The sequence below is a fragment of the Lycorma delicatula genome, chromosome 1, assembly GCF_047948215.1.
Source record: "Lycorma delicatula isolate Av1 chromosome 1, ASM4794821v1, whole genome shotgun sequence".
Taxonomy (NCBI): Eukaryota; Metazoa; Arthropoda; class Insecta; order Hemiptera; family Fulgoridae; genus Lycorma; species Lycorma delicatula.
In genome coordinates this window covers 131,339,902-131,409,862 of record NC_134455.1, presented here as the reverse complement: position 1 = coordinate 131,409,862, position 69,961 = coordinate 131,339,902, and the positions used below count along the sequence as shown (strand labels likewise).

The 69,961-nt window shown below is 37.1% G+C and overlaps 1 protein-coding gene across 1 annotated transcript; it reads right to left on the bottom strand.

Moving 5' to 3' along the window:
- Positions 1–11,494: 11,494 nt before the first annotated feature.
- On the bottom strand, positions 11,495–38,480 carry LOC142317639 (uncharacterized). Its single transcript, XM_075354195.1, has 5 exons — positions 38,445–38,480; positions 35,241–35,381; positions 13,390–13,563; positions 11,932–12,385; positions 11,495–11,823 (listed from the first exon to the last, which is right to left on the bottom strand). The coding sequence occupies exons 1-5, from the start codon at positions 38,478–38,480 to the stop codon at positions 11,495–11,497; spliced, it is 1,134 nt and encodes a 377-aa protein (XP_075210310.1).
- Positions 38,481–69,961: the final 31,481 nt, after the last annotated feature.

The following is a 69,961-nucleotide window of genomic DNA, read 5'->3' as shown; positions in this document are numbered from 1 at the left end:
CCCACTGGCTGAAATCATCACTAAATGAAGGTAACGTGATCGCTGGGAGTGTTATTGGTGAATTTACTACATCAAAACTAGGTTCCATAGTCTTATTTTCCATAGGAATAGTTGTTACATTTTTCATTCCGTTCATTGAGTTGTTTTTCCATAGCAGCAATTTTTCTTCAACAGATAAACTTTGTAATATTGGCTTTATAGTATGAAGAACAGACATCGGGAGACATGTTCTGTGTATTAACAGTTTTTACTGGTAAATTTGCCAGTTTTACTGATAAATTAAAGCGTTATTGTTCGCAAAACAATTGTGACACATTTTTAAACGTAAGTGCTTTAAACGTAAATAATCCTGAAAAACGAGATTAATTATTCAGAACACTTAGAACCAATTATACTGCATGAATTACAATATAATAAAGTGAATATTAACAGATAAAAAGCATACATTTTAAAATTAATTTTTCATACAACTGTAAAATTTATTAACCCCGTAAGTACATGCTTATTTGATTTATATACAGTGTTTCTAAAATTGTGGGCTGGCTATACTGTTTCGGATTCTACTTGTAAAACTAAATAAAAAATATCCTTAGGAAAAATGGTAATTTCTCTTTCATTCTCCCACTCACCGCCATTTTATTATTTTTATATAAAAATTTATATCTCAAGTTCGGATAAACGAATCACATTAATATTTGGTAACCGTTTTGATAATAAAGTTTTCAAATTAGCAAAAAATCAGGACAAATACCTTCACAAATTACAAAATGGCGGCCATGTTTATTTTTTAATCCGTTATATCTTCATAAATATTATTTTATCATAATGTATGAAAATCAGTTAACAAATAGAATAATTATGACAGAAAATTGATGTTGTAATTGAGTCTGTTTTCATGTCCTCCACTTTACATTCAATTCGATGAAATATCAATTTTTTATTTATTGTTAATTCTAGTATTGTAAATTAGTATCAGATTAAGAAATAATTCACTTCTATGAAGGGAAAGGATTGTTTTGCTGGCCGTATTAGGGGACAAGCGTAATCTTATGAAAAAATAACCGCCTCTTTCCATAAAAAAATACGATTAAAAAAAAAACGCAAATGATCTGATCTACATTACATAGTGAAAATACGTATATACAAGAGTATTGCAATATAAAATAAAGTTACATGAAATAAGTAGTACATTTTATTCACAATTTACGAATCTAAACTTCATTATCTTAATTAATAATAATAAATAACCTTTTTTATACCTAATAATGAAAAATGTTCAATATTCCAGGTTTTGAATAAAGATCTGCCACAATACCAAACTTACAACTTCACTACCAGCGGTTATCATATAAAAAATTGCGCTAGTAATTGCTTGGCCTGTATGACCAAACATATACGTTCTTTCATTGACAACAAATGCACAACCAACGGTATCGTTTTGTTTCGATCTATCAGTGTATACAGCCGCGTCTGGTTTCATCTTGGAGAGAACACACTAAAACATTTGCTGGAAGACAATAGGTAGTCTTAATTGTTTATTGTATGTCGTAAGGTCAAAAGTAAAATTTATAAGGTTTATTCTCCACGGAGGATATGAGCAAGGATAGGTAGTAAAGAATGACGGTGTGTCAACATTTATATGCTGCAGCAGACGCCGGGTACGGACACCTACAGGTGCCGACGTGGATGGTCCTCATACTTTCCTAGATTAGGATTTCTAAAGACTGACTCAAGAACCGGGTGATTTGGCTGTCCTCTGAGACGAGCAAAATAAGATAATAAAAGCTGGTCTCGTCTTTCCCAAAGCGATGGTTCACCACAGTCTATAAGTAAGCTTGCGACAGGACTTGATCTAAACGCGCCTGTGGCAGCAAGCCGAAGGAAAGCATGATGTACACTATCCAGCATTTTAAGCACGGTTTGACGAGCTGAAGAGTAGGCGACACACCATAATCTAAACGGGAGCGAACAAAGGAATAGTAAAAACGTATTATACATGACCTATCGGCTCCCCAGTTGGTGTTAGTAAGGACTCGCATCATCTCTAGAAGTTTGGAACATTTTGTTTTTAATTCTTTTATATGTTTGACCCAAGGCTATCAAAAAATAAACCTAAAAATTTGACGTAGGTAGAAATAGTAATAGTCTCTCCGTTCAGAAAAAAAATTGCGAAATAGAAGGGTTTAGTAGCCGAGAAAAAACTACCCATTTTGTTTTTTCGGATGAAAATGTGAAACCAGTAATCCTGGACCAAGCTTCAAGGTGAAATATAGTGTTCTGCAGTAGTCTCTCTGCTGTGGGTGTTGAACGGCTTGCAATGTAAATAGCAAAATCGTCTGCAAATAGAGAACATGAGACAGGAGTCTGCACACATTTGGTAATACTGTTTATGTCTACAGAAAATAAGGTGGCACTTAATACACTACCTTGAGGCATTCCATTCTCCAAGATGACACTACCTGAGAGCGAATCGTCTACACGAACACGAGCCGTTAAATCGATAACCGATAAAAGCAAGCATATTTTCCTTGATTCCCATTCTTTGAGGGTGTTAAGAATACCACGTCGCCAGGCTGTGTCATATCGAAGAAGATAGCGACGAGGTGTTGGCGATTGAGAAAAGCGTTTTGTATGGCTGTTTCTAGTGACACTAAATGGTCAATGGAAGATCGTCCTTGTCGAAAACCACACTGTTCTGGAGATAGAAAGCCATGTTTCTCCAAGTACCATGTAAGTCTGCGGTTTATCATTCTCTCCATTATTTTACACAAAACGCTTGTTAATGAAATAGGGCGGTAGCTTGAGGGGTTCGTCTGGTCTTTACCAGGTTTTAGTACTGGTATAATAAATGCTTCTGACCAGCCGGGTGGGAAGACTTGTTCGGAGAATAAACCGTTGAAAATATTCAAAAGTTGTTGTAGTGCCGAATTAGGAAGGTGTGAAAGCTTGGAAAGGCGAATGTTGTCCGGTCCAGGGAAAGTGTCCCGTGAGTTTTTTAAGTGCATGTAACAATTCCTTAAATACGAATGGTGTTTTTAATTCACCAACCGAATCACCAATGTTTAATGATAATACTTCTATCTGTATCTTGTACCTTTGAAAATCGTTATTATATGATGAAGTGAGAGACACCGAGCGGAAAGATTTTGCTAGACTATTTGCCACTGCCGAAGGTGATGAAAGGAGTTCTACTTCATCAATAAGGCCAACAATAGATTGTTTCGGTGATCCGAAAATAGCACGAATTTTTTTCCACACAGTAAACGTCGTAGTGCGTGAGGTAGTGCGTGAGATAGTGCTCACGTATTTCATCCATGAATTCCTCGTAGCGTTCAATTCCGGCGGCACACCGCTCTAGCCCTGCGGTATAAATTCAAATGTTCAGCTGTAGGCCTACGATTAAATTTGCGTAGTGCCTTGCAAGGACGTCTAAGATTACGCGATGTTTGTGGGATTATCTGTTGGCATTCTCAAGTATCATGGACGTAAAAGAGGAATACTGGTCAATGATGTTCGCATCATCGTCATACTGCGATTGGAAAGCTTTATGGTAACCATTCCAATCCGCCTTTTCAACAGTCCATCTCCGTGGCCGTCTTTTAATCTCGCAGTCTAAATCAAAACCAATAATAATTCGTCTGTGATCACCGCCGTGAAAGTCATCACAAACAGACCAATTAAAATGAGGGAGTAAATTCGGTGAGCATGTTAGATACAGGTGAGAGATCGATGTTAGATACAGTACCAGATGATAAGGACATGAATGTGTGTGATCCATTATTCAGTAGACAAAGGTGCAAGTCTTGTCTCACTCTGTTTATCATATTTCCTCAAGTGGAGCAGAAGGTTGAGCCCCAAGAAATATGTTGGACATTGAGGTCTCCTACTATTAACGATGGAGATGCTATTTGCGTGAGGAGATTTGAGACATCTAGAGCACTGAACTCAGTGTTCGGTGAGAGATACAGATTGCAGATATGCAATTTAAGGGGATAGAAACCTTTACTGCAATAGCAGGAATGAGAGTGGTTAGTTGAATCCTTGTAACCTACACCCCATTCTTCATGAAAATAGCCACTCCACCACTCTCTCTACTGTCTACTAGACAGTCGTATCCTCTCACAGAAGTATCCTCTGAGTGTAATTGCGTCATGTTTCTTGGAAGTACATGATTAGTGGATCATGTGCGTGCGCCAGTACTTTGATATCTTCAATGATGGACCGAAGACCTCGAACATTCCACTATATAATGTTCATAAGTGTAAAAACAAAAAATAAATAAATTTAGGAAACTATATAAAAATTAGTTATACGTGATTCGGTTTTTATTTTTTGTATTTTTTATTTCAAAGAACTCCGATGTCCTGGGGTGGTGGTTCTTCAACCATATCCTCCAGTATATGAGGTGATGGTGGATGTTATTTGAATGGAATGCTGCAGCTGACATCCCAGAGATGGTGGTTATGTGGGTTCCCTTTACGGGGAGCTTATTAGGTGGTGGTTTACTGCAAGCTATGATAGTCCCTACTCGTACCGATAAGATTCTGGGAACAGTGACTTTCGTATGGATCACACTGTTGGATTTACTAACTGCGATGAAAGACTTATTATTCATCTTTGTCAGCTCGTAACTGCTACTTGATCAGAAAGCATCTGAACAAGGTTTTAAGTTCACTGCAGGATCCGCACTGCTGATTATTAGCATTTGTAAGAGTTTGTTTCGATGTAGTAGTGGCAAAAGATACATCTGATTTAACCAGGCTCCGTGAATTTATTATCTTCTTATATTCTCTGCGTTAAGCCGAGAAAGATAGCTTTTGCTCAATATATATTTTGAGAATTGACTTTTCTAAGTCTCTACGCTGTGACTGTGGAACGGGACGCCAATATATATAGCAAAATCATCGCAAATAAAGAACATGAAACAGGCATCTGCATACATTTATTAATAACGTTGATGGCTATAGAAAATAAGGTGGTACTTAATACACTTTCTTGAGGTACTCCATTCTCCAAGTTGACGCTACCCGAGAGAGAATCTTCCACACGAACACGGAAAGTTCGGCCATTCCAGAAACTCCTATTAAAAGCAAGCAATTGGGTGTTTAAAATACCACGTCGCCAGGCCGTTTCTACATAAATATTTGTATACAATCCACAATATTTGATAACATATTATTCAAATGTTTAATTGTTCTAAACCATTACTTTATAACTCCATCGTACATTTCTGCGATATTCCATCCTTGGCTCTTGTAGTGAAAGGTTGTGTTTTATTGTGCTCTGTGAATTGTCAGTTGTAACCAGTCCAGCCAGGTGTTCAACAGTTCTTCTACCTGCGTCGCCAGACAATGTGAGAAGGGTCTGCTAGGACATCAGCCGGGCGGCCAGCTACCTGGACTACAGGCCAGTCACATTAAGAAAAGGATAATCCTTTTCTTAATTTTACTTTTATACTATTCAATATTTCTAATAATGTAAAGTGAACTCTTGTAGTCATTGTGAATACATTAAGTAAATAGCCTATTATTATAGGACTATTGTGCTACTTTTAAAATAATTTTATTTTTTAATTGATTTTCTTGTCAGTGATTTTATTTTACAGCAAGTGTAGATTAAGAAGTGTAAATTAAGTTTAATTTAAATTTTTAAATTTTTCTTCCTTATTTTCCTCAATGGAAGGAAAAATAAGGCCTCCTCCACCCCGTTCTCCCACCACGGAACTGTCCGACGGTGGAGAGGAAAGCGGGTCTGGCGCTAGGAAGCGCCAGAAACGCCGGGACTCCGCGCCTCCTATGGAGGCGGAGCCCGTAGCGGGCTGCAGCAAGGCTGCAGCAGCCGCCAACTCGCAGGCTGATGATGGGGCCCCATCACAGCCTGCTACCGTCAGGCGGGAGAAAATCCCGCCGATAATGCTGGACTGCCCGAAAGAGTGGCCAGCATTGGCGAGGGACATAAAGTCGAGGATTGGGGGGCGCCTGGTGGCTAAAAGCACCGGGCTCTCGATAAGGCTGCAGCTGGGCAGCGAGGCGGATTACCGGGCGGTGCAGAGTTTTCTGCACTCGAAGGGAATCGCCTTTCACTCCTTTCAGCTCCCGAAGGACAGGGAGCTGAAGGTGGTTATACGGGGGATCCCCTATGGGGCTGCCCCGGAGGAAGTAAGGGAGGAACTGACCTCCCTTGGCTATGAGGTGGTTTCGGTTAAGAAGCTCCTCACAAGGGACGGTCGGGAAACCCCGACCTGCCTAGTGGCCCTTAAGAGGACCCCTTTGGCCCGGGCCATTTATGACCTTGGCAGTATTTTTTACTGCAAGGTCGCAGTGACTGCATTTGTGTCACGAGGGGGGCCACCCCAGTGCCACAGATGCCAGAAATTTGGACACTCGTCCAATTACTGCCAGAGGGCCCAGCAATGCGTTAAGTGTGGTGGAAACCACGACACTTCTGCCTGCGTCAAGCCGCGTGAGGAACCAGCCTCATGCGTCAACTGTAAGGGGCCACATCCGGCCAATTACAGGGGCTGCCCCTATTATAAGGAGCAGACAAACAAAGTCAAGGGACTTAAAAAGCCCGCGACTTTGGACGGCCGCAGCTGGGCCCGTGTTGCCGGTGGGGGAAAAACAGTCCCCAAACCGGAGGTGCCGGCACCCGTGGCCAAAGCGGTCGTGAAAAAAGGGGAGGTACCCTCCCCAACACCCGCCAAGCCAAAACCGGCGGCAACCACCAAGAAGGTGGTGAAACAAAAGGCGGCGACAAAGCCGGCCCCGGCGGAGAAGGCCAAGCCTTCCTCGACGGGAAAGGCAAAGCCTGCTCCGGCTGGGAAGGCCAAGCAGGCTGTTAAAAACACCGCGGCCCCTGTGGCCCCGCGCCCCACCAAAAGCGCGGCCGCGCCAAAAGGCACCCCCAGCGGCAATCCAAAACCGGCTACCCCGTTGGAGACCACTGGCATGGACTTCCTGTCGCAGATGACAGTGAAGGATATCCTGCCAGATATCATGATGGTTTTGCCACGCCTGCTCCAGGCAAAATCTCTCAAGGACTGTATTCAGTCCTTAATAGAGTGCCTCATGGCTGTACTGTCCAGGTATGGTTAGGCCCACTCTCAGACTCTTGCAGTGGAACGCCAACTCAGTAGTAGGCCGGACGGAGGAACTATGCCGTCTGGCCGAGGATCTACTGATAGACGTGATACTGTTGTCTGAGACGTGCTTGAACCCAAACAAGCAACTGACCCTTCGGAACTATTTTACATATAGGACGGATAGGCCAGTTCGACCCGGATCTCGCACCTCTGGTGGAACTGCGGTTTTAGTCCACAGACGCCACATGCATACGCGCGTTGTTCTTCATACAAACGTGATGGAGCAAACGTGTGTGCATGTGGAGCATCTGGGCACGGTGTATCGGCTGGTTTCGGCTTATAGCAAGCCGAACGACGCGGTAACCGGCGCAGATCTGGATGCCGTGCTGGAAAATTGGGATGGGCCCGTGATACTCATGGGCGACCTCAATGCCAAACACGTGTCATGGAACAGCATTCTGACAAATCCGAATGGCAGATTGCTGTACGAAAGGGCGAGAGCCCGCCGCTTGGTCGTCGTAGGCCCTGAGGTGCCCACGTTCGTGCATCGCTCAGGCAGATCTAGGCCTGACGTGCTGGATATCGCAGTCATGAAGGGGGGTACCCTCCCATTCATGATTGAAACGATAGAAGACCTCAGCTCGGACCATTCCCCTGTCCTGTTGGAACTAGGTCAGGCAGGGGGTGGCCGAGATCCCCCGCCTATACCCCGAAGGTCAGTCAACTGGAAAAGGTTCTACGAGACCCTCCAGCGGGAGTACAGGCCGGTAAATCCTGAGCTCCTGAACACCCCGGAGGAAATCGACGACACTGTCGGGCGCGTCACGTCGTCAATGTCCGAGGCCCTGGCAGGCAGCTCATCGGCCAACACTCGAGCAGTTGTTCGAAACGACCTCCCTCCTCATATCTCCGAAGCCATAACGGAGAAACGACGACTGAGGAGGAGATATCGAATCACCCTGTCCCCCGCTGATAAGCGGGCCTTTTATAATCAAACGGACAGGGTAAAACAACTGCTGACAAGCCATCGAGAGGATTCGTGGAACGAATACCTCGCCTCGGTCTCTGACGACATCTCCTCGGTGTTCAGGTTGAACAGGAGACTGCGAGAAGGGAAGAAGCCTCGCCATCCGGTTGTGGGGCAGCGAGGTTTTCTTGCATACTCGGAGGCGGAGAGGGCCGAGGTATTCGCCGATACCTTGGAGGAGCAGTTCACTCCAAACCCCCCTCCCACCCCGAACGACGAGCACACAACCGAGGTGGAATCCTTTCTTGTAGATTATTTCTCACAGGTGGAGGACGCCCCTCTAGAGATTGACCAAGTCACTGAAGCGGAAGTTTCCGCAGCCATTAAGGCCACAAGCCCCGACAAGGCCCCGGGTGTCGACGGGATCAGCGCCCGTGCATTCCGGAACATACCGGCCTCCGTGATTACAGCAATTTCGGTGATATTCATGTCCATTTTGTACGTTGGATATTTCCCGAATTGTTGGAAAACGGCCAAAGTCGTATGTTTACCCAAACCGGGGAAAAGTTTACTTTTCCCACGGAATTATAGGCCAATCTCCCTGTTACCGGTATTGTCTAAGTTGTTCGAGAGGATTTTTCTCGAAAAACTGAGGCGATACATGGAGGGAGAAGTGCGGCCCGAGCAATTTGGGTTCAGGGTGGGTCACTCAACCACCCTCCAACTGGTAAAAATAATAGACGACCTTGTCGGAGGCCTGAACAGGAAACGGGTGACTGCAGCCGTTTTTCTGGATGTGGCCAAGGCCTTTGACAAAGTTTGGCATAGTGGGCTGCTTTATAAGCTAGCGCGATCGGCGATCCCGTACCGCTATGTCAGACTGATGCGGTCATATCTGCTAGACCGACATTTTGTCGTGCGCGTAGGGGAAACGATTTCCTCTACCAGAGAAATAGCCGCTGGGGTTCCCCAAGGAGCAGTACTTTCCCCGTTCTTGTACACTTTGTACGTGAACGATATGCCGCTGTCGGAAGGGGTCAAAACGGCCCTTTACGCAGACGACACGGCATATTTCTACGAATCCGCAAATGTGGATTATGCGGTCCGGAGGCTCCAAAGGCAGCTGGACTTAGTGGAACCGTGGCTCGACATGTGGAGAATCAGGGTCAACGGTGAAAAATCGGTGGCCGTGATGTTCACATGCAAGACACGAAAACCGACCAGGGAGCTGGAAATCTCAGGGGAGAAAATCCCTTTTGAGAAAACAGTTAAGTACCTGGGGGTGGTGTTGGACAGGCGGCTTACCTTCGGCGAACATGTAAATTATGCGACCCGGAGGGCTAAGGCCGCCAGAGCCTCACTATACCCAGTGCTGAACAGTGCCAGCCCGTACCCACTGGCAACTAAGCTCCTCATTTTTCGGCTGTACGTACTGCCGATTCTAACATATGCTTACCCGGCATGGGGGGCAGTGTTGAGCTCCTCGCTTCAAAAGAAGATCGAGGCCGTCCAAAACATCGCGTTGCGGACGATCTTTGGAGCTCCGTGGTTCGTCAGGAACGCCACTCTCCGATCTGATGCGAGATTTCAATCCGTGTCCGAGGTGGGGGTGGCGCAGGCGCGCAGACTGTTCGGGAGAGCGGCTGTGTCCGAACACAGTCATCTTCGGGACATCTGCCGAGAGGACCCAACTCCGACAGTTGTAAGGAAGCGGCCTCACGCCGTACTGGACGAACCACCGTGATGGTGCGGTGCGGTAGCCGAAAATCGACAAACCAGGCTTAGGGGCCTCCATATCGCATGAGCCATAAACGGAATAGTGCGTCAGACGCGTTTCCGGGGTCGCGAGTGAAAAGTTTTCGCGAGTTATATAGTTTGAAGACGTCAAACACGGTAAGTCGCGCATAAAACAAAAACGCGGTCTAAATTTAAAAAAAAAACTTACAGTAAAACAAAATATCCCAGCAATTGCGACTCCTCCGGGAAAGGGGACGCATTGCTCCCTCCTTATAGCTAGTGCCCCGTTGTGGCGTATTCCTGCTAGCCTATTAAAGAGTTAGCACCGAAAGGACTTCAGTGGACGGTCTGAAGGGGAATTACGTCGGGAGGACAGGCTTTATAAGCCTAGCCTTCCGCGGTCGGCCCATGAAATGGGTTCGATAACGCTGGTTTAACAACGGATTGGAATGCAATTAAATCCGTCTTAAATTCACTAAAATAATAATAGACAAAACTTGAAAAATTAGATCCGAGATTAAAAAAATAACCCTTTTAAAAACAAGCCCGATTAGAATGATCCAGCAGCAAGGGACTCTGTCCAGGTTCTGCGATAAAGTAGGGAGTAATAGACTCCTGTCAACTTTGCATTCCTACATTTCTGCTATATTAATAAACATCTGTATATACAATTTGCTTTTACACATTATTTTTTCTTACTAAAATATTTTGTTTTTAACTATTTTTATTAGTTTTAATAATAATAAAGGATTATAGAGTAAATTAAAATTAAGTTCATATAAAATAATACACATAATAGTCATGTGTTGTATGTTATATAGTATGTTATATAGTTGTATGTGTTAGTCATGTGTTGTGTTTTATATAGAACAGTGCTGTAAGTAAAGAAATCTTCCAAGTTTTTTGACTGTAAACAATAAATATTTTTCTATTAAAATGAATTCTTAGAAAAACAATATAAAACAGAAAAGGCATTGATTTGGAATATGTATAAAGTTATAACCTTACATTCAGGTACCTTTTCAGAAAAGATTCATTTTCATCATTTTTTTAAATATTTACTTATATATAATATATATTAATATTTTTATTAACATTATTATTACTATTAATATTAAACAATTAAAGAAAATGAAAATAAACAAAATAACTAAAAAAAGTAATATTACATAAATATAATAAATATTATTACATAAATTTAACATCACATCAAAATAATATGTGTTAATACATATGTTTTTGGAGAATACTTCTGATAAGAATAATACAGCCTTTATTAATTAATTCAAGTTTGTTAATGGTTGTTATTTAGCTAAAAGTTTGAACAAAAATTATCCAAAGTGATTTTTTATGTACTGATGTAATCCAGAGACATTTCAAAATAACTCAAATGAAAAAATTAGACAACTACTAACATTAATTTTTCGAATGGGTAGAATAGAAAAGTTATTCAAGTTAGATCTACAAAAATTAATTCAGACAAAAATTTACATTACATCACCTTTCACCAGTATGAACAGACAGATGTATAACTTACAGTAAATATGTGTGACTTTCAAAGTGTACCTTGAATCACTCAAACTGATGAATCTCTTTTCACTTGTGTGAATAGAGATATATGTTTTTAAAGTTGATCTCTGATTAAAAGATTTATGACAAAAATTACACATGAATTTTTTTCACCCGTATTAATAAGCATATATGACTCTTTAATTTCGTTTAAAAGACTTCTCGCAATAATTACATATGAATCTTTTTTCACCAGTATGAACAGAAATATCTTTATTTAAATTATTACTGATTCTAAAAGACTTCTGGCAACAATTACATGTGAATTTTTTTTCACCAGTATGAATGGAGATATGTGTTTTTAAATTAGATGTCTGACTAAATGATTTCTGACAGAAATTGCACGTGAATTTCTTTTCACCGGTATGAGTGAAGGTATGTTTTTGTAAATTAGATCTTTGACTAAAGGATTTCTGACAGATATTGCATGTAAAATTTTTTTCACCAGTATGAATGGAGACATGTGTTATTAAATTAGATTTCTGATTAAAAGATTTCTGACAATAATTACAAATGAATCTTTTACACGTGAATTTTTTTTCACCAGTATGAATAGAGATATGTTTTTGTAAATTACAGCTCTGACTAAAAGATTTCTGACAGAAATTGCACGTGAATTTTTTTTCACCGGTATGAATGCAGATATGTTTTTTTAAATTAGATGTCTGACTAAAAGATTTCTGACAGAAATTGCACATGAATTTCTTTTCACCAGTATGAATGGAGATATGTTTTTGTAAATTACAGCTCTGACTAAAAGATTTTTGACAGATATTGCACGTGAATTTCTTTTTACCCGTATGAATAGAGATATGTGATTTTAAACTACACTTCTGACTAAAAGACTTCTGACATACTTTACACATGAATTTCTTTTTCTCATCATTTTGAATGAATCTGTTCTTTAAACAATTATGATTGTTGTAATTTACATTACTTAAAAATGAATTTAAGCACACATCACAATGTTTTCCTTTTTTTTCTTTAACCTGAGAAGTTCTTTCATCAAAAACTGCTCCTTCACCATGATCCTACAAACAAATTAATACAATATGTTTATCCAGTAAAAAATGAATTATAAATATTAGGTTACCTGAATCTAGTATATTTGATTGTTTTTATCCCCTATATATAAAACCCAATTTGTGATACTTCAAATTAAAATATAGAAAAAATTATTTCTTAATATTTTACTATTTTACAAATTTAATGGAAAATAAGTTAAATAATATTTGCATTTTACTAAGTTTGTTTTATAAATCACATTATAAATAAATGATATTATTCTCTTAATATAAGTAGTTGGTAATTCTTCAGAGAATTCATGTTTAGTTTATCTTCCTCCACAAAATGATCAAAAGATTATTTAATTGAAATATAATATTTCGGTGAAAATAACAAAACATGTCTCAACGTTGCAATATATTTTAATGAAGATGAATCATGAATAAATTGTATACTTGATATTCCATACACAGAAAGATTTATTTAACATATGATTATAATGTAAAAATATTTATATGTATATTATAAAACTTTAAAAGTCAAAATATACACATTAAAAAAACTTACCACTTCATTTGAAATTTATTAATACAATTAAGATAAAATTTTCAATAGACAAATATATTACAAGTAAAAAAAAAAATTAAATTTTATTTCAATTACATAGAGTATAACATGTACACATTTTATATTAAAATGCATCCTGTTAATGAAACCAAATTCATTTGTTGCATATTCTTCTGTAAAATGGGTTCTATATATTCATTTTGTTTTAAATTCATTAAATTAAAAAAAAAAAAAAAAATAGGTTACCACTAATAGTTTAAAAGTTACCTTTTCTTGAAATTCAATTTAAGAATTTCCTTTAATATTAACTGTACAGATAAATAATAAAACATGTTGATAACTAACATTAGCAAAATATATAAGCTTCATGCTGATGTAAATATGAGAACTTAAGCAGAAAGAAAAGTTACAACTAATTAAATTGCAATAAGCATCAAAGAAAATTGTTACATTAAACATATACATAATTGTACACATGATTAATTAGCCATATAGGAATTTCAGGTGACTTGCACGCAGATAATGTAGCAAAAGAGGCTTGTTTACAGCCTACTTTTACAATCTGCATTGCTTCTAACAATCTTGTGTTTCCTGAAGAGGGTGGTGGTTCATGATGACTGGCAAAGTGAATGGGATGCTACCATGAACAATAAACTTCATCCAATTAAGAACATTATATCACCATGGAGCTCCTCATGCAGAAATAACCGTCGAGAGAAGGTATTTATGAATAGGGACATTAGGCTCACTCATGGATATCTGATGATGTAAACAGATGCACCCTTTTGTGCTCTCTGCGACCGACTGTCAATTAACAGTGCACCATATCCTTGTGGATTATCTGTTATGTGGCATTAAGTAGCCGTTTGACTGGTGTGCGAGTAAGAAGTAATTTCCACTACAAATTTCTTCAACCAATTCAAACATTTTTTTGGTCCTCCTTACCTGGATATGAACTTTTACTTTACGTTATTTTCGTAAACTTGAATAGTACCGACGACATAGATCACTGTTTCATCAGTGTGATTTACATAGGGTAATTATGAACTATTTTTGAAAAATGGAAATTTTGTTATTTTATCTGTCACGGCCGGGAGTTCGAGTATCACGCAACGCTATCTGGATGATGTCATCGCTGTGTCGCTGTAAGAATTTCGAAGTTATTGTTCAGCTGTCGCTAAGCTTATCAATATTATGGAAATGAGATCAGTTTGCATTTTGTTATATCTATTAGCAATACATTGGTGGTTAGAGGTCTCTTCCTATTTTTCATAATTTAATTCCTTATCAGTTTAATTTTAATTTCCTTATCTGTTTTTTCCTGCATTATTTCCTTGTAATTTTGATTTGTTATGTCCTTATAATTTTTGTGAATTACGCAATTGAGTCCGATTATCAACTTACATGATAAATTTATTTTATTTATATTTATTGAATTACGTAATGAAATAATTTGTTTTATTTTTGAGAATTTGATATCCTTTGTTATTAAAGAATACTATTGTTAAAATATTATATAAAAAATGGAGAGAAAACAATTAGAAGTGCTTAAAAAACAGTGCAACCATTTGTAGGCAAGAAACATTTATTAATCAATTTGTTTTCGAAACCGGTAACGAGTGCGAAATTAGAAAACGATTAGAATATTTGAACGAGAATTGGAATAAATATGTCGAGGTTTACCAGGAATTGGAAATTAAAGGCGAAGTTGACGATTATGATAAAACCTTTGCGGTTGTAGAGGAGCAGTATTTTTCTGTTAATTCAAAAATAAGAGTTTTTCTTAACCCTCCATCGGACGCTAAGCGGAGGTTTCCTCCAGGTAAAATAGGTTTTGTTTGGGTAAATGTGTTGTTTGGGGTTGACAGCACTGTCCGTTAGTAACATTGTCGACTCTCTCTCCAGGAACAGCTGACAGGCCCCTCCACCGACAATCCTCGTTCAAGGTCAGTGTCACAAGTGAAGTAGTAGAAGGCTGGACGAAACCTCCGCGAGCGTCTGTTTGTGTTTTAGAAACGTGGATGAAACCTCCACAAGCGTCTGTTTGTGTTTTGGAAACGTGGATGAAACCTCCACAAGCGTCTATTTGTGTTTTGCAAACCTGGAAGAAACCTCGGTGTGCGAGAGTTTTTTTTTTAGTTCACTTATATTTTCAAGTTATGCAGTGAATTTTTGTTAGTTTTTGTTTTTGAAAATGGAAAAAGAGGAAGAAAAGACTCGCCAGACATTTAGCTAGCGTAGAAAGAGAGGAACATTTGGACTCTGTAATCGAAGTACAAGAGTTTGGCTGAGAAATCATTAACGAGTTGGTCGGAGAATTCGCCGATGCATTAAAATCTAAATCTAAATTTAATAAGAATAAACCCTTTAATTCTAAATTTAAAGTTTTAAATACGGGACGCACGCGCGGTAGAGGCCATAACAGCAGGAAGAAGCGTCGATATGCGAGGACGCAGGAACTCTACCACAAGACACCAAGCAAACTTGCGGATATGGTAAATGCAGGTGACCTTCCCTTCCTCAAAGACCCGAAGGATAGGATAAATGCCCCGCTGGCTCAGTTAAAGGAAACTTATACTGAGCTTTGGGAGCAATCGATTAGGTATAAATTTAATTATCAATCTGAAAATATGACTATTGATTTAGTCATGCCGCCGTTCGAGTTAAAGGAAATTAGGCAAAGGGTAAAGCGACTCAAAGAGAAGGGGACCCCGGGCCCTGATGGCTTATGTCGAAATGATGTGCTCCATTGCGGGCTACGAGCACTTGCTGTTGAAATTATTTTCTCTTCTGTTTATTAAGAATTATTACCCTGAGCCTAATATGGATCCGAAGAATCCAGTGGCTTGGCGGCCTATCACCATAAGTTCTGTTTATGCTGAGCTTCTCGAATCCCGTATTTGGGTGAGAGTCCGGCTGCCAGCCGGACTCTCGGATGCCCCTAGTCCCAGGATTTGTGGCTGGGAATGGATGTTTCACGAATTGTTTTGTTTTAAATGAAGCAATTCGTGGGGCCAAGTCAGGAAGGGACGGTGATCACGATGGTTGATCCGGAGAAGGCCTTCGATACTGTCCCGCATGAAGCCATTTGGGCGGCGCTGAAGGCGCGCGGGTTTCCCGACAGATTTGTCGGTGCTATTCGGGCCATGTACACCGGGGCCCAGACAGTATTCCAGTCTAAAGATCAGCAGTTCAACATTGCTCTCCGTCGTAGAACCAAACAGGTGATCCACTGTCCCGCTGTCCTTTTTAATATCATTATTGACCCCGTTTTTTAATTAACCGTTGGTTCGGAATTAAGTGAGCTTGATGGAACGACTGATGCCACTGGGTTTGCCGATGACTTGGTCTTGCTGTCTTGTTGTCCAAGGGTTGACCAGAGGCAGCTAAATGCGGTTGATTCCTTTTTTTTAAAGACATCGGCCTTAAATTTAATTATAATAATGTTTTACCGGGTACATTAAATACAAAAATAAAAGTTGTGTGCGCCGATCCCGGATTAAACTTTCTGGCTGGTCTTGGGGTTCGACCTCTGGAAATAGATGAGGAATTTAAATACCTTGGGGTTGCCTTTAGTTTACGCAAGGCAATGCTTCCCGAGCAGCAGATTAACGAAATGTCGTCCGCTGCGTTGACGGTTCAGAGGCTGAATCTTAAGCCCAGACAGAAGCTCAATCTTCTGTATCAATTTGTTCTCCCAAAGTACATCCACTCTTTGATTTCCTTCGGCGGACAATAAAGGAAATTCTCCACCTGCATCACTTCACCATCGACGGAATATTATATTCCAGAAAGGCGGATGGGGGCCTTGGCATACCAAGATTACGGAACCTCGTCAAGGTAGCAGATTGGAGAGCAATTTCCAGTTTTCTTGGTGTTAATAGTGCCGCTGTGCAGCATTACATTTTAACAACCGGAGCTGAAACTAACCTCCGGACGGAATTATCTAAATATGAGATTTCCTGGTCCCCTTCGGCTGGTGATTTTAACCGGCTGAAGCTTAAATTTAAAATACACGAGATGGATCGATGGGGGCGCCTGCCGGTGAAGGGCAAAGGCGTCGTATATTTTAAAAATAATAGGGAAGGAAACTCCTGGCTCTTAATTTCCCGCTTCATTAATTCCTTAAAACTGAGGTCTGACAAGCTTGCAACTAGAGTCGCATGCCCACGGACCTTAGGGCCCGAAAGTGATACAAAGTACAGAAATTGCAAAGACGCCGTTGACACTCTGGGTCATGTATTGGGCAGCTGTGTGACCAATAAGGCGAAGTATATACGAAGGCACGACAAGATAAAAGACCTTCTCGTCGATGACTTGACTTCTCCGGAGGGGAATGTGGTCGCTGTAGAACAAACGTTTTGCAGGCCCACTGAACCCGGAACTGGCGGGAGCGGAGACCGCTTGAGGCCGGATATCGTCGTAAAAAACGGTTCTGGTTTCTTTGTGGTTGATGTAACCGTTCGGTTTGAGAAGGACACTTCGCTACATGCAGCTGCGGAGGAGAAAGCTGTAAAATACCGATCCATCCTCCCCGAGGCTCGGGTGCTCAATTACCATGGCGATCGCTGTGAAGTAGTTCCCATCGTGGTCGGCAGCAGGGGAGCGGTACCGATCTTTACTGTACATCTGCAGACACTGGGAATTTATTCTCAGTCGATTATTAAAACCATGTCGCTCATCGCCCTAAGGTTGTCACTAGAGATTGTGCTCCGCCATATCGATGGCTGATCGCGACTTCAAAATTCCTTTCCAATATTTATGATCAAAATTCAATTTCTAGTATATAATTTGAGGAAGGGCAACCGGATTTCTTAATCCGCGGTGAGTTCAACCGCTTGTGCGGGAAGATTTAAAACATCCTTTGCAGATACTGCGTTATTTTATCACAGTACATCTTTGTTAGAAAATAAAGATGCTATGGAAGATTTGCTAAAATTAAGGTTATGGTTCTCTAAACGTGAAATGATGCTATGCACTCAAAAAACAAATTACATTAATTTCCCTCTAAGAAAATATCATGACTCTTTTAACTCAGTAACTTATAAGCTTCTGCAGTGTCTCATTTCATGCAATGCATGCCAAACATGTTCCCCCACACAGAGAATATTCTACGAAATATTTGGGTATTCTCATAGACGAACAACTCTCCTGAAAATTACACATAGACAGCTTTAACAAAAAACTTAAATAAAAATCAAAAGAATTGTTTACTTCCTAACTAATCTCTGCCCTCAAGAGATCAGCAGAAAGCTTTATTTTTCTTTGGTACAAAAGAGATTAGATAATGGATTAATTTCTTACGAAGCGGCTTTTGACAGAAACTTAATTCCTACTGCTAACATACAAAAAAAATTATTCGAATAATTGCAAAAAAACTTCAAACTGAACGTTCGAGACAAATTTTTTTAATCCAAATATCTTTCCACTACATCTGTATGTATATAAAGTTTTAAACTTGTTTTACAAAAGTGGTAGCAAACCAAAAGAAATGAATATATACCGATAACAGTTTAGGTCTAGACATGACTTTCACATGCCAAAATCAAATTTTACTACATTTAACAAATTTTACACATACTTTTCCCCAAAAATCTTTAATAAATTACCTGTATTTATAAATAACTCTGTAAACATTAAATTATTTAAAAGAAATTTGAAAAACTGTTTATCAACACCGCACACTGTAGAGTATTAACAGTGTTTATCAGTAATATTTGAATTCTAATGTTATGTATTTAATTTTGTATTTTTTTTTAGAGTAGCTTTTATCTTTATTAATACTAGTTGTTGTACAATAGGTTTTCTCAAATTATAGAATTCGTCCTAGTAAATCCATTATTATTATAATTTTTTTAAAAATATTTTTTATTTGTCTGCTCTGCTGTAAATTATTACTAGTTTTAATTCTCCATTAACCCAATTACTAATTTTTAAGTGTCATGGTAACCTTGTCACAGGCACCTTAGGTACCATAAGGTACCTTAGTTCTTTTAAACCATTTAAAGTTAATTTTAATTTTTGCTTTTTTATTGTTTTTATTTTTTATATTTTAAATTAATGATGTAAAGCAGTTAATGGTGATTAGGAGTAACAGTACAAGGTGAAAATATATAGATACTACGATTTGCTGATGATATAGTAATTCTAACTGAGAGTAAAAAGAATTTAGAAGAAACAATGAATGGCATAGATGAAGTCCTACGCAAGAACTATCGCATGAAAATAAACAAGAACAAAACGAAAGTAATGAAATGTAGTAGAAATAACAGAGATGGACCACTGAATGTGAAGGAGAAAAGATTATGGAGGTAGAAGAATTTTGTTATTTGGGAACTAGAATTACTAAAGATGGACGAAGCAGGAGTGATATAAAATGCCGAATAGCACAAGCGAAACGAGCCTTCAGTAAGAAATATAATTTGTTTACATCAAAAATTAATTTAAATGTCAGGAAAAGATTTTTGAAAGTATACATTTGGAGTGTCGCTTTATATGGAAGTGAAACTTGGACAATCGGAGGATCTGAGAAGGAAAGATTAGAAGCTTTTGAAATGTGGTGCTATAGGAGAATGTTAAAAATCAGATGGGTGGATAAAGTGACAAATGAAGAGGTATTGCGGCAAATAGGTAAAGAAAGAAGCATTTGGAAAAATATAGTTAAAAGAACAGAGAGACTTATAGGCCACATACTAAGGCATCCTGGAATAGTCGCTTTAATATTGGAAGGACAGATAGAAGGAAAAAATTATGTAGGCAGGCCACATTTGGAATATGTAAAACAAATTGTTAGGGATGTAGGATGTAGAGGGTATACTGAAATGAAACGACTAGCACTAGATAGGGAATCTTGGAGAGCTGCATCAAACCAGTCAAATGACTGAAGACAAAAAAAAAATAATAAAACGCTATAAAACATATTACATAATTATTAAATATTTGAGTACAGATATATATATGGTCTTAAGAAACAACAAAACATTCAATAACGTAGTTTTGTTTTCTAAATACGCTGATGTTTGCCCCTAATTTAAATTTCTAATCCAATACTGCATAACAGACAGAGCTCATAAGAAGATATTGTTAGGTAGTAGTCACAGAACACAAACGGGTGCATTGGTCTGATTCATGAAGTGTTCATGAGTAAATTTATTGTGGCTATTCACTAATGGCAAACAACATCTTCTTAATGGTTATTTTTGCATGAAGAGCTTCATGGTGACACATTGCTCTTAACTGTATGAAGTTTATTGTTGATGGTAACATTCCATTCACTTTGTCACTCATCACGAATCACACTCATCAGAAAACAGAAAAAATTGTCCAAAATAAAGAGATTTGTAAAAGGAGGCTGCAAATAAGCCTCTTTTATCACACAATCTGTGTGCCCATTGCCTGAAATTCCAATATCGCTGGGGACAGAGAAGAAGTTTACGCTGAGTCACGCTGAGTGATTTACGCTTTTATTACGCTGAGTCACTTAAAAAATAATAGGCTGTATCTCACAGAACGTAGCATGTCTAGAGTAAACTGGATTTGTGTATTTTCTACTGTTGGAGTGTGTGTGTGTGTGTGTGTGTGTGTGTGTGTGTGTGTGTGTGTGTGTGTGTGTGTGTGTGTGTGTGTGTGTGTGTGTGTGTGTGTGTAGCCATGGTGAGGAGTAGGTGGTGGGGTGAGAGTCTGGAGTGAATGTGGTAGACGATAGTCTGATAAGAGACTGTAAGAGACAGTACATGGTACAACCTTGTGAAGTGTAGTGCAAATTTGAGCATAAGTGATTATTATATTATTACAAGTTGGTTGTTGAATAAATTTATATTCCATACATCAAGCATATTGTGTTTTTTATTCAGGGTATTGCTATCCATATCCGGAGGATGCAGCCTATAATTAAACTAAATACAGTCCACCTGAGCTATTAACATGGTCAGTCCATCAGCCAGATATTTGGCAGTTCTACTTTTATAAATTAAAATTAAAGCAGTCATTTCTTGTGCCATTAAGACAGTGTTTATTAAACAAGCTAAAATAAATTTATTTAATACACTAACTAAAACATTTTTGAATTTTGTATCATGATGCAATACATTTACGCATGCGCAGTAACATCGAAACATAGCAGACTTGTAGTATGCAAACAAGGTTCCGACTTCATCAACATCAAGGAGTGGAAGGTCGTTAACGAGCGTTTTCGGTGATGTCATCGTATTTACACGCAGAAAGTGGATCACCACTTTGCAAGTGGATACACACATAGCAGTATGTGTGAGTCATCTGTTTACATTCTTACATTCCAATTCCTTTTAATTATTCTTTCATATTTTTATCTGTCTGTATAAAGTCAACATTTTTATTTATCTTTCTAAACAATCAATCCTACAATATGCCTCTGTGTTAGTTAATTATGTACTTTATTTTCGTTATCAAAGCAACATTAACGACAGAATAAAAATAATTGTTTGGAAAACATAATTACAGAATTGTTATTATAGAATTTAATAGTTAAGTAGTGAATGCAAAATCTCTTTCATACTTTGCTTATTTTTTCAATCAATCATGTCTGAGTTAAGTGACTTGAAAAAACAGTGTGAGCTCATCAAAGCTTGTGTAACAAGATTTCAAATTTATTATCAAATGAAAGCAAGTGCAGAGTAATTAGGTCAATTTAAATTGAGATTTATGGGATTTGAAAAATATTTTCAAATCATAACATTGATTTGAAAACATGATTTCAAATCATTGAAATCATTGTTATGATTTCATTGTTGAAATCATAACATGTTCTTTTTTTTTTTTTTAGGGCGAAAAGCGGTTGGACGATATCATCGCCCGGAAAATAAATAAATAAAAGTAATTAAAGTTGTTAGATAAAATTAAAACTTAAAACTACTATCACAGGAAACAAAATCCGGAATGGGTGTAAAAGGCCCATTCTCGGATAACAAAAACACTAACATGTAACTTAAAACTACGTTAAAAACTATCATATTAAAAATAAATAAAACTTAAAACTAAAGAAGGAGATAAAACTTAAAACTATTATGTTTTAAGTCTTACAACTAATATCACAGACGAATTTAAAAAACAAAAAAATATGAATATATATATATATATATATATATATATATATATATATTAAAAAAATTCCGATAGGGAGTGTAAAAGGCTCGTTACTCGGATAAATAAAACAATACATAGGACTAAAGTAATTAAATTTTTATATTATGTTAAATTTTTTGTATTAACACTATACTACGCAAAAACAGAAACATCCGGATTAAAACCTCTTTATCATTACACAAGATACCACGGATGTTTCTGGGTAGTTTAAATTTACGACGCAATGCCGCATAACATATGCAGTCCACGAGTATGTGGCGCACAGTCATGCGGCAGTTGCATCTTGCGCATAGAGGTGGTTGTCCTCTTGTAAACAGGTACTCGTGTGTGACCCTCGTGTGTCCTATCCGCAATCCACAGAGAACTACTTCCTCACGCCGGGGTTTTCTGTATGAGGAGTCCCATGGTAACACAGAATCTTTAATCTGACGGAGTTTATTATCAACAGTAGCCGTCCAGTCACCTTGCCACCTTGCTCTTAGTAATTGTTTTACATATTTAATGAAACCAGAAGTAGCAACTCGGGTGGTGAAAGGAGGCTGGTTACATGCTTCTTTGGTAGCGGAAACTGCATGTTCATTACCTGGAATCCCTACGTGGCTAGGGACCCAGCAAAAACTTAATTCTGTGTTGCGATTATTCAACTCAGCGATTGCGTTGTAAATTTCAATGACGATAGGATGTTTGGAATAAAAGTTTTTTAAGGCTTGGAGAGCACTACACGAGTCACTGCAAATAAGAATTTTTCTATATTTAGGGTTAATGATGTTTAGAGCCTTATTTATAGCGTATAGTTCAGCGGTAAACACGCTCATAATACCGGGTACACAAAACATATAAGTTCTTTCGTTGACAACAAATGCACACCCAACTGTATCGTTTTGTTTCGATCCATCAGTGTATACAACCGCGTCTGATTTCATCTTGGAGAGAACACACTGAAACATTTGCTGAATGACAGTAGACGGTGTTGATTGTTTATTGTATGTCGTAAGGTCAAAATTAAAATTTATAGGGTTTATTCTCCATGGAGGATATGAGCAAGGATACATAGGAATGAATAACGGTGTGTCAACATTTATATGCTGCAGCAGACGCCAGGTACGGACACCTACAGCTGCAGTACGACGTGGATGGTCCTCATACTTTCCAAGATTAGGATTTCTAAAGACTGAGTCAAGAGCCGGGTGATTTGGCTGTCCTTTGAGACGAGCAAAATAAGATAATAAAAGCTGGTCTCGTCTATCCCAAAGTGATGGTTCACCACAGTCTACAAGTAAGCTTGCGACAGGACTGGATCTAAACGCGCCTGTGGCAAGCCGAAGGAAAGCATGATGTACACTATCCAGCATTTTAAGCACGAATTGACGAGCTGAAGAGTAGGCGACACACCATAATCTAAACGGGAGCGAACAAAGGAATAGTAAAAACGTATCATACATGACCTATCGGCTCCCCAGTTGGTGTCAGTAAGGACTCGCATCATATCTAGAAGTTTGGAACATTTTGTTTTCAATTCTTTTAAATGTTTGACCCAAGTAAGACGGCTATTAAAAAATAAACCTAAAAATTTGACGTAAGTAGAGATAGTAATAGTCTCTCCGTTCAGAACAATTTGCGGAATAGAAGGGTTTCGTAGCCGAGAAAAAACTACACATTTTGTTTTTTTGGGATGAAAATGTGAAACCAGTAATCCTGGACCAAGCTTCAAGGTGAGAGATAGTGTTCTGCAGTAGTCTCTCTGCTGTAGGTGTTGAACGGCTTGCAATGTAGATAGCAAAGTCGTCAGCAAATAGAGAACATGAGACAGGAGCCTCACTCATTTGGTAATATCGTTTATGGCTACAGAAAATAAAGTGGCACTTAATACACTACCTTGGGGCACTCTATTCTCCAAGATGACACTATCTGAGAGCGAATCATCCACACGAACTTGTTTCTCCAAGTACCATGTAAGTCTGCGGTTTACCATTCTCTCCATTATTTTACACAAAACGCTTGTTAATGAAATAGGGCGGTAGCTTGAAGGGTTGGTTTGGTCATTACCAGGTTTTAGTACTGGTATAATAAATGCTTCTGACCAGCCGGGTGGGAAGACTCTTTCGGAGAATAAACCGTTGAAAATATTCAAAAGTTGTTGTAGTGCCGAATTAGGAAGATGTGAAAGCATGGAAAGGCGAATGTTGTCCGGTCAAGGGGAAGTGTCCCGTGAGTTTTTAAGTGCATGTAACAATTATTTAAATACGAATGGAGTGTTTAATTCACCAACCGAATCACCAATGTTTAACGATAATACTTCTATCTGTATTTTGTACCGTTGAAAATCGTTATTATATGATGAGGTGAGAGACACCGAGCGGAAAGATTTTGCTAGACTATTTGCCACTTCCGAGGATGATGAAAGGAGTTCTCCTTCATCAATAAGACCAAGAATAGATTGTTTCGGTGAACCGAAGATTGCACGAATTTTCTTCCATACAGTAGACGTGGAAGTAGTGCGTGAGATAGTGCTCACGTATTTCGTCCATGAATTCCTCTTAGCGTCCAAGAATACTCGACGGCACACCACTCTAGCCCTACGGTATAAAGTTATATGTTCTGTTGTAGGCCTACGATTAAATTTACGTAGTGCCTGCCATCGATTCCTAATAGCATTTTTGCATTCATCGTTCCACCATGGAACGAAAGGACGTCTAGGATTACCCGATGTTTGTGGGATATATCTGTTGGCATTCTTAAGTATCATGGACGTAAAAGAAGAATATTGGTCGAGGATGTTCGCTCCATCGTCATGTTGAGATTGGAATGCTTTATGGTATCCGTTCCAATCTGCCTTTTCGACAATCCATCTCCGTGGCCTTCTTTTAATCTCGCAGTCTACACCGAAACCAATAATAATTGGTCTATGATCACTGCCGTGAAAGTCATCACAAACAGACCAATTAAAATGAGGGAGCACATTCGGTGAGCATATGGAAAGATCAAGGTTAGATACAGTACCAGTTGATAAGGACATGAATGTGTGTGATCCATTATTCAGTAGGCAAAGGTCAAAGTCTTGTCTCAATCTGTTTATCATATTTCCTCGAGTGGAGCAGAAGGTTGAGCCCCAGGAAATATGATGGGCATTGAAGTCTCCTAATATTAACGATGGAGATGGTATTTTACGTGAGGAGATTTGAGTCATCTAAAGCACTGATCTCAGTGTTCGGTGAGAGATACAGATTGCAGATATGCAATTTGAAGGGAATAGAGACCTTTACTGCAATAGCAGGAATGACAGTGGTTAGTTGAATTCTTGTAGCTGACACCCCATTCTTCATGAAAATCGCTACTCCACCACTCTCCCTACTGTCTACTACGCAGTCGTATCTCTCACAAAAGTATCCTCTGAGTGTAATTGGGTCATTTTGTAGAAGGTGAGTCTCTTGGAAACACATGATTAGTGGATCATGTGTGTGCGCTAGTACTCTAATATCTTCAATGCGGGACCGAATACCTCTAACATTCCACTGAATAATGTTCATAAGTGTAAATAAATAAATAAAAAAATTAAATAATTAAATTTCGGAAATTATATAAAAATTAGTTGTACGTGATTCGGTTTTTCTTTCATTGTATTTTTTATTTTAAAGAACTCCGATGCCCCAGGGTCGGGTGGTTCTTCAACCATATCCTCCAGTATGTGAGGTGATGGTGGAGGAGATTTATTTGAATGGGATGCTGCAGTTAACATCCCAGAGGATGTTAACTGAACCCACATAACCACCCGTTATGTAGGTTCCCTTTACGGGGAGCTTATTAGGTGGCTTACTGCCAGCTGTGATAGTTGCTACTCGTGCCGGTACGACTTTGGGAGCAGGAACTTTCCTGTGTATCACACTTTTGGATTCATTAACTGCGACGAAAGACGCTTTATTCATCTGTCAGCTCTGAGATAATGGCTGTAAGTGAAGCTACTTGATCAGAAAGCATTTGAACAAGTTTTTTAAGTTCATTGCAGGATCCGCACTGCTGAGTATTAACGAGTTTGTTTCGATGTAGCGGTAGCAAAAGATACATCTGGTTTAACCAGGTTCCGTGAATTATTTAACTTTTTGTATTCTCTTCGTGAGGCCGGGAAAGATAGCTTTTGCTCCGTACAGATTTTGAGAATTGCCTTTTCTTCTTTAAAGATTGGGCAATCCCGGGAGCGGGCTGTATGTGGACCACTGCAGTTTGCACATTTTTTACTTTCTTCTCAGTTAGTATCGTTGTGACCTTCTTTAGCACATCGAACACAGATCTCAGTTTTCATGCAAGTTGTTGTAGTGCGACCAAAACCTTGGCATCTGAAACATCGCCGTGGGTTGGGTATGAATGGTCGTACCCGAACCGAGAGGTAACCCACTTTAATCTTTTCTGGTGGAACAGGGAGATTGAATGTTAGTATAAGAGACGGTGTCGGTTCTTCTGTTCCATTCTGCCGTTTCATAATACGTTTCACTTCAACAACATCTTGGTGGCAAAGCTCGTCAACTATTTCAGTGATATCTATATATAAAAGGTCTCGACAAAAAATTACACCCCGGCTCGTATTTAAAGTTTTGTGGATTTCTGCACTTATATTTATACCACCCATATTACGGAGACGTAAGATAGATTGACTCTGTTCGTCGTTGACTGTTTCGTTCAGAATCGATCCGTCGCCTAATTTCCTGATGTTCTTCGGGGAGCCACTTGCACCTGTTACAGTTTTGTTTATTAGGAAAGGTGAAACCTTTTGAAGGGAGCCACCTTCCTGACTATTTCGGAGAACAACGAATCGAATATTTTTAGAGTTCAAGTCTAAAGATTTGCAGTTCTCTTCGATAGGACTTTTATCCTCGTCAGACAAAGCTGATCGAGGTCTCTTCACAAGACTAAATTTGGTGGTTTTTTCAGATGGACCACCAAACATCTTGGAGTTTAATATAGGAACAGAAATTTTGGTCCCACGAGTACCGGCGAAAAATGGACCACTCCAGCAGAGCGCACGCGTACTGGAGCTAGAGCTAAGTACGACTAGGTTCGCCCTGGTGCCCAGAGGACATCGTTCGAGACTCACTACGTAGAGCCATTCACCCATCGGCACGATTTGTTCCCACAGTGGGTTACGGTTGCGTTTCGTAAGATCTCGCAACACCACCAAGTGATGTTGTGTAATTCTGTAAGTGTGTATGTTGTAATTTATGTAGTGATCTTGGTGTAGTATATGTGTATGATGTAAAGTGTTCTGCAGCTCACTGTATAGTGGGAAGAAAAGCTGCAGAGGCTAGGGCCGTGGGGACGCCAACCCCCAAAGTCTTAAAGAATAAGACCCCCCGTCGGGGATCAAATAGAGTTGTTAGAGGGAGACCACGAAAATGAAAGAGTTAACTTTGAAGATCTACATTTTAAATTAATAGATGATAGTCAAAAATTTATTATGAATGCACTACGAAAGTAGGGATTAAGGACCACAGCAGTTATATACACCAATCAAAGAGCCTCCAATTAATTTACCTAATTTCAGTGGAAATTATGATGAGAGGCAGTCATTTTTTTATAGTTTTAAGACAATAATTGATACAAATGAGTGGCTTACCAAAATTCAAAAATTTCATTATTTGAAAGGGCATTACAGGGTGAAGCTGCTTTTGTTTTGCAGTCACTAGAAGGTTCTGCTGAGAACTACAAAATCGCTTGGCAATTGTTAATCGATAGGTATTAAAATAAGAAGTATCTAATAAACAAACATGTGCAGGCTTTGTTCGCAATTAGGAAAACTGATAACAAATCAGTTTCAGCACTCAAACAAATTATAGACAATACAAATAAGCACTTGAGCACTCAAGGCTCTAGGACAACCCACAGAACACTGGGATTTGTTGATTATATATTTAATTTTCACAAATTTAGATAATAAAACACATAGGGAGTGGGAAAATCATAACAAAAATGCTGAAGTTCCCAAGCTATCTAATTTATTAGAACTTCTACAAGGAAAGTGTAAGGTTACCACTTAATTCATCAAACATTTAGTCCCATCCATCTAATAAACCTAAAAATAAACCTTTCATAAGAGATTTTACTTCTACTAGTCATACAGTATCAGCTAAAAATTGCAATTTTTGTAAAGGGCAACATCCACTTTTTTATTGTGATAAATTCAAGAGCATTTCTATATCAGTTAGAAGGAGGTTAAATGATTAAATCTGTGTTTTAACTGTTGAAGTGCAAAACATAAAGCTAAGCAATATCAATCTAGTTCGTGTAAGACTTGCAGTAAGGATCACAACACCTTATTGCACTATGTGTACAAATTACATGCAAAAATCAAACAAGACAACTGAATTGGTACTATACAAGGTGTTAACATTTTGAATGCAATATTTAATAAAATGTAATTTCTGTAGTTTTAGTCAAACAATATTGTTTTATTATTAGTCTTATGAATTAAATGGTGGGGAGACTCTACCTCTCATTTTCAGTCAGTCGACTAACGACAGCGGCTCAACACAGATGTGTGTAAACTGCAAACGTAGTATTAATACTTATACTTAAACGAATGTATTTTAAACGTAACCTAAACAGATTGTAATTAAACTTAACACATATATTTTAAACTGTAATTAAATGTTTTATGTTATCTCAAGCTTAAATAAATTAATAAGGAACTTAAACTGTGCAGGAGAATCACATAGTATTCATTGTACAGTCAAGTCAAGAGCTAATAATTTTCAAACATCCTTACAGTTCATTATTCTTCCACAACCGCTCCCTACAATTCCTATTGATCTCAGTAAATGTAAATTTCCCGAAAATATTAACCTTGCTGATCCTAACTTCCATATCACCAGCAACATTGGTATGTTGATAGGAGCCGAAATATTTTTTAAGATGTTGTGTGAAGGTACAATAAAAATAGCAGAAGACCAACCAATTTTATAAAACACAAAGTGGGGTTGGATCATATCAGGAAAACTGACAGAATTGTCAATTACCACAATCTATTGTATGCAACCTGACTGTAGAAGAAAGCCTTGATTGTCATCTCCAGAAGTTTTGACAAATTGAAGAGTGTACTAATCCGCAAATGTTATTAGTAGAAGACAAACAGTGTGAAGATCATTCAATCGACCATTTAGCAGAAGAGTCTGGCAGATTCAGAGTAAGACTGCTTTTGAAACAAGATCCAAGCATACTTGGTGACTCCAAAGAGACAGCACAGCAAAGACTACTACTACTACTACTACAAGAAAGAAGTCTTAACAGAAATCCAGTCAAAAAACAAGCATACATCGATTTCATGCATGAATATCAAAATATGGGACATATGAAGGCGAAATCACTGGAAGATTAGTCAGAAAAATGTGTTTATTATTTACCTCACACCATTGTGTGGTTAATGAGGCAAGCTCAACTACTAAATGGGAGTAGTTTTTGGTGGGTCATGCAAGTCAAGTAATGGTACTTCATTAAATGACATTTTAATGGTAGGCTCGTCTATCCAAGATGAACTGTTTAGAAAACATCAGTTTGTTACGTCAGCAGACATTGCAAAAGTATATAAGCAAATACGTTTACATTCAACAGATACAAATCTTCAAAGAATTCTATGGTGAGAGGACCACAGAGCCGATAAAATCGTACAACCTTCAAACTGTTACTTATGGGACAACCTCTGCTCCATATCTTGCAATGTAAAGACTTCAGCAATTAGCACTTGAAGAAAAAGCAGAATTCCTGAAAAAGCAGCTGTAATCATTACAGATTTTTATTTGGACGACCTCCTAACTGGCACAGATACAATTTCTGAAGCTAAATCTCTGAAAAAACAACTAGTGGCAATGCTTGGAGGAGGAGGATTTGGGCTCAGGAAATGGTGTCCCAAAGTACCCTGCTTATTGGAATCAATACCAGAAGAATTCAAGCACACAAAATATACTATTCATTCAAATGATAAAAGAACTGTGAAAACATTAGGAGTTTTATGGGATCCATCAGCCAACAATTTCCATTTCTTTGTAAAACAAATTAAGCAAGTACAAAATATCACCAAGCGGCAAGTGCTTTCAATTATTTCATCACTTTTTGATCACTCGGTCTAATTGGACCAGTCATTCTACCTACAAAGATAATAATGCAAAAGGTATGGGCAGCTCAAATAGGATGGGATGAAGCTTTACCAAAATTACTAGAGATTAAATGGACACAATTCTATAAACAACTAACTGAAGTGGAAAAAATTAGTATTCATCGACATGTATTCATCCCAGTGCATTGCAACATTCAAATTCATGGTTTCTCCAACACTTCAGAAGCTGCATATGGAGCATGCATTTACATCAAGTGTGAGAGTACAACCAGCAGTACCACAATACAACTTGTGTGTTCAAAATCAAGGGTTGCTCCAATCAAGAAGGACTACCAAGACTTGAACATTTAGAGGCTTTGTTATTAGCTAGACTGATCATCAAGGTAGTCATAGTACTTCAGTATAATTTTCATAAATGTGTCTTGTGGTCAGATTCTAGAGTAATGCTTTATTGGATAAAATCACTATCAGCTCAGTGGAAAACATTTTTAGCCAACCGAATGGCAGAAATTCAAGATCTAACTAGCAAATGTGAATGGATGCATGTCAGCAGTAAGTCAAATGCAGCAGATCATACTTTACGAGGTTTACTATCAAATCAGTTAATAGATAATAATAACCTTTGGTGGCATGATCCTTCTTGGTTGACTGAATGTGGGAGCTTATGGCCAAGACAAATGGCCATAGATTCGGATCATGGGCTTGAGAAGTGTAATAAATTAGTTTTGGTAGTCTCAGAGCCTGCTGAGTTAATTAATACATTTTCTACATTATATAACCTTCAGAGAATAACAGCCTATTGTCAGAGATTCATTCATAACTGCAGGAATGAGATTAACCCTAGAATGGTACGTATACGCCTATTAGACGTAGTTCAGTAGTTGAACAGCCGTCATTTTGTTTTGGAGGAGAATAATACCCCTGCCTTCTAGATATACTACACCTGACTCTCCATTGGAGGATTAGTGTACTTCAAACCTCAGAAGTGTTCACATCAAGGTCAGTGCATTTTTTCTAACAAATCCTACCACGCCTCTCAGGCGTGTTGGTACTATTCTTGATGTATTTTTTTTTTACTAAATATAGCAAGCTATAATGCTTACATTATTTATTTGCACAATTTTTTTATGAAAAATAATGGTGACAAGAAGCCTTTGTCAAGATTTCACTTTCTCATGAAATTGGCCGATCAACTGTCAATTCCGTGGATGATGGAGAGACTGAAACAGTCACACATGCCTCACAACCTACGAAGCATCATAAAAGATTGTCTCGGTGTGACGGATGCACCTGTTGAAATACAAACGGCATCAAAATCTGAAAAAAGGCAGTATTGTACGTACTGTTCTTATAAGAAGAAAAGAATGAGTAAAATGACCTGCTGGAACTGCAGAAAGCCAGTGTGTGGCGAACATTGTTTCAACATTTGCCAAGTTTGTAAAAAATAATAAATTTATGACCAATTTTTGTTTAAATCTCATTAAAGTGTTTTTTATATACCTCATCCTTTCATTTAAACATTTTTACCTGCTTGAAAAAATTCCTGGGAATCGAATTCAAATTTATTTTCTATAATGATGTTTTCTTACTTGCAGTTTTGTTTAATATTTTAATTCTAAGAGCAGTTTTTCATTCTATGATATGTAGTAAGTATGCAAATAGAAGAAGATTTAACATTTATTGACATTTACAGAATTTAAAATATTTATTATACCATTTTTTGGCACTTTTCAGGGCTGTACGTCTATAAGACGTATAGGTACCATTCACTATTGTTGTGTATAGGTACTATTCTAGGGTTAATAACAGGACATCAGGATTCTTGACCCTAGAAGAACTAGACAATGTGTTGAACAAGTGGATTAAAGTTGTTCAAAGTCATGCTTTCTCATCAGAAATTAAAGATAAGCTAAATAAGCATCAAGTAAATCGTAAGAGCAGTATAAAATCTTTAAGTCCATTTTTGAATAAAAAGCAAGTTATTAGGGTGTGCTGAAGAATACAACATTAAAGTGTGGGTTATAATCAGAGACATCCATCCTTCTTCCAGGAAAAAATCACTTAAAATTAATTATGAACATATAAGACAAATACATGCAGAACCACAATTATTGTTGGCATTTGTAAGAAAGAGATTTTGGTCTTTGAATGGACGAACCTTAGCCAGAAAGGTTGTTCTCGAATGTAATAAATGTTTTAGAGCCAACCCAATGGCATCCATCGTGAGTTACACCTTGCTGACTTTTTTGTAGTTGTGGAGTAGATTGTTGTGGACAGATTTACGCATGTACCAGTCGACGCCGAGGCATTAAACTGGTTAAGTGTTACATCGCAGTATTTGTGTGTTTTGCAGTTCATATAGAACTAGTAGGAGATCTCACAACAGAATAATTTATTTAGCGTTGAAGCGTTTCAATGCACAGCATGGCAAATGTGAAAATATGTATTCTGATAATGCAACAAATTTCATGGGCACTAGTAGTGAACTTAGTGAATTAAGAAAATGTTCAAGTTTGTTTCTCATCAAGAAAAAATATCAAATTTTTTAGTAGATGAAGGGATAAACTGGCACTTTATTCCCCCCAGATCACCTCACATTTCAGAGGGTTATGGGAGGCCTCAGTAAAGTCTCTATCCTTTAAAAAAAACTGTTGGAACAGCATCATTCACGTAAGAGGAATTTAGTACATACTTAACACAGATTGAAGCATGCCTTAATTCCTGACCAGCTACTCCTACGTCTGATCCTAATGATATGTCCCCCCCTCTCACTCCTGGCCATTTCTTAACAGGTGACTCACTTACTGCTCCTGCAGAACCTGAATCTTCATGAAGTGCAAACAAATCGCTTATCTAGATGGCAACTAGTTCAACAATGACTTCAATATTTTTGGACATGTTGGTCTACTGAGTACCTGGCCAGCCTTCAAAAACATGTAAAATGGACTAAGGCAACTTCAAATCCTAAGGAGACCTTATAGTTATCACGGACGACAACTTACCACCGCTCCAGTGGCGTTTAGCTCGAATTCTCCAGCTTCATCCTGGTCAAGATGGCGTGCTCGAGTGGCAACAGCAAAGACTCCTTCAGCAACATTTAAAAGCCATCAACAAATTATGTCTTCTACCCAAAGAAGACACCTTGACATAATTTGTGTTTGTACTGTAAAACGTTTTTGTTGTTTTTTCCCTCTTCTGTGCGTTGAAGAGTGTTTCCTTCAAGGTAGGTGGTATATTGGAGTATGTATGTGTGTGTGTGGGGGGTCTGTGTGTAGGTGCTTCTGTGTATGTGTAACCTTGGTAGTGGGGTGAGAGTTTGGAATGAATGTGGTAGACGAGACCATAAGAGACGGTACATGGTATAACCTTGTGAAGTGTAGTGCAAATTTCAGCATAAGTGATTATTATATTTTACAAGTTGGTTGTTGAATAAATTTATATTCCATACATCAAGCATATTGTTTTTTTTAATTTAGGTAGCGGTAACCATATCCAGAGGATCCAGCCTATAATTAAATTAAATGCATTCCACCTGAGCTATTAACACCTATGATAATGGCAAAGATTAAAACAAAATTTACAAGAAAAGGCCGTCAAGGGTGTAATAACATTGAGTGAAGGTTATTGTACATTTGGATAAGAAAAAGTGATTTGCTCTGGTTCCTAGCAGGGCAGTAAATCTTTGCTATTCCTGATATTGATTAAGATGTTGTTTGGAGAACACTGTGTCAATGGTTGGATGATTTGTTTGGGCTTTAATGTGAGCTATACAGGAGCACATTTGATTTCATCTACACCAAAGAGGTGGCTCACCACTGTCCACTAGTAAATTTACCAAGGGACTTACACAAAATGTACCTGTATTCACTTATTCTAATAAAGTGAATAATGAACTATATCAAGCATCCCAAGAGCGGTGCTTATGTGGAAGAATAAGCACACAGCCACTGTCCAATCAGGAATGGACCAGAGCTCTCTGTACAAGTACAAGATGCATACTTGATCAGCTCCCCAATTAGTATTAGGTAGAACTATCAGCATGTCTAACATTTTTAGACATTTTACCTTCAACCCACATTAGTCGTTTGTCAATCCACAATCTTAAAAATCTAACCTGAATGCATGGTTCAACTGGTACACCACGTAAAAACAGTTGAAGGTCAACATGCTCTCTCAAACATGTACAATAATGAGATAAATATTTTTTATAAGTATAAAAGTATAAGATCTGAGTAAAAATCAAGTTTATTACTTTTTTTTATTACTCAAATCTAATCTATTGAAACTTTTTTTTTTTTATAAAGTAAGTAATTTTTTTAAAGCATGAATATAAAGCAACAGAATTTATTACAATTTTTAAACATCTTAAATATAATGATGTATATTAAAATGTTTTCTATTATTACACCTATTTTCTCACAGTATCAAGAATCTCAGCAGACAAACCGCAGGTACTTCAAAATATAATAATTATTTATTTATTATCAAAACAAAGGGAACATTCCAATATTTATTAACACAAAATAACTATGTTAAAAAAACTACACATAATCCAGCAAAATAAAGTTAAAAATTTTAAAACCCTGTTCACTCACATCTAAACTAAATTCCACAATTTTGATATTTAAAGTTAAAAAATTTAATGATAGATAATTGCAATTGTTTCTGTTATAAATCTCTCAGCTTAAAACAAATTAAGTTATTTTATGAACTAAGTTACTTAGTTTAGATATATTAAGCATAATAAACTATATATAATTATCGTTCATTATTATTATTCATTTCATTTACAATTTATAAAATATTTACAAGTATGAAATCAAAAATTCAAAAATTAAAATTTTTTTCTAATACAGGCGGATCTACTTTCACATGAATATTCATGATAAACACAGGATTTTCAATAGAGCCTGTCAAACAACAAATTGACTGTTTGAAATAACAGCCATTTTCATTAAAAAAAAAAAAACCATTTCCAGCACAACTTATAAGTAGTATTTTAAATACTGACAATAAACTATGAAAATCTCTTAAAATGATGCATTAATTTTAAGCAGGGTTTTAGTTATATATATTAATAAAAACAGAAATCTTACAAATTCTTCAGGTTTGACATCAATTTTTTCTAATTTAACTGAAGGAATGTCCAAAATGGCAAGAGCCAATGAATTATCACTTCTCTCTATATGAAGTGGATCTTCTTTTTTTGGCAAGTAAGTGTGTGATTCATTATCATCCTTCAACATAAATAAAAGCATTTCATAAAGTTATACAATGTGTTTCAATTAATTAGTTCAACTTGAATAATATTTTACGATCAACTCCATGGCTGATACCACTTTTCAATGTGCAAAAGTAGGTAAAAGCAAATTCAGTTGAACATGAAAATGGAAAGATTGATAATATTCTTCTAAGATACTTATTTATATGAGAATAAGATCTGTCTATATGAGAATAAGTCATTAAATTTAATTAAGATGTCAGATTTTTTTCTTTTTTCTGTTTAGCCTCTGGGAATTATCGTTCAGGTATTACTTCAGAGGATGATATGTTTGAGTGTAAATGAAGTGTAGTCTTATACAGTCTCAGTTCGACCATTTCTGACATGTGTGGTTAATTGAAACCCAATCACCAAAGAACACCAGTATCCATGATCTAGTATTCAAATCCATATACTAGGACTTGAACGCTGGTAGGTGACAGATTTATGCAGATAAAATGGTACATAAGAATAAAACTGTGCCCTATATATTGCAAGTTAGTGGTTTTATTTTTATTTTCCTGTAAAATTAATTTTTGATGGATTTTGAAAACTTTTATCAAGTAATTGTTAGATAGCATCAATTTTTCAAAATATTTTTTTATCACATTGTACATGATTATTGTGTATCATATATCCCAATTGTCCAGCATTCACATTTTCACTGGTTCTTTATAGGTATCTTCTAAGTTTTCCTCTTTTCCAATGCTGTCATTTGTGTTAACTAGGATTTGTACGAGGTGTTTGTGTTGCTTAGCAATGTTATAATAAGCTTTATAAATATCTCTCTTGTTTAGGTTTCGACTGTACCAATCCTTTATGTACGTACAACACTACAACAAAGTGATGGAAATTTTACCTCTTCTTTCTATCAACTATCTAGGAACTGTACCATACAGAAGAGAAGAAGTCAAAGGCCTCACATTAAATGCTCATACAGGACATGTATTAATCGTATTGTGGCCATGTATTAAATGATTTAATAATTTAGTACATTACACAAACATAAAAATATACTAGTAATGGCTTCACAAGAGGCAATATTACATTTGAGGAGCTGTTCACATAAGTTTAATACTCTGCATGAATTACAAACACTCTACAGAGAATAAAAAAAATATATGTTTAGACAAGGAACTAAGTATAACAAAGAAATGACAATGATGCTTCAGATAATCTAACATGAAAATTAAATACCTATAAAAAAAACTATATCATCTGAAAATAGTTTCAATGAATTGTTAAAATCACAAACAAGATAAAGAAAATTACATAACGAAACAGTAATGAATGAATGAAAAAGTAATAATGAACAAAAAAACATTTATTCCAAAATGTCCTTATTTCTTATTTATGTAATTGAAAGAAAAAAAAATCACCTACATTAATTAGTAAATATAAATTAAATGTTGTGCAATTTAAAGATCGTACTTCAATGATGTAATTCATTTTCAAAAGTATATAAAAAATAAAAATGAATTATTCAAAGTAAAGTATGTAAATTATTAATAGCAGCCAATACAGTTTATGACAAAAATCGTCATTTTCCTGGTTAACATCTACAATTTCACTAAAAAAAAGTAACTTAACATATATTCAAACTCCATTTTGCTCACTTATACTTATGTTCTGAAATGGAAAATATAAGAAGGGTTTGGATTATTCTTTATTCAATTTAATTCTGTATTAATTTTACAAAAATATAAGTATTAATTAAAGAAGTAAAATTAAGTACACAAGAACAGGAGATATTTCACAGAAGTGATAAACATTATTAAACATTATTTTTATACTAATGACATAAATTTATGTTTTAATTATTCTTAACTTTTCTATGGACTCAGTTACTTCTGACTAAACTTTCTATCTGAAACGGTGAGTAAATTTACAAAATTACAAATGCATGATACATAATGCCCAATAAACATCATTACACAATCTTTATTACATCATGAAGTTTGAAAGTAGATAAAACATATAAGTACTTTAAGCCGTATAGGTTTGAATTCAATTAATTAAAAAGTGACAAGTATAAACGTTACACACCTTATTTTTTTATATTTACATTTGATTTTGTTTGTACTACGACAGTGTAACCATATGTACCAGATGTGTAAACATGACACCGGAATTTACCCATAGATGGCCCTAGCTGTCAACATAGTAACCATCAAACCACACCATTGGCGTCATTTTCTTTCTTTGACAGCTGATAAAGATTTTCAACTCACAATAATACAATTTTCATACAACAGCATAGTTTTAATTAGCGTTGAACATGTCGAGGTTTGTACCTAATGTCAAAAAGTATAATTTGCGGAAGCATTGATTTTCTGTTACCATTTAAAGAAAACCTAAGGTGAACATGATCTTGGAAAATCACAGTGCTTTGAGTGGTTTAAAAAATTCAAAAGCGGCGATTTTGATGTGAAAAACGAAGAACATGGAAGTTTGAAGACAGCGAATTGCAAGCATTGTTGGATAAGGATGATGCTAAAACAACAACTTGCGGGTCAATTGAATGTAACACGAGAAGCTGTCTCCATACATTTGAAAGCCACGGGAAAGATCCAGAAAATGGGAAAATGGGTTCCACATGAACTGAATGAAAGACAGCAAGAAAATCGAAAAACCACTTGAAAATGCTGCTCGCAGGTACAAAAGCAAGTCATTTCTCCATCAAATTGTGATAGGTGATGAAAAGAGGATATATTTCGAGAATCCTAAGTGTAAAAAATCATGAGTAACTCCAGGCGAACAATCGACATGGAAATAAGATAATGCTATGTGTTTGGTGGGATCAGAAGGGTGTGATCTATTATGAGCTGCTAAAAACTGGCAAAACCAATAATACTGAACACTACCGACAACAAATGATCAATTAGAATCAAGCATTGCATGAAAAATATACCAGAATATCAAAAAAGGCCACGCAAAGTGCTTTTTCTTCACGATAATGCACCATCACACACAGTAAAACTGGTCAAAGAAACGATTGACGCGATCAGTTGGGAAATACTTTCACATGTGGCTTACTCACCAGACTTTGCTCTGTACAAATACTATTTATTTGCATCACGGGAAACACACTTGCTAAGCAGCGCTTTCTTATGAAAATGTACGAAAGTAGCTCAATGACTGGTTTGCCTCAAAGGAGCAACAGTTTTTTTGGCATGACATTCATAAATGGTCAGAGAGATGAGAAAAATGTATAGCTAGCGATGGGCAATATTTTTAATAAAATATTTTTTATCATTTTCATGTTACATGTTTTCATTAAACATGTATTTTCTATACAAAAATTCCGGTTTCATATTTACACACCTGGTATAAAAATTGTACTTTTCAAAACATCCTTTAACATATAAGATGATAATTTCAACTGTTATATGTTCATAATCCCCCCCAAAAAATGGTGATAGGAGGGTTTGATCCAAAACACATGATTTTTTGATTACAGATGATGTTAATAATGTTCTAAATGAATAGACAATTAAATAGCAAGAAATAAAGTGTACAGGCCCAGTCCATAACCATAAAGACAATGTCAATGTAGGTACCTAAAAAACTGGATGCCAAATATAACTGTCAATTTTTATAAGCTGTCAAACCTATAAAGCTTATGTTATGCCTAATGTTATTAACAATCAACTAACTACCTTTATTATTGGATTTGGCCAGAGAACAACTGCAACAAAATCATCATTAAATCAACAAACAAAAGAAAATATATAAAGACTATCATACAGAAACAAAGAATATCAAATAAAACTGTTAAATGAAAGCCCAGCTGAGTGTGAGAAACGAATAGCTTATGGGAACAGCTATAAACTTCTTTAAAAAGGTGGTGGAACAACAGAACAATGTGGCTAGGATAAAAGAAGAAATCTACACAAATTTAAAAATTTTGTTTTTTTTCACTTAAAAAAATATTAACTGTGGATCTAGCTCTCAACTATTTAAAAGATTTTTTACGTGATTGGAGTCAAATGTCTGAATAGAAAATGGAAGATCAGACCTGTTGGTAAGTTTGAATCACAGTAAAAGAAATATCATGCACTTCTGATTATACTTCTTGTTTAGTCATGAAGCAGTTTTCAATAACTGGCAACTGATAGGCTTACAAAGAAATTTATAAATGTTAACATAAATTTACAACCTGTATATTGATATCAATGGTGCTTTTTTTTTTCAATCACTTCTATACAAATACATGTTATCAGTTAAAATAACTCTCTTATGAAACTTAAAAGGCTGTTCTCAGTTTCCATCTAGTTAATTTTAGTTATATACATAATATCATGGATGGAGAACGCTCAATAGGTACTTGTACAGGTTGCAAAAAGGCCTTTGCTAACTTAATCATGTATTACTGTTCAAAAGCTGTATTATTTTTCATTACTGAGAGTTCTTATGATTAACAGTTTTCAAAAAATGAAAAGTCAATTTATAATTTAAAAATGTTTTTCAATTAATGAATTTGTAACTGATAGGCTTCCAAAGAAAGATTTTAAACTTTACTCGTTTATAAAAAATAGAGATATGTAGAACATAAAAAGACATCAATTTAATGATGATATATATTACCTACATTTTCTTATGAATTGTGTAATAATTTGAATTTGAATTTATTTAATTGTGTTTGTTTAAAAATTCATTAAATATCGTATTTTTCAGAATATAAAACACACTTTTTTACCTTAAAAATTCATCTTAAAAATGGGGTGCATCTTATACAATGAAGGTAAAGATTGTTTCCTCTTTTTAAAGTTATACGAACTCCATTTTATGTTCCAAGATCTTTATAGCGGGTGAATGATGCATGACCTCCACGTGACTTCTAGCACATCATTGGCTCAGAATAGAGAGTCCAATTTAAATTGCATAATCTCTTATCCGAGTAATCAGTTACAGACATTTATCAGTATTGATTGATGTGTTGCGATAGTTTGTGTTAGATTAATAGTTTTTATAGATAGTTGTAGTTTAATAGAAATTTTTTTTTAGTTGGTGAACTTCTCTGTGGTAACAGGTGTTGTAGATCGCTCTGCGTTGTTGTTGGTTATTAGTGGTTTTTTGGTTGAATTTTTTGGTTACGTACGTTGGAAATTGTTGAGGAATGGTTACTGGACACGAACACTAAATTACACTACCTTGAGGCACTCCATTCTCCAAGATGATACTACCTGAGAGCGAATTGTCCACCCCAACAGCAGTTCAGTGATTTAAGAATCCCCGGATAAAAGCAAGCATATTGCACTTTATTCCCCATTCTTTGAGGGTGTTAAGAATACCACGTCGCCAGGCTGTGTCATATGCCTATTTAATATGAAAGAAAATAGCGATGAGGTGCTGGCGATTGAGGAAAGCGTTTTGTATGTGTTTCCATTGACACTAAATGGTCAATGGAAGATCGTCCTTGTCGGAAACCACACTGTTCTGGGGGATAGAAAGCGATGTTTCTCCAAGTACCATGTAAGCCTGCGGTTTACCATTCTCTACATGATTGTACACAAAACGCTTGTTAATGAAATAGGGCGGTACGTTGAGGGGTTAGTTTCGTCTTTACAAGGTTATACGCACCTGTTATAGTTTTGTTTATTAGGAAAGGTGAAATCTTTTGGAGGGAGCCAGCTTCCTGACTATTTCGGAGAACAACGAATCTAATATTTTTAGAATTAAAGTCTAAAGATTTGGAGTTCTCTTCAGTAGGACTTTTATCCTTATCAGACAAAGCTGATCGAAGTCTCTTCACAAGACTAGATATGGTGTTTTTCAGATGGACCACCAACCATCATTGTATTTATTATTGGAACTGAAATTTTGGTCCCACGAGTACCGGCGAAAAATGGACCACTCCAGTAGAGCGCTGGCGTACTAGAGATTGAGCCAAGTACAACTGGGTTCGCCCTGGTGCCCAGAGGACATCATTCGAGACGCACTATGTAGAACCATTCACCCATCGACATGATTTGTACCCACCTTGGGTTACGGTTGCGTTTCGTAAGGTGTCGCAACACCACAGAGTGTATATGTTCGAAATATCAGTATAGGATGTTGTTTTGTAATTGTGTAAGTGTGTATGTTGTAATTTATGCAGTGTTCTTGGTGTAGTATATGTGTATGATGTAAAGTGTTCTGCAGCTCACTGTATAGTGGGAAGAATAGCTGCAGGGGCTAGGCCCGTGGGGACGCCAACCCCCAAAGTCTTAAAGAACAAGTCTCCCCGTCGGGGAACAGAGCCTAATGTTTATGTAGCGGCAAGGTCTGGATGGACTGCAGATACTGAGGGAGATGCAACGATAATGAATGTCAGTGGTAGAGTTTCTTGGCGACTAGTGAGTAGAGGTAAGGGTTTTGTGACTATAGAGACTGATGCTGCGATGATTATAGGGGCATATGTATCACCCTACCTGTGATCACCGAGAGTTTGACAGTTTTATTGATTTAATTCATAGAGCGGCAACAAGAAGCGATAAAATTTGAACGATTGAAATTGATTGATAATGCTTGGAGACTTTAATAGCAAGTCTGTTGCTACAGGCAGCAGGTGTACAAACAGAAGAGGTGAAATATTATCGGACCTGATGGAATCTCTTGGATGCCATTGCATAAACGATGCAACGCCCACCTTTGAGGCCAGAGGGCATGCTTCTGTACTAGATCTTACAATTCTGTATAACAGGTGGAGTCAGGAGCAGTGGAGCTGGCGGGTATTGCCAGCGACCACTTTGCTACTACCTTGGATATACAAGATCAGTCATTTCTCTCCAGTGATAAGACACTTCTCCTAGGTCCACGTAGGACCGGATAAATGAGATCGTGAATCGAATAGCCAATAGGCTCACAAGTCTGCAGTATAGTATTATACACCAGAAGCGTTAACTCAAATAATACAACAGGAGATGGACAGAGTGGTTCATAGAAGTAAAAAAAAAGTAAACAGTATACTGGTGGTCAGAAGAGATAGCGGGGCTAAGACAACTACTACAAACGTGCAGGCGAAAAAAGCAAAGACTAAGAAGAACTGGTGGGAATGAATATGAAGCAGCAGCGGCAAGATATTTGGAGACCAGGCGGACATTAAACAAGATAATTAAAAAGTCAAAACCGGGATCATTGGAGAAACTCTGCGAAGAACTAGGTAGCGACCCTTGGGGGCAGGCTTTTAAGATAGTTTCCGTAAACGATTGCCAATGCTTTCAAAATTACAGGCAGAGATAGAAATCACAGACTTATTCCTTTGTACAGAGGAAGAGGTGAAAGGAAGGATAGAATGCGAAAGCAGGCGATTCACTCTAACAGAGGTAAAATCAGCGGTCGGCCATCTAGGAAATAAGAAGAGCCCTGGACCAGATAGAATTCCTGCAGCATTATTGAAAGGGCTAGTTAGTAAAGTACCTTGAAAGATGTTAGAACTGGCCAGTTTCGGAGTAGAAAATAAGAGTTTTCCCAAAACCTGGAAGGAGGCCAGGGTAGTATTCCTGCCCAAGAAAACTATGGAAACAGGTGTAGTAGACTACAGACCATTAAGTCTAATTAACACTATGGGTAAGGTAGTTGAAAAGATGCTGGCTGGTCGAATTATCAAGGAAATAGAAGAAGGAGTTGGAATAAGTCCAAACCAATATGGGTTCTGGAAAAATCGGTCCACTGTTCAAGCAATTAAGAGAGTTACAGACTGGGTGGCAGAGGTCAGATCAGGTACGTGGAGAACTAGAGCTATCCCAGTGTTTGTTTCACTAGATGTTAAAAACGCTTTTAGGTCTATTTGATGGCAAGTTATAATAAGGGCATTGTAGGAGAAGGGAGGAAGTCCTTACTTACGTATACAAATATGGTCATATTTATCGGAGAGATGGTGTTTTGTAGATGCACAGGAAAATATGGTTTGGTTTTAAATTAAATGGTGGAGTACCATAAGGATCTGTTCTTGGCCCATTGTTGTGGTGATAGCTTATGATGAAGTGCTGCGGCTTGATTTCCCCGACGGGGTTCAAGTCATTGAATATGCGGATGATCTTGCCATTTTATTACAGGACAAAACTGAGTTGGAGGTACAAGAACGGTCTAATACGGCAATAGAGGTAATAATACAATGGTTGATAGCAACAGGATTAGAATTAGCTACTAACAAATGTCAGTATATCTTCCTAACAGGCAGGAGGAAGATTGAGCCGATTAATCTAACGATAGAGGGAGAAAGAATAAACGAGGTACGTAAGCTAAAATACCTAGGGGTGAAATTTGAGCAGAATTGTCGGTTTACCGAACACATTAGCAGCTGCAAGAAGTCAGATATGGCTAATACCGGTCTTACTAGCTTGACATAGCAGAAGGTTTGACGAGATCAATTACTATACGTCTCAGCTGTTTACTAGCCATGGTAACTTGAATGTTTATCTATATAGGATCGGAAGAAGATCAGAACCCAAATGCATGTACTGCTGCGAGGATGACACCGCTGAACATACCTTTTTTGATTGCGGTAAATGGAACACCTTGAGATATGAAGCTGGAATCGCAGGGAAAAGGCCGGTAGAATTGATAACTTACATGCTCGGCAATGAATTGCATGGAAACGGGTGGATGACTATGTAAGACAAGTGATCAAGCAAAAGAACATAGAGGAGCGGTGAAAGGGGTTTTAGAGTAGGGTAGGGTGGTTTAGCCTCAGTGGTGAGGGCCGACATGCCTTGGTGTGTCGGCTTCAAAGATCCACTGGAGACTCCAGGGAATGCTAGGACACTAAAATAAAAATGAGAAAAGACCTGACATCGCGTCTCGAAAGAAATGTTTGGGCGTGGTGTCAAAAGGGCAGCAAAAAATAACTCAAAAGACCTGACCGTCGAGCCGATCTGCCATGCCGGTAGGTGGGGAAGCTCGTTAAGAGTAAGCCGACACTTCTCTGAGTGGCGTAATGAGTCGGACCGGCCCAGGGGAGTAAGAAAAAAAAACGTTTGATAGTTTTTAGTGAAGGAGAAAATTATGGAAAATTCGTAACTTTAAGTTACCAGGGCTATTCAGAAAGTAAGGAACGTTTCCACCTGACGCCGCCAGGCGCACGCCAATCGCGTATATATTGGTGTGCTCGTGCTCGGCACCTCAGTCAGCGTCCAGCCGTGACAACGGGAACATCTCCGCACTGCCCGTTTTTTTTTTATATACAAATTTGAAATGTGTGCTGCAATCGAAAATCCCGCCAGTTGTGATGAAACCAATAGAAATTATCTTAAAACCAATAGAAATTCATCGGGAATTGTGTAAAGTGTACGGGAACAACGTAATGAGTGAAAGTTCTGCCAGGAAGTGGTGCATTAGTTTAAAAATGGCCGAACAAACGTTCACGATAAAGAAATGAGTGAACGTCCGAGCATTGTGACTGACGATCTGGTCTCCAAAGTTGAAGAAAAGATTCGTGAAAACCGCCGTTTCACAATAACTGAGCTTTCTCTATGTTTCCCACAAGTTTCACGGACTTTATTTTTGAAATTGTTTCACAGAAGCTAAGCTACAACAAATTTTGTGCAAGGTAGGTGCAAATAATGCTTACAGATCACCCTAAACAACAACGAATGGGGGCAGCTTGACGTTTTTGGAAGCCTACCACAGTCATAGAGATACTACTGGATCGAATCGTAACAGGAGACGAAACCTGGGTGAAACATGTGAAATGTGAGATAAAATTACAGTCCATGGAGTGGGGGCACACAAGTTCCCCTAAAAAACCAAGGAAATGTCTGCAAACTTTGTCGGCAAGGAAGATCATGGCAACAGTGTTCTGGGACAGGCAAGGTGCTCTTCTTATTGATTTTCTCGAGCGTAGTGCAACAATAAACTCTGAGCGGTACTGCTAAACATTGCAAAACCTTAGGAGAGCTGTCGAAAACAAGCGCCGAGGAAAATTGTCATCCAAAATTTTGCTTTAGCATGACAATGCTCGACCTCACACGGCAAACCGTACGCAAGAACTCTTGAACTCGTTCAACTGGTAAGTTTTTCCTCATCCCCCCTACAGTCCAGATCTTGCTGCAAGTGATTTTCACTTGTTCCCGAAAATGAAGACCTGGCTAGCAACACAGCGTTTTGACGACGATGAGGAGCTCCAAGTACGCGTCACTGAGTGGTTGAGATCACAGGCGGCAGAATTCTATGACACAGAAATTTCAAAGCTTGTCCACCGCTATGATAAGTGCCTGAATTTGTATGGTGATTATGTTGAAAAGTAGTATTTTAGTCCCTCTTTCACATGTATATAATAAAGTTTTTCTTGTACTTGATTTTTTTAAAATTCCAAAACGTTCCTTACTTTCTGAATAGCCCTCGTACAAATTGCAGATTGTAAAATATGCGGAAGAACACGGAAATAGGGAAGCTGAAACATATTTTGCACCTCTGCCTACAGAAAAAATGATTAGAACTTGGCGTGGTCAGAAGGAGATGTTCAATTTTCATAAAGAAAAACGTGAAAAATGTGGTAAAGTTGCAAAAGGCCACAACTCAAGACTGAAGTTTTAAAATTGATGCAAGAAAATCGGCAAAATGGCATTGCCATTTCAACAAAAATGATTTGTATACATGCAATCAAAGTAGCCTGTAATTGTAACATAGAAGATTTTGAAGGTGGTGTGTCATGGTGTTACCGTTTCATGAAACGTAGTGGATTTTGTATGCGTACAAAAATAAAAATCAGTCAAAAAATGCCAAAAGAATATGAAGACAAAATTATTTCCTTTCATAAATATGTGATTCAACAATGACAAAATCACAATTTTGAAATAGGACAGTCGTACCTTCTAAAGAAAAGTGACAAGTCAAAATATTAAAAATTTCACTTTTTTCCCTTAAACGATCCCAAATGACACGTAGTTTAATAATCAAAAGCGACATCTCAAAACTCGCCGGCTTTCCGCTAGATAGCACTAGTAATGGCACCTATAGATGACATACCACCTAAAGATGACAGTGTCTCATAACCTTTCAAAAAACAAGAGTTTTAAAAAAGTAGCGGGAATTTTATTTATTGCATTGACAACACTGATTCTTCTCCCTGGAGACAACATAACAAAACAATCAAACGCCATTTTGGTTTCCATAATACGGTCTTGTTTATGTTTGTGGTTGTATCATTTGCTGTTTTTCGCTTCAATTCTAGTGATTTGGTTAAGGTAAGTGTATTTACTATTTAAGTTTTTTAATCTCGATATTTATCGCAAAGATATACCTAAATAAGTTTTTGTCATTGTTAGACTTAATTTCACAACAAAGCGCTTTGCACAGTCATTTTGGTTATGGGTTGGGGTTGCAAAGGCGGTGTCATGTTTAGGTTCCTTAAAAGGCGCAGTTTCCTAAAGATGATCGTATTGTCATCTTAAAGTTTTTTAGCCCCGATTGATGCTTCAGTGCTATAGAAGTTAAAAAATAAAAAGAAGATGTGGGATTTTTATTTCGGTGCAATAGTTGTCCAGGAACCTTAAGCTGACAGCTATGTCATCCTTAGGTTCTTAGCGTGTCATCTTTAGGTTATGCATACGATCCCTAATTAACTTTTTATTTTTTTAGGTGAATGAAGACGATGCCTCCCACAAAAATTCTGCAGTATGATGAGGAAGTTATGACAAAAGCCCTGGATGACGTGATGCGTGGGGTACCTGTGTACGCGGCTGCTAAGACGTACAAAATACCCCGCTACACTTCGGAGCAAGGTCAAAGGGATCAACCCAATATCAAGAAAAATGGGAGCCCGTACGGCTTTTACGGCCGATGAGGAACTGAAAATTGAGGAATGGGTCCTTGAATTAGCGAGAAAAGGATTTCCCGTTTCGAAAGAAACCTTTTTAATAAGCATGCAAAGATTAGCTGCTCAATTAGGGAAGGACATTTTCCGTGATAAGGTTCCATCCAAAAAGTGGTATGGCAGTTTTATGAGTAGACACCCTCGGATTTCTAATCGCGTTGCCCAAAATTTAACAAAGAGCAGGAGCTCAATAACAAACGAGCAATTAGACGGCTGGAAGAATGACGTTTATACGTATTTAGAGGGAAACGGATTGGCGAGCGTCTTGGATGACCCCAAACGCGTATTTAACGCTGATGAGACAGCATTTTTCTTGCAACCAAAAGCCGGAAAAGTTATGGCTGAACGCGGTTGTAAAAATATTTATCAAGCGGTTGGTAATGACGAGAAAGAGTGCATTACAGTTCTCTTTACGGGCAATGCTAATGGAGATCTTGCACCACCCTTGGTAGTCTTCCGTTATACGCGTATTCCGCTCCATATCACCGTAAATGTGCCCACATCATGGGCTATAGGAAAAAGTGAGCAGGGATGGATGACCTGCTCAATTTTTTATGAGTACATTGGAAACCAGTTCATTCCATGGCTGGAAAAAGAAAAGATAGTGCGGCCAGTACTATTTTTTGTCGATGGCCACGTCTCCCATCTATCTATGGAGGTTAGTCAGCTTTGCAGCCAAAATGACATCGTTTTAGTGGCGTTATACCCCAACGCCACCCATTTGCTGCAACCGATGGACGTCTCCGTATTTCATACGCTGAAAGCTTCGTGGAAGGAGAAAGCTTTACAACATCGATTAAGCGGTGGTGAAGTGTCAAAAAGTAATTTTTGCGCCTTACTTAATCAACTTTTATTGGATGTGTATCGGTCAGAAATTTTGACAAATGGGTTCAAAAAATGTGGGTTAGTGCCCTGGAACCCTTTGGAAGTCACTGTTAGGCCTGGTGCGCCACCGAAGGCAACTGAACCCAATACAGAAACTAATTTGTGCTGTCCTAATTGTATTCCGTGGCTGAAGACAGTAATCGGGGCAGAAAAAATTGCTTCTTTTAGTGGGGATAAAGATTCCATCCCTGTTACCGACCATTCCCTGTACGAGCTATGGAAGAAGGTGACAACAGGATTAGAAAAAAATACTGTGACTATTTTGGAAGCCCCTTTAGCAAATGCTGTTGAAGACGGAATGGAAATTTCTGCTCCTTTGGAAGTTTCTGCTCCTTTAGATCCTGTTGAAGACGGAATGGAAATTTCTGCTCCTTTGGAAGTTTCTGCTCCTTTAGATTCTGTTGAAGACGGAATGGAAATTCCTGTCCCTTTGGAAGTTTCTGCTCCTTTAGAGGCTTCGGGTTCTTTAGAAGTTTCTGTTCCTTTAGAAGCTTCTTCTCCTGTAGAAACTCCTATTCCTTCTACATCATCTTATATCCCGTCGCCTTTTAAAAGATGCCTTTTCTGGCCAAAGGAAAGTACGGTACCGAAAAAGAGAAGGTCGAAGGAAAAAATCCTTTCGGTGATTTCATCCTCTCAGTGGCAGGAGTATCACCAGAAAAAGTTAGATCTGAAGAAACAGAAAGATGAGGAGAAACAAAAACGATTGGCGGCTAGGCTTACAAAGAGGCAAGAAAAAGAGGACGAGAAGTGCAAAAAAGCCGCGAGGCGCCTCTTGACCCATTCTAGAAAAACTAAAGAAAGTGAAGATTCAGATGCTTCATCAAATGACGAAGCTGGGAGTTTGAAATCGTCGTCTGGAGGTGAATGGGATGAAAAAAGCTCAGGATCCTCCGATAATGAGCTGCAAGCCCCAAGGAAGGAGGTTGGGGAGTATGTTGCCGTAAGATACGAAAATAATATTTTTCCTGGTAGGATAATCGTTGTCAAAGAAGATGGAGTCGTCGTGACTGCCATGGTGCGTCATGGGCGACTGTGGAAATGGCCTCAAAGGGAGGATCGGTTATTTTATGCTTGGGACGATGTTGTGGGCAAAATAAAAACGCCCACCAAATTTAGTTCAACTAGGGAGATTTATGATGTGCCCCAAGTTGCAAATCTTTAATTTCTTTATTATAATTAAAATAAATGTGTTATTATTTTTGCTAATTTGGCTTTTTAATTTACACAGAAACCTATGTCATCTTTAGGCGCCGTCATTGTCATCTCTATGAACCGAACGAATTTTGAATGTCATCTATAGGGGCCAATTGAGTGATTAAAAAAAAATTAGTTCCATTACATCTATGTAAACGTAGGGCGCTGAAAACTTTCTAGCTGATAGACAAATACTCAAAGCCTGTTTGAGCACTAACAGTCATGAAAAATTCTGTAATTTGTGGTTTCCACGGTGCAAGATGTAGAAAAAAATCCTTAATGTGTCATCTATAGGTGCCATTACCTTAGTGTCAGTTTTCTTTTTCTAGATTTGTGGCGCCATTTCTCTAGAAAACCGACACTTGTCAGTAGTGTCCTGGACTCTGTGAGGTAGGGATGTCAAGTTTCTCTGGAAAAACGACATTTTTCAAGTTGTGACATTATTTAGGATAGTTTTGTGTTCAGTTTGTTTTGTGATTTTTCTGAAAAACGTCACTTTTACAGTTATGACACTTTATTGCATAATAAACTTCTCGTTTTCATCGTGAGTTAATAGAAACATAGTACTATTTCCAGTTGTGACACTTTAGTTCTTAAATAATGTAAAATTATATCTCATACTGGTTTTATTCGCAAGTTTTATTTTGAGTTATGACGGTTTTCCATATAAATATGTAATGTTTTGATTACAACACTATTGCTTAGGAAAATCATTAAAGTTAGTTTTACTAATAATAATGGCTACGAAACGTAACGAACTTGTAGTAAATTTAACCAAACAATCTGTTATTGGAAATGCACCGTCACAGACAATAGAAAATGGAGGAATTTCAAAAACGGAATGGAGAATAGTTGTACCGAACACAGAAAAGACTGATGCTGTAGTTGTTCCTTCTGAGGAAAATAAACTCAATAGTTTAACAGAACCGCATGTTACACGTCTCGATTTACCATCAACATCAAATGGTGGCAGTTCTTCAACCACAAATTAAAAAAAATTTGTTCGAATAATTAACAGTAGCGACGAGGAGTACACCAGTTTTGACGATTCGGACGCAGATCCCAATTATGAGCCGGACTGTACAAAGGCAAAGCCTGTCTTTCGTTATGAAAGAAAAATAGAGCAAGTATCAAGCCGAGAAAAAAGAGAAGAATATATTTTAAATAGTTCAGATAGTTCTAACGAGAGCAATAATGATCAAAATGAAAGTTTTAATATAGATTTTCTAGAAAAAGAACCAGAACAACGAAAAAGAGGAAGAAAAAGAGTATCTGATAAAAATAAATGGGTGAAAAATAAAAGTAAGCTATTGAAAAATTCTGGCCAGGCCTATACTTCTATGTCAAAATCTAAGAAAGAGGTCCCAGAGAAAAGTCTGAAACCTCCTTGTGATGATCGATGTAAGTTGAAATGTTCACAAAACATAACCCATGAGTTACGTCAAGAACTTTTTAAGAATTTCTGGCAATTACAAGATCTGTCACGTCAACGTGACTTTATTGCATCTCATATGCAATCTGTTACACCAATTTACAGATACACAAAACCTGACAGTACCAGAAAACTAAACAACGCATTTTACTTCCAGGTTGACAATAAACGCGTTAGAGTTTGTAAACATTTTTTTAAAAATACACTCGATATTATAGACAGGCCCATACGAACTGTCAGACAAAAAGTCAGCAGGTGGATTTATTATGGAAGATCTTTGTGGTAAACATAAACACAAAACGCTTGACGTAAAGATTAAAGAAGGAATTAGAAAACACATAGAATCAATCCCAAAAATAGAGTGACTACTTGAGGGAAAACACGACTAGAGACTACACTGAAGTTGGCAAAATAATAGCCGATTTGCACAGTAACTATCAAAAGGATTGTCAACAAGAACAACGCCCATACGGCAATTACGTTATGTACCATAAAATATTTAACGAGAGTTCAATATTTCCATGTTTACTCCTAAGAAAGATCAGTGCGAACTCTGCCATTCATTTAAGACAGCAGAAGGGGCTGACAAGGAGGATATTATTGAACAATATGAAAAGCACATCATACAAAAAGACCTTTCAAGAATTCAGAAAGAAGCTGACAAGAAAAAAGTAGGTGACAATGTTGTGGTTGCTTGCTACGACCTCCAAGCAGTCTTACCTTGCCCAAAGGGGGAAGTTTCCCTTATGTATTATAAATCAAAATTAAATGTTTTTAACTTAACTGTTTGTGAGTAAAAAAAATGACAGTGCTACATGTTTTGTCTGGCATGAAGGGGAAGGGCACAGAGGATCCATCAAAATTGCATCGTGTATTTTAAAATACATTGATAGTAAAACGACCAATGTCAATGAAGATGTGGAATTTATTTTTTACTCTGAAAACTGTGGAGGACAACAAAAGAACAAGTTCGTATTTGCAATGTATTTTTATGTTGTGGAGAAGTACCCAATAAAATCTATCACACATAATTTTTTAATAAAGGGTCACAGCCAGAACGAGGGAGACAGCGTTCATTCTATGATTGAAAAAAGTGAAAAAGGCTTTGAAATCTGGATCCATTTATCATCCGGGGCATTACGTTACCCTTATGAGAACTGCAAAAAAACTGGAAATCCCTATAAAGTGGTTGAAATAAGTCATTCTGATTTTATTAATTTCAAGGATCTGTGGAACCAAATTGGAAGAAATGCTACAATCACAAGACCAACGAAGATTGCAATACAGCAAGGAGAAGAAGTAATAGAAGTTACAACTGAAGCAGAAAGGGTTTACATGAATGACATAAAAATTGTGAAAGTGGAAAAAGACAGTCCTTTAGTTTTAAAGTACAAGACTACCTTATGTACTTTACATATGTATGTATATCATTTTTTTTTTTTTATATTTTGATCAATGCATAATTTTTTATTAAAACAGTAATTTATGAAGATGTGGTTGTGCAGTAACACCATTATAAGTTTCACTTCAACAACATCTTGGGAGCCAAGCTCATCAACTATTTCAGTGATATCTATATCTGAAAGGTCTCGACAAAAAATTACTCCCCGGCTCGTATTTAACGTTTTGTGGCATTCTGCACTTATATTTATACCACCCATATTACGGATACGTAAGATAGATCGACACTGTTCATCGTTGAATGTTTCAATCAGAATCGATCCGTCACGTAATTTCCTGATGTTCTTCGGGGAACCACTTGCACCTGTTATAGTTTTGTTTATTAGGAAAGGTGAAACCTTTTGGAGGGAGCCACCTTCCTGACTATTTCTGAGAACAACGAATCTAATATTTTTAGAATTCAATTCTAATAATTTGCGGTTCTCTTCAGTAGGACTTTTATCCTCGTCAGACAAAGCTGACCGAGATCTCTTCACAAGACTAGATTTGGTGTTTTTTTCAGGTGGACCACAAACCATCATTGTATTTATTATTGGAACTGTAATTTTGGTCCCACGAGTACCGGCGAAAAATGGACCACTCCAGCAGAGCGCACGCGTACTGGAGCTAGAGCTAAGTACAACTGGGTTCGCCCTGGTGCCCAGAGGACATCGTTCGAGACTCACTACGTAAAGCCATTCACCCATCGGCACGATTTTTTCCCACCTTGGGTTACGGTTGCGTTTCGTAAGATGTCACAACACCACCGAGTGTATATGTAAGAAATATCAGTGTAGGATGTTGTTGTGTAATTGTGTATGTTGTAATTTATGTAGTGTTCTTGGTGTAGTATATGTGTATAATGTAAAGTGTTCTGCAGCTCACTGTATAGTGGGAAGAAAAGCTGCAGAGGCTAGGCCCGTGGGGACGCCAACCCCCAAAGTCTTAAAGAATAAGACTCCCCGTCGGGGAATGATAATTTTTAAGCGGAAGACACTGCCTAAAGAAAAAATACCAACAGGAGTGATTATACTTGTTCATGAAAAAGGTTGGATGGATGAAAGTGTGGATAGACAAAGTATGGTAAAGAAGGAATGGTGCACTGCTAAAGAAGAAAGCTCTTCTTGTATTTGATCAGTTCCAGGCTCATCTGAAGGAAACAATCAAACAAAAAGAGTGCAATACTGAACTAGTTGTCATACTAGGAGGACTTTCATCACAACTACAGCCACCTGATGTGTCATATAAGTCATTTAAAAACTTTATGAGAGGAGAGTGGGAACAAGTGGTTGATGAATACTGGTGTACATCAACTAACACCAAAGAGTGCCCTAAACGGCCATCAATCTCACAAATATGCGAGTGGGTAATGACGTCTTCGTCGAAAGTGAATGAACAAACTGTTGTTAAAAATTTCTTGAAATGTGGAACTAGCAACGCCCTTGGTGGAAATGAAGATCATTTCTTGTATGAAGATGATGATGATAAAAAACAAGAGGATGAAGACATTGATGGGAGAAAAAATTCAGATGACAATGACATGGGTTTCGCAAGTTTCTGAAAAGTCAGTTTACTATTTAAAATTACCTATTATCTAACAATTTTTTTTAAAATCATACTTTAAATTTTAGTTTTTTTTCCAAAAAAATTTATTAAATTTCTTGGGTGCGTCTAATACATAGGAGCGTCTTATACACGGAAAAATACGGTAATTCAAATGAATGCAAAAAAAGGATACAAAATTACACCAGACTGTTATCAAAAACTTACTTGCTCAGATGTTAAACCAGGTTCTGCCTTAACTACTGGTACAAATAAAAATTCATTGTTTTCCATTTCATCCTTAACTTCTACTTTAATATCAGAGCACAATGGTTCTCCATCCACAAATGAATCATTAATTGTAGTCTCCATTTTCTGTAAAAGGAAATAAATTTAATTTATACTTGAAACACAACCAGAATAATACTACTTACAGAATAAACATAAATATACAAACACTTAGTTGTCCATCTACTTACTGACTGCTGTCCTTTTTTTACAATCTTTAACAGCAAAATGAAATAAACAATAATTATCACTTCGTTAGCTTGCGAAGCACGCTTACAAATTACATAAAAAGATAAAAAATGCTTTATTTGCTGAACAAAAAATTCAAGTAGGGGTTTAATTTACTATTATTATTTATTAATAATAATTTTTATTACATTTAGTAGAGATAAAAAAAAGGAAAAAATTATCATCTAGCATTTTAGTGCGCAAAAGTACTGCTGGGTTAATAGTCTGCAATAACTCGATTGTTTCTCAACCGATTTTTACAAATAAGGTGTCATTTTGTTCCAAATAAAATGCTTAATAAATTTTTTAATAAGTAAAAATTTGGTCAAACAAATAATTACAAAATATTGAAAACTTAGAAAAATTAAAATGGCTGCCATTTAAAAATTTTTGAAGGTGAAAATTTCAAAATTTTGTATTTTCTAGAATAAGAAAGTAGTCAGATCTGCCAAATTTAATTAAATTAGGCTTAACCGTGTATGATAAATGATTTTTTTCTTTGGAAACAACAAAATGGCGCTCATAAAGAAAACAAAGAAAAATAAGACTTATGCTGATATGAACATTTTTGGTTATTTTGGTGCTGAATCAGTACCTGAAGTTCGGAGAATACGTCCCGGAACACTCCGTATAAAGAATTCTGTTCTTTGTAAACAGCAAAAACTAATATTACATATCATTTTTCACCGAGATAATACTAATTTTATAAGCTGAATTATTATGCAAAAGATAAATATTTTCTTAAAAAGCATTTATGTACACTGTAATTTTTTAAAATAATTATTATATAAATTATTTATTCATACCTTAGCAAATTTATATCACTATTATTTCCAGAATTATTACTTTTATGAATTGATAAAATGAATATCCACTTCCCTTTTCATGCTTTAACCTTTTAATGAAAGATTATGTTACATTTTTTTCTTTATATTTTAGTCAAATAAAACAAGTGTTCTTTGATTACCAATGTTAAGAATACACTAAAAAATCTTAAGTAGACACCACATGACTTCCTTGTACGCGTAAAGTATACATACTTTTTTAAATGAAAAATAAATAAACTTTTATTTCATTAATAACTTCTGATATTTTTCCATATTTTTTTAAATGTTGAATTATCATTTATTAAATTTTTTTTACAATCAGAGGTTAAAAATTATTAATAAATAAATATATTAAAATTAAAAAAAATCAGATGTTTCACAAATCTGATCTGGACATCACATGAGTTCCTTCCTTGTATGCCTACTAAAATTTTTATCAATTATTGTAAAAATTTCTTTACAATCAGAGGATAATAATTATTAATAAATCAATATATTAAAATTAAAAAAAAAAGTAAAACAAATGAATTGGAACCGATGTGCCATCCCCTTTTCAGATCCAAATATATCATAAATTAAAATTTTATTTGGCTATAACTCCGGAACCAATGAAAATAAGTAATGTCTATGATATATCGTTGAAAAGCTCTCAATAAGGGCTTGTTGCTGTAGTTAAGAAAAAGTCAAAAATCCATTTTGAAAAATCTTTTGGATTTTGGGCTTTTATAGATATATTTCGTCAAGTCGATTGCAATCAAAAGGAGAGGTACGCAACTAGATTTTACAACAGTCCTAAATCTAAAATTTCAACATTCTACGGCTATCATTTTTGAATTATGCGAGATACATACGTACAGACGTCACCCGAAACTAGTCAAAATGGACTCAGGAATATTCAAAATGGGTAGTTTCGTTGAAATCTGTAAACCGAAATCTTTCATGATTAAAATACTGCCTTTTTTTCGTAAAAGGAAGTAAAAATTATTCGTGTTTCTATTTAGCACAAAATTATATAACCATCTTTATACAAATTAAATTATTTATTAAAAAATGGGATAAATATAAAAAAAAAATAATTGCAAGGGCAGTAACAGGATGTTTGTGCTGATATGTTTGTTTTTAACACTGAACAGAATTTGTTTATTCTGGATTTCAAAATTATATAACTTCTGAAACAAATTCTTCACAAGTCTAACAGTTACTCAATAGACCAACATTATGATTATTTTTCATAACATGAATTCTATGTGAAGAGGCTTACGATTAGATCAGTCTAATAATACAGTTCTAACCATGTTTATATTAAAAAAAATTACTAATTTCTGTAACCAATCTTATTAAATTAACACAATAATGATTAACAAGTCTAATGTCATTTGACTATTATAAATAAATTTGTGTAAGAAAAAATACCTGTACTTACTGTAAAATCCAAATTCTCGAAAGTAAGGTTATGTTATTGTTATTACAAATGGTATGTAATTATGATATTTAAGGCAATAATGCAAAACTATTTTAACAGCTGAAAAATTAAAATACGGAAATGTTTACTTTCAGCATAAAACATGAAATTGTAGTGCCTAATTAATGAAAGATTTTTTTTTAAATCATTTTTATTATTACAAATTAATAGAGAGCATATAATAATATTAAGAAATTAAACATTTCAAAATAACAGTAACAGAAATACTTATGACAATCATTAAAATTATTAATCTATAGCACAAACTACAAACAAAAGTTAATAATGACATCGTATCAGCAAATAGATTCACACCAGCTATCGGAATGCTCCAACGCACCCTTTTCAAGTTGAATAATTTAGTTTATTACCTAAAAAAAAAAGAGTATTTCTTGTTACAATTAAATGCTCTTCATTCTTACGAGTATTTCAAAATACAATTTACAAACTACAGTTTTTTCAGAATATTTGCAAAATAACCGCACGGTTAAATTCGACTTGTTGAAAGTGATGAACACTAAATGACTTTTTGAGAACTTGTAAAGATACTATTACGAAGACTAAACTCTTATAATTTCTTTTGCACAAAGTGAATAGGTAAGAAAAGTCTTTACAAGTAGGTCCTAAAAAATTACCAAAATTTACATAACTAAAATTCCTTAGCGTGCATCTATTGCGTGTTCAGCTAAAATTAACGAAATACCACATCGGTTAGAAAGTCACAAATACGGGAAAATGCTGCTTAATGACTTGGGAGAATCTATTAACAGAGAGTTCGTTGAACGAGATAAATTCCCTAAATGACTTTCTTGAGACGTTGGCTACTCATAATTCCTCCGATATATTCAGACAAAATGGAATCACTCCGATTTTGAACAATAATTCTGATACAGATCAATTAAATTGTACTGTAAGAAATTGCTATCTTACCCGTGAAGAGGCCCAGTTTCTTTAAGAAAACCTTCCTCCATCTATAAAAGTTTGGTTAGTAGTGGTCCAACAAACATACATCATTGTCACATCTTTGTAAATGTCAACCAACAGTTGAGGAAAATAGGATCAAATACAGTTATTCTTCATTTTTAGAAGCAAAATATAAACTAGATTCAAAGTTCTTAACAGTAAAATCAAATTGGATCAAAGCAATCAACAAAGACTGGTTAGTCTTGTGTCTAGAGTAGATTTGGAAGTAATAACTTTCCCCACTGTAGTTTCTTAGAATCAAAGATTCCTACAATTTAAAAAGTAACAGTATTCATTTCCACTAGCTTTACAGTTTTACTACTTAAAAGTAATTAAATCAATGTACATAAACAATGGTATCGCCTCATTAAAGTAATTTTTACAGATATCTGTTGAGTGGAGTATGTTAGGATAAATTACCAAGATATGAACATACTAAATATCATCTTATAGGACACTTGACCGAATTTATGTCTAAACGGAAATATAATCTCTAAAGAGAGAGATTACACCATATGTTCCATGCTTTCGTCATGTGTATAATACGAGGTGTATGAAAAAAGTAATGAGATTGTTAAATGTGAGTGATCTGGCAACGCTGTGTCTACCGATCTGTGCTAGACCGGTTTGTTCATCCCTTCCACATGCTCAGTACGAGTTTCAACTCCGTTCAGCCAACACATTATTTTTGACAGCGCCATCAGTGAAGTTGTGTGTAACGAAAATGGAGCATTCGTACTGGAACTAGAGCTAAATACAACTGGGTTTGCCCTGGTGCCCAGATGATATCGTTCGAGACTCACTACGTAGAGCCATTCACCCATCGGCACGGTAGTTCCCACCTTGGGTTACGGTTGCGTTTCGTCAGATGTCGCAACAATACCGGGTGTAAATGTAAGAAATATCAGTGTAGGATGTTGTTGTGTAGTTGTGTAAAGGTATATGTTGTAATTTGGGTAGGTGTTTTTTTTTTTTTTTTTTTTTTTTTTTTTTTTTTTTTTTTTTTTTTTTTTTTGAGGGCGACAAACGCTTGTGCGTTATCACCGCCCGGATCCTTTTTTTATATAGAAAAATAAATGTTTTAATACTATTCTGAAAGATGATTAAAACTTACAACTAATATCAACGGTAAAAACTAATATAAGATCAAAGTAAATAGAATTTTACAAAGTCCAATATGGGTGTAAAGAGCCCATTATTGGATAACAAAAGATTAAAAAAAATTAAAAACCATAAAAGATCTAATATAAAACTTAAAACTAAAATAAGAAAATTAAATAAAACTTAGAACACAAATTATATAATTAAAACTAGGTTAAAAATTAAAATTAAAATGTTGAAATAAAACTTAAAATTAATATTGCTAAAATCTTGCAAATAATATCACAGTCAGTCTTTAAAATATTAAAAAAATAACTTATAAAATTTAACAAATTCCGATAAGGAGTGTAAAAGGCTGCTAATCGGATGAAAAAAAATCAAAAACTCAGAAAAAAAAACTTATTTAAAAACTAAAAGCATTAAAAAATATAAGCAACAATATTAAATTTTTTGTATTAAACCTATACTACGCAAAAACAGAAACAATCGGTTTAAAACCTCTTTATCATTACCCAAGATACCACGGATGTTTCTGGGTAGTTTAAATTTACGACGCAACGCCGCATAACATATGCAGTCCACGAGTATGTGGCGCACAGTCACGCGGCAGTTGCATCGTGCGCATAGAGGTGCTTGTCCTCTTGTAAACAGGTACTCGTGTGTGACCCTCGTGTGTCCTATCCGCAATCGACAGAGAACTACTTCCTCACGCCGGGGTTTTCTGTATGAGGAGTCCCATGGTAACACAGAATCTTTAATCTGACGGAGTTTATTATCAACGGTAGCTGTCCAATCACCTTGCCACCTTGTTTTTAAAAATTGTTTTACATAGTTAATGAAATCAGCAGTAGCAACTCGGGTGGTGAAAGGAGGCTGGTTACATGCTTCTTTGGCAGCAGAATCCGCATGTTCATTACCTGGAATCCCTACGTGGCTAGGGACCCAGCAAAAACTTAATTCTGTGTTGCGATTATTCAACTCAGCGATTGCGTTATAAATTTCAATGACGATAGGATGTTTAGAATAAAGATTTTTTAAGGCATGGAGAGCACTACACGAGTCACTGCAAATAAGAATTTTTCTATATTTAGGGTTAACGATGTTTAGAGCCTTATTTATAGCATATAGTTCAGCGGTAAACACACTCGTAATACTGGGGAGACCAAACATATAAGTTCTCTCATTGACAACAAAAGCACACCCAACCGTATCGTTTTGTTTCGATCCATCATTGTATACAACCGCGTCTGGTCTCGTCTTGGAGAGAACACACTGAAACATCTGCTGAAAGACGATAGATGGTGTTGATTGTTTATTATATGTAGTCAGGTCAAAATTAAAATTTATGAGGTTTATTCTCCATGGAGGATATGAGCAAGGGTACATAGGAAAGAATGACGGTGTGTCAACATTAATATGCTGCAGCAGACGCCAGGTACGGACACCTACAGGTGCAGTACGACGTGGATGATCCTCATAATTTCCTAGATTAGGATTTCTAAAGACTGAGTCAAGAGCCGGGTGATTTGGCTGTCCTCTGAGACGAGCAAAATAAGATAATAAAAGCTGGTCTCGTTTATCCCAAAGTGGTGGTTCACCACAGACTACAAGTAAGCTTGCGACAGGACTTGATCTAAACGCGCCTGTGGCAAGCCGATGGAAAGCATGATGTACACTATCCAGCATTCTAAGCACGAATTGACGAGCTGAAGAGTAGGCGACACAACCATAATCTAAACGGGAGCGAACAAAGGAATAGTAAAAACGTATGATACATGACCTATCGGCTCCCCAGTTAGTGTTAGTGTTAGTAAGGACTCGCATCATATCTAGTAGTTTGGAACATTTTGTTTTCAATTATTTTAGAGTTTGACCCAACTAAGACGGCTATCAAAAAATAAACCTCAAAACTTGAAGTACACTATCCAGCATTCTAAGCACGAATTGACGAGCTGAAGAGTAGGCGACACAACCATAATCTAAACGGGAGCGAACAAAGGAATAGTAAAAACGTATCATACATGACCTATCGGCTCCCCAGTTGGTGTTAGTAAGGACTCGCATCATATCTAGAATTTTGGAACATTTTGTTTTCAATTCTTTTAAATGTTTGACCCAAGTAAGACGGCTATCAAAAATTAAACCTAAAAACTTAACGTAATTAGAGATAGTAATAGTCTCACCGTTCAGAAAAATTTGGGGAATAGAGGGGTTTCGTAGCCGAGAAAAAACTACACATTTTGTTTTTTCGGATGAAAATGTGAAACCAGTAATCCTGGACCAAGCTTCAAGGTGATATATAGTGTTCTGCAGTAGTCTCTCGGCTATAGGTGTTGAACGGCTTGCAATGTAGATAGCAAAGTCATCAGCAAATAGAGAACATGAGACAGGAGCCTGCACACATTTGGTAATATCGTTTATGGCTACAGAAAATAAGGTGGCACTTAATACACTACCTTGGGACACTCCATTCTCCAAGATGACACTATCTGAGAGCGAATCATCAACACGAACACGAGCCGTTCGGTGATTTAAGAATCCCCGGATAAAAGCAAGCATATTGCTTTTGATTCCCCATTTTTGAGAGTGTTAAGAATACCACGTCGCCAGGCAGTGTCATACGCCTTTTCTATATCGAAGAAGATAGCGACGAGGTGCTGGCGATTTAGGAAAGCGTTTTGTATGGCTGTTTCTAGTGACACTAAATGGTCAATAGAAGATCGTCCTTGTCGAAAACCACACTGTTCTGGAGATAGAAAGCCATGTTTCTCCAAGTACCATGTAAGTCTGCGGTTTACCATTCTCTCCATTATTTTACACAAAACGCTTGTTAATGAAATAGGGCGGTAGCTTAAGGGGTTGGTTTGGTCTTTACCAGGTTTTAGTACTGGTATAATAAATGCTTCTGAACAGCCGGGTGGGAAGACTTGTTCGGAGAATAAACCGTTGAAAATATTCAAAAGTTGTTGTAGTGCCGAATTAGGGAGGTGTGAAAGCATGGAAAGGCGAATGTTTTCCGGTCCAGGGGAAGTGTCCCCTGAGTTTTTAAGTGCATGTAACAAATATTTAAATACGAATGGAGTGTTTAATTCACCAACCGAATCACCAATGTTTAACAATAATACTTCTATTTGTATCTTGTACCGTTGAAAATCGTTATTATATGATGAGGTGAGAGACACCGAGCGGAAAGATTTTGCTAGACTATTTGCCACTTCCGAGTGTGATGAAAGGAGTTCTCCTTCATCAATAAGACCGAGAATAGATTGTTTCGGTGATCCGAAAATTGCAGGAATTTTCTTCCATACAGTAGACGTGGGAGTAGTGCGTGAGATAGTGCTCACGTATTTCGTCCATGAATTCCTCTTAGCGTCCAAGAATACTCGACGGCACAACGCTCTAACCTTACGGTAAAAAGTTATATGTTCTGTTGTTGGCCTACAATTAAATTTGCGTAGTGCCTGCCGTCGATTCCTAATAGCATATTTGCAATCATCGTTCCACCATGGAACGAAAGGACGTCTCAATCTGTTTATCATATTTCCTCGAGTGGAGCAGAAGGTTGAGCCCCAGGAAATATGGTGGGCATTGAAGTCTCCTACTATTAACTATGGAGATGGTATTTGCGTGAGGAGATTTGAGATATCTAAATCACTGAACTCAGTGTTCGGTGAGGGATACAGATTGCAGATATGCAGTTTGAAGGGGAAGAGACCTTTACTGCAATAGCAGGAATGACAGTGGTTAGTTGAATTCTTGTAGCTGACACCCCATTCTTCATGAAAATCGCTACTCCACCCCTACTGTCTACTGTCTACTAGGCAGTCGTATCTCTCACAGAAGTATCCTCTGAGTGTAATTCGGTCATGTTGTAGAAGGTGAGTTTCTTGGAAACACATGATTAGTTGATCATGTGTGTGCGCTAGTACTCTAATATCTTCAACGCGGGACCGAATACCTCTAACATTCTACTAAGTGTAAAAAAATAAATTTCGGAAATTATATAAAAATGAGTTGTACGTGATTCGGTTTTTCTTTTTTGTATTTTTTATTTTAAAGAACTCCGATGCCCTAAGGTCGGGTAGTTCTTACACCATATCCTCCAGTATATGAGGTGATGGTGGAGGAGATTTATTTGAATGGGATGCTGTAGTTGACATCCCAGAGGAGATAGTTATGTGAGTTCTCTTTATGGGGAGCTTATTAGGTGGCTTACTGCCAGCTGTGATAGTCGCTATTCGTGCCGGTACGACTTTGGGAACTTTCGTATGTATCACACTGTTTGATTCACTAACTGCGACGGAGGACTTTTTATTAATTTTTGGCAGCTCTGAGATAGTGGCTGTAAGTGAAGCTACTTGATCAGATAGCATCTGAACAAGTTTTTTACGCTCATTTCAGGATCCGCACTGCTGATTATTAACATTTGTAGGAATTTGTTTAGATGTAGCGGTGACAAAAGATACGTCTGGTTTAACCAGGTTCCGTGAATTGTTTATCTTTTTATATTCTCTACGTGCAGCCGGAAAAGATAGTTTTTGCTCCGTACAGATTTTGAGAATTGCCTTTTCTTCTTTAAAAGTTGGGCAATCTCGGGAGCGGGCTGTATGTGGACCACTGCAGTTTGCACATTTTTCACTTTCTTCGCAGTTAGCGTCGTTGTGACCTTCTTTACCACATCGAGCACAGATCTCAGTTTTCATGCAAGATGTTGTAGTGTGACCAAAACCATGGCATCGGAAACATCGCCGTGGGTTGGGTATGAATGGTCGTACCCGAACCGAGAGGTAACCCACTTTAATCTTTTCTGGTGGAACAGGGAGATTGAATGTTAATATAAGAGACGGTGTCGGTTCTTCTGTTCCGTTCTGCCGTTTCATTATACGTTTCACTTCATCAACTATTTCCGAGATATTTATATCTAAAAGCTCTCTACAAAAAATTACACCCTGGCTCGTATTAAACGTTTTGTGGCATTCTGCACTTATATTTATACCACCCATATTACGGAGACGGAAGATAGATCGACTATGTTCATCGTTGAATGTTTCAACCAGAATCGATCCGTCGCGTAATTTCCTGATATTCTTCGGGGAGCCACTTGCACCTGTTATGGTTTTGTTTATTAAAAACGGTGAGACCTTTAGAAGGGAGCCACCTTCCTGACTATTTCTGAGAACAACGAATTTAATATTTTTATTTTTCGATTCTAACTAGTTGTGGTTCTCTTCAGTAGGACTTTTATCCTCGTCAGACAAAGCTGATCGAGGTCTCTTCACAAGACTGTATTTGGTGTTTTTTTCAGATGGACCACCAAACATCTTGGAGTTTAATATAGGAACAGAAATTTTGGTCACACGAGTACCGGCGAAAAATGGACCACTCCAGCAGAGCGCACGGGTACTGGAGCTAGAGCTAAGTACAACTTGGTTCGCCCTGGTGCCTAGAGGACATCGTTCGAGACTCACTACGTAGAGCCATTCACCCTTCGGCACGATTTGTTCGCACCTTGGGTTACGGTTGCGTTTCGTAAGATGTCGCAACACCACCGAGTGTAAATGTAAGAAATATCAGTGTATGATGTTGTTGTGTAATTGTGTAAGTGTGTATGTTGTAATTTATGTAGAGTTCTTGGTGTAGTATATGTGTAAGATGTAAAATGTTCTGCAGCTCACTGTCCAGTGGGAAGCATAGCTGCAGAGGCTAGGCCCGTGGGGACGCCAACCCCCTTAAAGACTTAAAGAATAAGACTCCCTGTCGGGGCATGGGCTTTTCCTGCCCATATAATAATAAACTTTTCATGAATCGTCCAATGGCTGCAGTATATGAACGTCGTGCTACCTATTCCAGACCAGCCGGAATAGGGACCACGAATAAAGAAGAAAATACGAAATTGCTATTCCAGATACAATAGCAATTTCCACAAGAGAAATACCGCCATGGCTTTTGACAGCGGTAAATACAAGGTTGGATCTCTCTCAGGGAGAAATAAAAAAGAAGCCAGCAGTGATTATTTAACAGGAAGTTTTGGCAACCGTCAGTAGTTACGAAGAACATATTAGAATTTACACTGACGGTTCAAAAACCGAACATGGTGTTGGATGCTCCATATATGTAAATGGAGAAGCCCATTGTTGGAAACTGCCAGATATGGCTAGTGTTTATACGGCAGAACTTATTGCCATTCAGGAAGCTCTTCGCTTCACAGAACATTATTGCGAAGAGAGAGTGCTAATTTGTTCCGATTCTCTAAGTGCAGTTGTTGAAATTCGGAACAAAAACATTAAGGATGTCCTAATTTCAAACATCCTGTCTATTTTATACGTTTTAAATCAACGAGGACATCGATGCGTATTTGTATGGACTCCAGGGCATGCTGGTATTACATGTAATGAGAGCGCATACGAAACTAACGTAGTTAAAAACAAGTTGAATACTGAATGGAGTTGTTTAAATACAAAATTCAGCTCAGTTAAAACTTCTCCATATAAATGGAAAAGCGACGTGAAGTTGACTCGCCGAGAACAAGTAGCTGTGACCAGACTTAAATCGGTCACACGCGATTGACAAATTCATATTTGTTAACCGGCGAAGAGAGACCAATGTGCGGTGTTTGTAATAAAACACTTACAATTAAGTATCTAATAGAAGAGTGTACAATATATGAGGGCCTCAGAAAGAGGTTCCGTCTAAGAAGTGACATTACTGCTGATCTGGATAATGGAAATGAAGAAAAGATAGTTGCATTTTTACACGCCAGTGGACTTCTTAGAAGCCTGTAAAAGTTGAAAAAGTTTTAAAGCTGTGTTAAAGAATCTCTAAGTGGAATTCATTATGTATATGGGAGTCTCGAAGCGTGGCACGTGTAGTGACGGGAGGTAGCCCTCTTGCCTAGGCCATCCTGGCTCGTCTGCATTCAAGAGCAGTGAATCGGGGTGTGTCCAATGATGGCATGGGGGACCCTCAAGGGTAAACTGAGGGCGCGAGGCTATGGGTGGGCGTGGTGCATGGCTGTAGCCTATTTATAAGGAGGAGTCAACTGCCACGGCGCCCTGGCACGACTGATATACTGCTCAACGGCGGTTCTGGTCGCCCCGAGGGTGCTTAAACAAACTATAAACGAGACAGGTAGAAGGAAATGGTATTGATAAGTTGTATTTTTAATGTCATGGTCTTGCGAGAACCTTATCTCAAATTTTAATTACGGGGCCCTTTACACCTCGTAAGTGTTGTGTTTGTCTTTTTTGTTTGTGTTTTAATGTTTTTGTGTAACTTGTGCTTTTAAATAAAACGTAAGGGCCCTTTACACCCTTACATATGACGATCCTGATGGAGATACTAACTTCTTTCTAAGAAGTTACGAGGGCTAATGACCTTATTAATCGATGCCCGTAAAAATTCAAGAAAAAAAAAAATACATTGCATAATAAGCCTAACTATAATTTGTGTTAGTGTTCTGTACCACGTCGAGCCGTCCGGTGTTACGATCTAGTGGGTGTTAGCCCTAACCGGAAAGTGAAGCCGTACTAGTATCGTTAGAGTCCCGCCCAGTGGGGTCCCATTATTCATTTCGTCCGGGTGGACAATTAGCGTTAGTTATATTCTACGTAAGAATCCTGCACAGTGCGGTCGTGTTTTCATTTCAGTCCAAGGGGAGTCATCGTTTCTTCATAATGTTCAAGTTTAATTATGACTAAAGTGTCATACATTCTCAAGTTTAATGTAACTATTGTAATTCAATTAAAATGTCAAGGTTGACAACAAATGAAAAATAACGATTCAAGAAGAACATAGCGTTGCTTCATTTCATCAACTACCATCTCATCAAAAAATACAGTCCAAACTACCTCTAAATTCTACCATATCTTTTTTTGGTCCTCCGCAGCCGGATAGTCAAGTCGACGGATCTAACACATCTCTTTATGGTCATCGCGGACCGGATCTAACAACGTTTCATGGTCGTAGCCGGATAGAGGGACAGGATCAGCAAGTAGCAAAATTCCCAAGGGAGGATTCGTAAGGCCGGATCAAGCGGTATTTATAAGGAGTGTTAATTATCATTACTTAATCTTCCATAGGAACTACGAATGTTAATCTTTATCTGACAGTGCACATTCAGGAGTACGAGGGGTATTAATATAAAATGCGTAAAATTCAATACATTTTGAATAACTTGTAACATTCAGGACACGCATAAGATTAAAACAACAGTTTTTATACGCAAATTACCGAACATTGAATCTTCAATAGTATTAAGTTACAATAGGTCAGTCTACAACGATAATAATTTTTGTGAACTTTAATGTGTTAGAGCAGGGGTCGACAACCTGCGGCTCTTTGGATGTGAAGCTGCGGCTCTTTAGTTCCAAACACAAATATTATTTATTTTATCAAAAAAAAAACATTCAAAAATCGTTCTGTATCGATTAACGAGGATTAGGCACCGATTCTATCTCTTTGCCAGTTGTACTCGCTTTTCACCGCACCCCTCCCTCGTGCCACGCGTCGTCACTGTCGTCAGTCCGTCAGAAACTCTCGAATGACGTCGTCGTCGGATGTTTCTATGTAGGTTTTAATTCGCTTTCGACACAAAACAATTTGGCGTCTTCATCAGTGCTTTGGCTGTGACGTATAGTTTGTTGTTTCAAGTAAAAGAGTTAGAAGCGAATTATCTTCTCAAAGTTATGTATGTACATATATATAATAATAAAAAAACCGAAGTAAAGATAGGTAACATAATAAGTATTATATTTTTTAAATGCATATTATACATATTTTTTTCCAAATAAGATACCTAACTACTTTTTTGAAGTCAATAAGAATTGTCAAAAAAGAAACAAAGTACTACTGTTGGATATTACCGCGAAAGTGTTTTTATTAAAATATATATTTAATAAATTACCTATTTTATAGTTTTTATTATTTAAAAATTAGCGTTAAAATAATAATTATAAGTGTAAGTACCTATAAATTGTTATTTAATAAACCTATTTTCGAACTCTGAGGATCAAAGTAGGTAGGTATTTGCAGTTTTAGATTGTTTATATGTTTGGCAATTTTCATTGATTTCGGCATAGCTGGACATTACACCTTTACTAGTAAACTAAGTATCTAATATTTGCCAAAATTAAAAAAAAACTAAAATGTGCAGACTGCGCCGTGATAAACACGTTCTGACAAGTACGTTCGTGCCAGTCGGCGATCACCGCACACGGGAGGCAGATGCGACGAAACTATGTACTTATAGTCAATCAGTACGTGAGAGAGTGAGACAAACAGTGTTTCGTGTCTAAATTATTTATTTTAATAATTAAATTATTAGAGAATTATTTATTTTATTTAGAAGTATTTTTAATTGGGAAATATCGTTGTAAAATGTTTTTTGATAAATTATATTTCATTATGTCCAGCTTCTCGTATGTATTTACTTAGGTATACGTTGACATAGTAAATAATTGCAAAACTTGTCATCTGCTGTTTTGGATACCTAAATAATAATTTTAAAAATTCTTTATTACAGCTTCACCGCAAGCATGGCATCTACAAAAAAAGAGAAGAACTGAAGAAGAGCATCGAGAATTCAATCGGGATTGGACGGAGTCGTTCGCTTTCATATGCAACTCAGATGGCCTTCCGACTTGTCTCATTTGCCACGAAAAACTCGCTCACAATAAGAAATCAAATTTAGAGAGACACTTCACTAAAAAACATGCTCAGTTTGCTAGTAAATATCCAGCCGGCGAAAAACGAAAAAAAGCTGTCGACGAGCTCCAAAACAAAAACAATAATCAAGTTCCATGTTAAGCAACTGGACGCAATCTATAAGTAATGTTAATCTGGCAAGCTTCGCGGTATCAATAGAAATTGCAAAAAAAGGCAAACCATTCACAGATGGTGAGTATGTCAAAGATTGCTTCATACGTGCATCTGAAGAACTGTTTCGTGATTTCAAAAACAAACCAGAAATCTTGAAGAAATTAAAGATTTGCCACTATCCGCTAAAACAGTACAAGATAGAATAGCTAAAATGTCTTCAAATGTAACATATTTGCAGGTGGAAGATATTCAACTTTCTTCTGCCTTATCACTTGCTATAGATGAGTCTTGCAACATAGAAGACACGGCACAAGTTGCCCTTTTTGTCAGGTATATGTCTTCCCAAGGTCCAAAAGAAGAACTTCTAGGATTGCTACCGCCCTCGGGACAAACTAGAGGGAAAGATATAGCGAATGCCGTGCAAAAATGCCTTGAAGACAATAAGATCGATTTAAATAAAATCGTTTCAATAGCAACTGATGGTGCCAGAAGTATGACAGGAAAAAATAAATGGGCAACAACGATTCTTCAGAGCAAAATAAACCACGAAATTCTTACGTTTCACTGCATAATACACCAAGAAGCGCTTTGTGCCCAAACATTTCCGACTGAAATAGTTGAGGTCATGAATTTGGTAATCAAGATTGTTAACAGCATCTTGTCAAAAGCGCTCTACCATCGTCAGTTTAAAGAATTCTTAAACGAAATGGAGACTCAGTATTCCGACCTCCTTCTTCACAATAATGCGCGATGGCTTTCCAGAGGTAAGGTGTTGAAACGTTTTGCTTTGTGCTTGAATGAAATAAATACATTCCTAAATGAAAAAGGCATTAAACACCCTGAATTAGAGAACGACAAATGGTTGCAAAAATTTTACTTTATGGTGGATATCACAGCGAAATTAAATGTGCTGAATCTAAAACTGCCAGGAAAGGGAAACCCAGCCTATGTTTTGGTAGAAGAATTGGTTTGTTTTGAAGAAAAATTAATTCTTTTTGCAGAAGATATTCAGAGCGGTAAATTACTTCTTTTTCAGTTTCTAAAGCAATATCGCGATAAAACCAGTGCAACTGTTGACACGAATTACTTCAGCACAGTTATAAAGAAAATTAAGGATGAATTTGCTGACAGATTTGAGCAATTCAAAACCAACAAAACCACTCTAACATTCATAGTAAATCCTCTCAACACAAATAGTAACGAAATCCACATTGAGCCATTTGGAATTGATATTGGATCTTTAGAAATGCAATTGATCGATTTAAAAAGTAAAGCTATGTGGAGTGGAAAATTTACAGAGTTGAAAAGCAAGATGGAAGAGTTGGAGGTCCAGAAATGTATGTACGTAACGCAACAAAAGTGGACAGCTTTAAAAGATATGCCGCGAGTTGAGGCACTTATATTCGACGCGTGGAATAGTCTTCCAGATTGCTACAATGAGGTGAAGAAGTTGGCATTTGGAGTGCTGACTATCTTCGAATCGACATATTCGTGCGAGCAAACGTTCTCTCACATTAATATAATTAAAAGTAAAGTAAGAAGCCAACTAACAAATGAAAATTTAGAGTCGTGTTTGAAA

Excerpts from the sequence above, each read along its gene's own strand:
- LOC142317639 (XM_075354195.1), bottom strand. The coding sequence starts at position 38,480 with ATGCAAATAAATAGTATTTGTACAGAGCAAAGTCTG. Across the intron at positions 13,564-35,240 it reads ATGTCAAACCTGAAGAATTT|CATCCCATTCACTTTGCCAG; the intron begins GTAAGATTTCTG and ends TGTTCATGGTAG. Across the intron at positions 11,824-11,931 it reads GAAATCTTTTAGTCAGAGCT|TAACACATGTCTCCATTCAT; the intron begins GTAATTTACAAA and ends AATCTAATTTAA.